The sequence below is a fragment of the Danio rerio genome, chromosome 1, assembly GCF_049306965.1.
Source record: "Danio rerio strain Tuebingen ecotype United States chromosome 1, GRCz12tu, whole genome shotgun sequence".
In the NCBI taxonomy this organism is placed as follows: domain Eukaryota; kingdom Metazoa; phylum Chordata; class Actinopteri; order Cypriniformes; family Danionidae; genus Danio; species Danio rerio.
This window is the reverse complement of record NC_133176.1, coordinates 35,969,306-36,038,399: the sequence shown is the minus strand read 5'-3', so window position 1 is coordinate 36,038,399 and position 69,094 is coordinate 35,969,306. Positions and strand designations below refer to the sequence as shown.

At 38.4% G+C, this 69,094-nt stretch overlaps 2 long non-coding RNA genes across 2 annotated transcripts; both read left to right on the top strand.

Annotated features, from left to right (window-relative positions):
• The first annotated feature begins 48,399 nt into the window (after positions 1-48,399).
• On the top strand, positions 48,400-51,978 carry LOC141385975 (uncharacterized). The gene is made up of 4 exons (XR_012407091.1): positions 48,400-48,528; positions 49,195-49,252; positions 49,362-49,426; positions 49,546-51,978. It is a non-coding gene; the product is annotated as an uncharacterized lncRNA (long non-coding RNA).
• A 13,870-nt stretch (positions 51,979-65,848) lies between these two features.
• On the top strand, positions 65,849-68,649 carry LOC137495266 (uncharacterized). The gene is made up of 6 exons (XR_011015190.2): positions 65,849-65,905; positions 66,232-66,343; positions 67,271-67,397; positions 67,552-67,637; positions 67,986-68,028; positions 68,126-68,649. It is a non-coding gene; the product is annotated as an uncharacterized lncRNA (long non-coding RNA).
• The last annotated feature ends 445 nt before the right edge of the window (positions 68,650-69,094 follow it).

The following is a 69,094-nucleotide window of genomic DNA, read 5'->3' as shown; positions in this document are numbered from 1 at the left end:
TTAGCCTATAGAGAATTAGAAATATATAATATAGTATAATATAATTTGAAAAAGTATCATTTGCCTTTCAGCAGAGACACACCTGGCAGTAAGTGTATAGCACAGAGATGATAAATTGGTAAAAAGCAGCTCAAGATCTACTGAACACACTTTTGAGGTCAAGGTACTCACTGGGCATGTTTGACAGGCCGTGTTCTCCTCCTGGAACATAGAACAAGACAAGGCAGAATAAGAAGAAAGACAAGACACTTAACAATTATCGCTCCAAGAAAACACAGAATCCTTGCTTTACCTAATATGAGGTTTGTGCAGGACCAACCAAGAATGCCCAAGGACCAGTGGTGTATTGGTATTTTGAAAAATGAAATTAGTAATTGCCTGAAGTGTTCAACCTTATGGGACCAGTTGTGTGAGTGATAGATGGCAGAGAGCACCCACAGAGGACGTGAACAAGAGTGTGACAGTTCTGAGTCTCAGAACCTCAACACAAAATATTTGGAAGCAGGGTAGCAGCAACAGGATTTTTAAGGAAGTTGATTTTACCCAACAGTAACCGCTTACCTACAGATGGGTGCTGACTTTTACTGGGCAGGATGCCACAAAGTGCCCCACCCCTCTGCAGTATAGGCAAAGACCCTCAGACCACTGGCATTGCTTCTCCTTTAATAAGAGGGACGAGACCTACCTATCTCTATTATTTCTGGGAGGAGACTATCCTCGAATGACAGCACCGAATGACCAAATGACAGCACCCACCAGTTGCATGTCTCCCTTTGGAAGATTCTGGAGTCCATAAAGCTTGCTAAATCTAAACAGCAAGCAACTCGAAGGAATAATCTGCCTTAGTGTGATTGGCCTTTCTTTGAGGCTGCATGGTTTAAAGCCTTTAGCTTCTCCGAAAAGGAGTTGAACGGGGCACAACCGGAAAGTTTCTGTTTCCACATGGGGGTTGTCCACTGACAGGTTTACCTGAAAGAAGGGTGATAACAAAAGCTACCTTAGTTTGCTCTGTAGGAAAATACATTGGTTGTAAGATCATGTAAATGGAACATTTTGCCAAAAAGGAAGAACACAACTGGGCTTCTCCTGAGTAGAATTTCAGTGGAGGAAGACTGGTTTAGACTGGTGACTCACCACCTCCGGTGCTGGGAGTGTTGGTGGATAGGACATGTCCTCCCCTGTGAATAACCTGATTAGTGGCTGCCTTTAATTCCTCCTGTTGATCTGTGCGCTGCTGTGAGAAAAAAAAGCCTGTGAGTTGTGTAATAATAAGTCAGTTCATTCTGTCATGTTCTCTGAAATAATAGAGCAACAAGGAAGGATCCAATATGTGTGGTCTTTTATTGAGAGATGGTAAAAAAATAAAATAAAATAAACAGAGAAAAAAAATTGTTGCAGTAGTCCAGAAACGTTCGAGTTTACAGAAGTAACCCTTCGTCCCCCGGAGAGGGGAACGGAAGTGCTATAAGTGGATTTGATGTTAAAATCCACATGTGGGAGGATTCGGTTGAGAACCCGCTTGTCTGAAAGAGTATTGAACGGGCCAATGAAAGCAATGAATTGGCAGCGTAAGCTTGCGCAGGTGCGCTGCATTGCCAATTAACTGAGCATATAAGCACACCTGGCGCCAGCAAACGCCATCCTTTTTAAGCTGAAGAGACTTTTAAACAGCTAAGGGACAGTCATTATGGCGACGGAGTATAGCACTTCCGTTCCCCTCCTCAAGGAACGAAGGGTTACTTCTGTAATCTCGAACGTTCCCCTTCGGTTGGGGAACTCCAGTGCTATAAGTGGATTTGATGTTAAAATCCACATATGGGAGCCATTGAAAACGCCATAATGACTGCACCTTACCAATGCCTCCGATGAAAGGGCAGTCAGGCAAGCGTGACGTACCCAAATCATGTAAGGCGCGGTCCTCCAACGTGCCCTTGGCCCTAACTTATCCCCACTTCAAGCGTAACGGAAAAGGTATATTTTTTGGGAGTTGCTAGCGTCTAGATAATTCTAGGAATACAACAGTACGTTGGAAAGCGTGCAATCCCAGTAGAGAGGACGCTGCGGAGACAATCCGCACCCAATGGGGAGACAAAATGGAATTACATATGGACTAACCCTAAGGAGGGTGAATGCGCATAAGAAGGTGGTTAGCGGATAGGAAAGACACAGGTCCACCCAGGGGGGGACTTAATCGTGGCGGAATAAGCATATGGGATCGCCAGAGGGGATCACACATAGCCGGCACCTATACCCAAAAACGCGGGCTGACCAGCGGGCAGACCTAACGTAGTAGGCCAGCAAGTGACTCCTCCGCTGAGTCAGTGCTGGGGGCCTCGGAGGAATCTGCAGGGCTCACCTAACAGGGAACTTTACTGACAGACAGGAAGGTGCATATCTCTCCGTGTTAGGGAAAAAGGCACCGCAAGCGTGTTACAACACCCCACCGAATTGTTTCCTCAATCACCAAGGGTTACCTAATACCCTTGAGAAAACCGGCTCCACTCGCAGATTGTAAAACCTTGCAAATGTGTTGGGTGTAGCCCAGCCCGCAGCTCTACAAATGTCTGTTAAAGAGGCGCCGCCTGCATGCGCCCAAGAAGATGCAACGCTCCGAGTAGAGTGCGCACTCACTCCCGGGGGACGCGGCTGACCTCTGCTCAAATAAGCACATGAAATGGCCTCCACAATCCAGTGGGATAATCTTTGTTTGGACACGGCACTTCCCTGCTGCCGTCCACCATAACAGACAAAGAGCTGCTCAGAGGATCTAATGTACTGAGTACTGTCCACATAAATGCACAGGGCGCGAACTGGACAGAGTAAGGAAAGGGCTGGGTCTGCCTCCTCCGGGGGCATCGCTTGCAGGGTTACTACCTGATCTCTAAAGGGAGTGGTAGGAACCTTGGGCACATAACACAGGCGGGGTCTCAGGATAACGTGAGAAAAATCCATCCCGAATTCCAGGCACGAGTCACTGAGCGAAAATGCCTCCAGGTCCCCGACCCTCTAAATGGAGGCCAACGCGACCAGCAGAGCTGTCTTCAAGGACAGAAATCTTAAGGATACTGAATCAAGTGGATCAAAGGGATCTGAACGCAGGCTCGTGAGGACGAGGGCGAGATCCCAAGAGGGCATGAGAGGGGGATGAGTTGGATTAATTCGCCTAGCACCTCTGAGGAACCAGATGATGAGGTTATGCTTTCCCACGGTGCCGCCAGCCATCGCGTCGTGGTGAGCGGAGATGGCGGCAACATAAACCTTGAGAGTGGAGGGCGACAGCCTGCTATCCAGCTTCTCTTGAAGGAAAGAGAGCACAACACTGATCTGGCAAGTTCGGGGGTCTTCTCTGCGAGAGAATAGACTCTACTTCAGGGCGTAGGCGCGCCTCGTGGAGGGGGCTCTAGCCTGAGTGATGGTATCAACCACCGCAGACGGCAGGTTACCTAAGTCTTCCTCGCGAGGGTACCAGATGGTGCCCTGTCCCTGAGAAAGTGGGTCCTCTCTCAAAGGGATCTGCCAGGGGAAGGCCGTCGCGAGGAGGAAGAGCTCTGATATCCAGGTCCGGTTGGGCCAGAGGGGCGCAACTAGCAGAACCTGCCCCTCGTCCTCCCTGACCTTGCACAGTAGCTGCGCGATTAGGCTCACTGGGGGAAACGCATACTTGCGTGTGCCCCAAGGCCAGCTGTGGGCCAGTGCATCCTAGGCCGAGAGTGCCCTCGGTCAGGGAATAGAACAACTGGCAATGAGCGTTCTAGGAGGAGACAAACATCGATCTCGGCCTCCTTGAATCGCGCCCACATCAGCTGAACAGACTAGGGGTGGAGTCTCCATTCTCCAGAGTGAATCTGCTGCCGTGAGAGTGCATCGGCTGCATGGTTGAGCATACCTGGGATCTGAGTGGCGCGCAGCGATTTCAGCCGCAGGTGACTCCAGAGGAGCAGACGGCGGGCGAGCTGAGACATGCGGCGAGAGCGCATACCCCCCATGCGGTTGATATATGCTGCCGCCGCTGTACTGTCCGTCCTGACCAGCACGTGTTGCTGCTCCAACACCGGAGAAAAACGGTGGAGAGCAAGGAACACTGCCAACAGCTCTAGGCGATTAATATGCCAATGCAGCTGGGCACCTTTCCACAAGCCCGCAGCTGCATGCCCGCAACACACGGCTCCCCAGCCCGTGTTAGAAGCATCTGTTGAGACAACAACATGACTGGACACCTGTCCCAGAGGCACAATGGCCTGCAGGAACGAGGGGTTGTTCCAGGGGCTGAGGGTGCGGCGACACACTGCAGTAACAGAGACTCGGTGTGCGCCCGCATGCCATGCGCATCTTGGAACTCGATCTAGAAGCCAGTGCTGAAGTGGTCTCATATGGAGCAGTCCAAGTGGTGTGACAGCCACAGCGGATGCCATATGCCCCTGGAGCCTCTGAAAGTATTTCAGTGGGACCACTACTTTGCTGTCGAGCTCCCTCAGACAGTTCAGCAACAGGCAAGCACGCTCTCCGGAGAGGCGCGCTACCATGGTGACCGAGTCCAGCTCCCGAGAAAAGTGATCCTCTGCACAGGGGCGAGTTTGCTCTTTTCCCAGTTGACCTGCAACCCCAATAGGCAAAGATGCCGGAGCACCTCGTCTCTGTGCATAGTCAATTGCTCCCGTGAGTGTGCTAAAATCAGCCAGCATCGAGATAACTGAGTATGCGGATGCCCGCGACCCGAAGAGGCGCTAAGGCACCCTCCGTGAGTTTTGAAGACCCGCGGAGACAGAGAGAGCCCGAAGGGGAGGACCTTGTATTGCCATGCTCGACCTTCGAACGCAAACCGCAGAAACTGACGGTGGCGCGGTGGAATGGAGACATGAAAATACGCATCCTTCAGGTCTACAGCTGCAAACCAATCCTGAGGACGAACGCATCGGAGGATGCGCTTCTGCGTGAGCATTCTGAACGACAGCTTGCGAAGGCAGCGGTTCAAAACGCGCAGATCTAGGATTGGCCGTGACCCATCGCTCTTTTTGGGTACGATGAAGTACGGGCTGTAAAACCCGCTCTCCATCTCGGCAGGAGGAACTGGCTCGATTGCACCCTTCGCCAGGAGGGCAGCAATCTCCTCTCGCAAGACAGGGGCGGACAGGGGATTGACCCTGGTGAAATACACGCCCATGAACTTGGGAGGCCGTTTCGAGAACTGAAGCTCGTAGCCGAGTCTGATCGTGCATATGAGCCACCACGAGGGGCTGGCCCGTGGTAACCAGGCAGGCAGAGCCCTCACTAATGGCATTATTGCAGCAATCGCTGACGTACCAGCGGAGGGGCAGCGAGGAGCGGGTGTGCTGATCCGGGGAGCGCAAGGGTCCCACAGAAGAGCTGGAGGAGAGCGATTCGCTCTGGCTCCGCACCCTGACTCCGGAAAGCGGGCTTGGGGGCTGGGAGAAGGGAGAGCGTCCCCCCCAGCGCCCGTGAGCCGCTGGCGGAGCATGTAGACCCTGCGAGCTGAGAGGCGGCACGTTCCAGACTGGCAGGGCTTCCAGCGCTCATGAGCCACTGGCGGAGCGCACCGAACCTGCGAGCTAGAGAGCAGTGTCTCAGACTGGCAGATTTCGGGCTGTCACATCCGGGGAAGTGGAGAAGTGCCCTTTCATTTCATGGCAGTAAAAGGTGCCGTTGGAAATGGGGCCCCGCCCTCCAGCGGGGAAAGAGCAAGTTCCCTCTTCTCCAGATGACCTGTTCCAGGGACGCTTCGCGGTCCATTGCCGGACTTAGCGGCGTTCTGGGCAGGGGGGGCTGCCTGCTTCCGAGGTGCTCGACGTGCTCGCCTCGCCAGAGGCGTGTGCAGGGGTGGTGCAACTCTCGTAGGCGGGCGCCTTCGGCGAGGAGCAGGTATGGATGGCACGGTGGGCGGAGCGGGCTTACGGACCCACCGATAAGACATCACCCATCAGACTGCTCTCTTACTGCCTAAAATTCCTGGGTGAATTCGCAGACAGTGTCGCCGACCAGCTTGGGATATGGGCGAGTCAAGAAAGCGGACTTTGTCGACTGTTGGGATAAATTGCAGACCGTCTGTGTGTTTCCTCAGTAAGCTGGAGCTCCAGGAAGGCAACAACAACTGAGAGATGTGAATCCAACAGTTTATTGCTCTCTTCTAAAGAAGTCTGGGGTATTCCCAGCTTTTATACATCATACTCAGGGTTACATGGGCTATGAATACGTGCAAATATTCAGCTCAGTTAGGCAGAACAATTTTATTCAGTGCTCAAGAATGTCAAGGCGCAACGTCAAGGCGTCTAGTACAGGGACAACTTACAATAAGATAAGACACAGTTACAAAACAGAATATTTGGAGAGTGACTACATGGATATTTCTTTCAATCCCCTCTTCCAGGCTCTGTTTTTTACAAGAGCCTGGATCATACCATATTCTCATAAACCCTAATTGTTAAATGGTTACCCTCAGTTCCATTCATAGCTAAATGTTCATACCCTTTACCTAAGGCATTAACCATCCTATACATTCGTGCCATAAAACATCTCAGAAGACATGGACCAAAAATACATACACATAAGAAAATAATAAGTACCGGTACTACCATTGAGACATATGGAGCCAATGATCCAAACAGGCTTTCTAAAAATCCCCATCCCCAATTATAATTTCTTTCCTTCATCTCATCCTCGTACACCTGTGATGATATCCTTTTCATCTCCCTTACAGCTTGTCCTACTCTTCCAAGATCCTCATCATCCGCGGGAACGTAAGTGCAGCATTGGCTCTCTCCGACCAGGGAGCAGACCCCGCCCCTTTCCGCTAAGAGCATGTCCAGAGCCAGTCTGTTTTGCATAGTCATTAGTCTCAGAGCTCTCATCTCCTCTCTTAGTCCAGAAATGGCATCCGTGGTACTGTTAATAAAAGAGGTCAGTCTATAATGCATAATCTCTTGCTGTTTTAAGGCATCTGCCACGCCAAAACTGGGAATCATAGCCTCCCAGAATCTAGTCCAGTGTGATCTCATACAGTGTTCGTCGGGTACGTCGTCCTGGGGAACTGACCTCCGTTCCCTTTTGGATTGTCTGGCAAGATGCATGACAGTGATCATGTGTTGTAATTGGATCACAGTACAAAGACCAGTCCAATTGGTGGGGTAAGTGTTGAAGATGGTTTCTCCCCCACAATACCAGTACCAGTCATCGGCCAGGACCGCATCCTGTCTCGGCCAAGTGGGGACACAAGTTAACAGTCTTTAGCTCTTAAGGTGGATACATTACCTCCATTTGTCCCATTAAAGCAAAAAGAAAAAGTGAAACCCTGGGGTTTCGTCAACAAAATATTCAAACCCATAGTTCTAGGTGTAGGTATTACAACAGAATGATTCTTTCTGCTAGTTGATCTGCAAAGGGGCTCCCATGTTTTCTTGTTGGAAACACATGTGGGGCGCCACTCATAAATATCTCCCAAAGCATTTGTACAAAAAGCAAGTTTAGTACATGTAAAAGGCAAAGGTTTCAAGGATATAGTCACAGCAGAGGAGAACACTTCTTGGCAGACAACACATGACTTATTAGTTGTCTGTCGTGCAGTCCAGTTAGCATACTGCCAGAATAAGTTGTGTACTTCAGTGTGGGCCTGTGTCAGTCCCAGTAGGGTTATCAGTAGAAGTAGTCTGCAAAACAAAAACTATTAATATCATATCATAGACATTTACTTCAATGGTTTCACTCTGGTGCCATGGATCCACTGTGGAAAAAGATCAGTTAATACAGCAGTGCGTGTAACAGCCAGAACCTCAGCTGGCCCTTCGTATTTGGGGTCAGTTAAATCTTTCTGGGGTTTTATATCTTTTATTAGCACCTTGTCCCCTATCTGGAAAGGGTGTGCTGCCTCAAGTGGAATTTCAGGGTGTTTCTTTGTTACCCTTTCCCAATACTGATTAAGTTTTTGAATTAGGGCCGCTGAGAATTCTGACATGTGGTTAGAAAGCTCAATACCCACTCCCATAATTCCCCCTTGCCATGGGATAGGGAAAGGTCTTCCCATGACCACCTCATATGGTGATAAAGAATCCAAATTTGCTTGTGGTGTCATTCTCAAATCTGCTAGTACTATTTGTAAAATTTTTACCCAATCTTTATGACCGTGTTGTCTTAAGGCCTTCTTTATCTTTCCTTTCAAGGTTCTGTTAGTTCGCTCCACAAATCCAGATGATTGTGGATGATAGGGTATGTGGAAACGCCAATTTATATTTAATTCAGTTGCCAAATGTTGCGTTACCTTTGATGTAAAAGGTGTTCCTTTATCTGAATCGATCTTTGATGCTGAGCCTTTAAGAGACTTCAGAATTAATTTCTTTACCTCTTTTGGTATGTTAATATTTTGTTTTTCATTCCACACACTCATCATCTTTATCCAGATTTCATAACCCTTTCTCATATAATCATGGTCCCATTCGGGATCTCCTTCACTTTCATAAATTAATTTGTGAGCCCGTTTTAGCACATGGGGGTCAAATGACCCATCTCTAGGGTAGGGACGCATCGCTTGTGCCTCAGTCCACCCTGCTAGATTATCTAACCATGGATTAGTGTAATATCCCCACCCACATCGATACATCCAATCTTTAGGGCCTTCCCCTATCTCAGGCTTGGGGTATGAACCACCCATGTTAGTAAATACTTACTAGAAAACACACAGAATGATCGTTTTACTTTTGTATAGCGCGCTCTTCTTGGCTTTTCAGGGAAAATCCCAGCCAAGGATTACTCAGTTCAGTAATGAAGCTTATCAGGCAGTCAAAACCAAATTCATGTCTTGCCAGCTTCCTGAACACTCAGTTCAGTGATGAAACTAATCAGGTAGTCAAAGCCAAATTCATGTCTTACCTGATCAGCTTCATCATGTCTGGGGTCACCAAGTTGTTGGGATAAATTGCAGACCGTCTGTGTGTTTCCTCAGTAAGCTGGAGCTCCAGGAAGGCAACAACAACTGAGAGATGTGAATCCAACAGTTTATTGCTCTCTTCTAAAGAAGTCTGGGGTATTCCCAGCTTTTATACATCATACTCAGGGTTACATGGGCTATGAATACGTGCAAATATTCAGCTCAGTTAGGCAGAACAATTTTATCCAGTGCTCTAGAATGTCAAGACGCAACGTCAAGGCGTCTAGTACAGGGACAACTTACAATAAGATAAGACACAGTTACAAAACAGAATATTTGGAGAGTGACTACATGGATATTTCTTTCATCGACTTTGCGCTTATCAGCCAAGTTTTAGTCAGGGGTGGCGCTCCTGGACCACTAGTGTGGACATCGTCCTCCCCAAAGCACACGCAGCAGACTAAGTAGTCCGAAGAGCTTAGTCGGCTGCGGTGCAAAGCTCATAAGCCTGGATTGGACCCACCCTCATGCAGCTCGGCCAGCGCCTGCGCTTGGTAGCGCTGGTAGGTGGCTATCGCATGCAAGGCGGAAGCAGCCTCTGCAGCTTTGTAAGCTCTAGCTCCGAGGGAGCAGAAAACTTTGGATGGGAGACGGGGCGGAACCCGCCAAGAAGAGGCGCCGCGCGGACTAACCGCCATCGCACACTCAACCTGAGGAATCGACACATACCCCTGGCCGCTCCACCATTAAGAGTGGTGAGGGTGGAGGGACACGCAGCACAAGCAGAAAAAAGTGCCCTTCAAGTCCGCGTGAGCCTACTGTGCACCTCCGGAAAGAAGGGAACGCCCCTCTAGTCGGTCCTCGACTAGGTCCTCGTCGGTCCTCGGTCTCGAAGCAGCCCGGAAAAGCAAGGCTAACATGTCCGTTTCAGGATCCATTTTGACATCGCTCACATGCCCGAAGGGGGCGAACGGGTCTGGATCATCATCGGACAATGAAAGCCCACCCTCCGATGCCGTGGTGGATGTCTGGTCTCAGGTGTCATCGAGCGTAAGGGCTACCATCTGTTAGACGGATCGCTTCCCCAGCCCGAAGCTTAGATGGAGCACTTGGAGGAGCGAGAGGTCCGCGGGCCCGTGGGCTACGAATTATCTCTCGTTGAACCCTCAGATCTGCCCGAGTGTCCGCTGCAAAGCAGGGGACAACTGGGGTGGTTTGCCCTTTTGCAAAGGCTAGCCGCGATCTTTACTGCGCAACAGTCATAGCATCGCAATGATGACACGAACTGCCTGCGAGCAGCGCATTAACATGCTGGAGCATGTAATGCAGTGCCCGTGCCCATCATCCGAGGACAGAAACCCACAGCATCCAGAAACGCACAGTCGGAGTGCCATCCTGAAAAGAACGTGCTGCACAACTGTGTTGCTCTTTTAGGAAAACTTGCAACAATACGCACCGCTCTGGAGGACCGGACCCAAAGGGACGCCAGGCAAGGGAGAAACCCAGCTAGACCGTCTGTCGCTGCGTGGACTCGCTCTGGACCGGGAGACACTCGTTCACTCGATGTCGCTGAAGCTCAGCAAGAGGAACCCTCATGAACTTGATCAGAAAAGTCTCTGAAGCAGCGAAAAGGATGGCGTTTGCTGGCGCCAGGTGTGCTTATATGCTCAGTTAATTGGCAATGCAGCGCACCTGCGCAAGCTTACGCTGCCAATTCATTGCTTTCATTGGCCCGTTCAATACTCTTTCAGACAAGCGGCTTCTGAACCGAATTATCCCATACGTGGATTTTAACATCAAATCCACTTATAGCACTGGAGTTCCACAACCGAAGGGGAACAGTGAGATTGTATTTATTAGATATAATGGAAATTAAGATTTTAGTCAGTGAAAGTCAATGAATTCTTGAAACCTGCGCATCTCTTTCTCCATTCAAAAACTGCACAAATTGTCTGCAGAGTGGGTCATATCTGATTGGCTGAAAGGTACAAGTTGCCTGCTCCTGCCAGGACAGTCTAAAAAAACATATACACATGTATCCAGGGGGAGTCATACATGAAAGAGGATTTGCACATTCCCATTCAGGATGAACTCACAAGTTTTTTAAATTTAAAACTTTTTGTACACTCTTATACATTTGCAAATGGTGTTTTGCATTTGTTAAACATATTTTATGAATATGTATTTTTATTTTGTGCAGGTAAATTGTTTTATGAATATTAATACATATTTTACGCATGTGAGTTTGGTTTATGCACGTAATTATTCGAATTATTAGAAGAATTATTCCACAACACATTAGTCTGAATGGACAAAGACATCTGACTCTGTAGCAATTTTGCCAATTAGGCCGCAACCAAATTCTCAAAGAGTTCCAGTCTGGGAATGGAATGTACTCCTCTAGTAGTAACATGGGAACAAGCTATAAGGAAAGAAAGGTAGGTCTGATCTGCTGTACTAAAGTACATAAGTAAGCTATCGCTCTGTATGCTTGTTTGAATGCATCTGAAAAGATGTTAATCTAGCCATAGAAGGAGCAGGACCCTAAAGTGAACATCCTAGCCAAGTGGGAACAGCAACTTGTGCTTCTGCGCCACCCCATCGAATTGACATGACAGGATTGATAATGTAAGACTAGTCTGAGCCAACAAGAAGCAAGGGCTGGCATCATTGAGGGTATATAGTGGAAGGCCCACAGGATGAAACTGGCATGACAAGTTAATCAAGGCATTAATGATTGGGCAACTAATTTGAGGTCAACAGAAGGGAGTAAGCTAAAGGGATAGTTTAGGACCATGAATGACCTGGATGTCATCTCAGACTGTCTTTAACAGAAATTTTCAGTAATACCCTGAATGCCCAGGGCTTCAACTGTTTCAGTAAGCAGAATTGTCCGTTCTGACCAGTCATCTAGAAAGACAATGGTATTCCAGGAATAATCCTCAAAGTGCAGATTTACTGGTACAAATTTGAGCATCACATAACAGAAGGTTAACGAGGACAAAATGGTCTGATAAGGAACTTGCAAAGCAACTTTCAAAGTTAAATATCTCAGGCTCATTACACTGGACTTTTTTTTCACCCAATGTGTTGCCGAATCAGTGTTTTACACACTATTTATCTCACCCTCAAGTGATTCAATTATTTATTTATTTATTATTATTATTATTATTATTTTTATTTTTTAATTTTTTTGCTAAAAACCTTTTAGTATTGACGTCCACAGTAGGAGAAAAAGTCAATTTAGCCTACCCAATTCACCTGTACCGCATGTCTTTGGACTATGGGGAAACCGAAGCACCCGGAGGAAATCCACGTGAACGCAGGGAGAACATGCAAACTCCACACCGAAACGTCAACTGAGCTGAGGTTCGAACCAGCGGCCCAGCGACCTCCTTGCTGTGAGGCGACAGCACTACCTACTGCGCCACTGCTTCGCCCTTTTATTATTTATTTAAAACAAATAAATAAATAAATACCTAAATAAAAAATAAAAAACACATTCCAGTTTTGGTTCTTGCAACACATTTAAAAAAAATAGAACAGTAAAGTATTTACTACTTTATAATGTTGCCATTACTTTTCATAACACTTACAAAACATTTAGTGGCTGGAGACACTGACACACAAGTGACAAAGTGTTTCAGGTGTAACTTTGTCCCATTTTTCCGGCAAACAAGTCTTAAGGTGACAACAGTACATGGTCTTTGTCACATTTTGCATTTCAAAATGTGCCACTCTTTCACTATTGGAGAATGGCTGGGACTGCAGACAGGCCAGTTAAATACATTTATTATCTTCCTCTGCAGCCAGGACTTTGTAATGTGACCAGAATATGGTTTTGCAACGTCTTGTCGAAATATACATGGGCATCTCTGCAAATGAAGGCAGCATATAGTGCTTTTCAGCAATAATGGTACTGCACCACATAAGTTAAAGTTACCTTTGCCAAGGGTACTGACACAACCCCATGTATTGTGGTACTTGACAAAGATTTGAATGAAGATTCTTGATACAATTCCACCTGAGAGATTGGAGATCACGGTTGTTCAGCTTAGGCTATTGCCCTTTTCCTTAAAATACTGAAATTTCTCCAGATTCCTTAAATCTTTTTAATTATGTTCTGCACTGTTGAAAGCGAAAAATCCAAATGTCTTTCTCTCTTTCTTTGAGGAACATTGTTTTTAAACATTTCAATAAATGTCTCACATTTGTTGCCAAACTGGATGTCCTTGGCCCATCTTTGCTCCGATAGGACTAGACCTGTTTTGGATGGTGCTTTTGTACCAAATCCTAATTACAATCACCTGTTGACATCACCTGTTTCATATCACATCTTTGTTCAACCCATTTACCTGATTACTAGCCCATAACTGCTCATGTCCCAACTATTTTTCGAATTTGTTGAAGGTCTGAATGACAAGAAAGGTTGTATATTTACAAATGAAATTAAGTTGACCAGACAAAACATGAAATCTTTCCTGTTCATATTATCTGCATGCAATACAGTTTTCCATACTGTCCCAACTTTTTCAAATTTGGGGTTGTATTATTGTCATAATTAACTCATTCAGTGATTGTTTGAAATTATTTCTAATGACAAAAGTCCAAAATATTTGACCCAATTTTAATTTTGGTTATTGATCTGTTTTTTAAAATCAGTATGACGTTGATATTGGGGAAAAACGCATTCTTTCTCATTTGGTATTGATCAATTTTCCCCTATATATTGTGACCATTTTTATTGTTTTCAGCTGCATTTCTGTTTCAAGCCCTATTCATTTATGATCCTGATGCAAAGGTGGGCTCTTTTTTATGTGTAAGCAGAGACCCCTTCTGTTCTGAAGAATAGTGAAGGCCACTCCTGTGAATATATCATGGATACATCATCAGCACCAGATCAATAGAGACAGCACTTCATAGTATCAAAAATACTGAAAGTGCAGACTGAGCAAGGCCTCCAGCCTCTAATGCAACATTAACAGCATGCACTGATTAGAAACAAAGAGGTCAACGAGATGGATCACCTAAAGTACATAGAGAACACCCTGAAGACTCACAAGTGCAAATAGTAAGCTTCACAGAAAGTGATAAAAACAAGGCAGATGAGAAAAAAAAAAAAAACATAAAAAAGGCAGGCCAAGCTCAAGGTTGTTCTAAGGGTGAAAGGTGCTCTCAGGGCTGTGACACACCAGCTTTAAAAATGAGCCAGCAGACCCAAGACAAAGCATCTCAGTCAATCTCTCACTACATCTATCTCTCTTACTCTCTTCTTTGTTTATATTGACTCTAACATTAACGTTATGTTTATAAAATTATACGTTTACATCTAACAAATGACTTTTTAAAAAATTTCCTCACAATATTGAGCCTGTGGGCGGCTCAGTGGTGCAGTGTGTTCAAGCCTCGGCTGGGTCAATTGGCGTTTCTGTGTGGATATTCCATGTTCTCCCCATGTTGGTGTGGGTTTCTTCCATATGCTTCGGTGTCCCCCACAGTCCAAACAAATGCGCTATAAGTGAATTGGGTAAGCTAAATTGTTCATAGTGTGTGTGTGTGTGTGTGTGTGTGTGTGTGTGTGTGTGTGTGTGTGTGTGTGTGTGTGTGTTTGTGTGTGTGTGTGAATGAGAATGTATGGGTGTTTCCCAGTGATGGGTTGCAGCTGGAAGGGTATCCACTACGTAAAACATTGGTGGTTCATTCCGCTGTGGCAACCCCAAATAAACAAAGGGACTAAGGAGAAAACAAAATGAATGAATGAACAAGACTTAATCTTTTGACTTTCAGAATTTTAGCTTGTGTCTACATGTTTACTTGTATCACAAAACTAAACTGAGAGGTTTGTTTTTACACTGAGAAACATTGTTAACAAAGCATTATTTACAGTTTTTTCTCAGTTGCATTGGTACATTTCTCGAATTATCCTTGACATTTGCAAAGCAGTAAGTGCATTTCTTAAACAACTTGTACAAATAGGAAAAGCAAAGGAAATCACAGCACTGCAAAGCACAAAGAAAAAAAAAAATCTGATGGGAATGTTTAAAAATATGCTTGACATGAAGTTGGCGCCAGCAGCCTAGTGGTACTGTGTGCTGACATAACAGCCACAGCTTACTCACGGTGACCCAAGTTTGATTCCCAGCTTGAGGTCCTTTGCCGATTTTCGGCATTAGGTGAGGTTTTCCTTAAAACAAGCTAAATAATCTGCCAATGGGGTAAGCGAAATAATCTTGTTTTTCCTTTTAATTTAAGATTATTTTGCTTACTCCATTGGCAGATTATTTTGCTTGTTTAAAGGAAAACCTCACTTGATTTTGGCATATTATTTCCTAAAACAAGACAATATGTTTTGCTTGTCTAGAAAAAACCTTGATTTAAGAATTTTTTGATATTTGGACTAGAAACAAGACAAAAACCTATGTAAGGAAATATTTTTTTTGTCGTGTGGGTTTCCTCCGCGTGCTCGGTTTCCCCACAAGTCCAAAGACATGTGGTATAGGTGAATTTGTGTAGGTTAAATTGCCCACAGTGTATGTGTGTGAAGGATTATGTATGTATGTTTCCCAGTGATGGGTTGTGACATATGAAAACATGTGCTGGATAAGTTGGCGGTTCATTCCGCTGTGGTGACCTTAAATTAATAAAGGGACTAAGTAAAATGTTAGCCGAAAAGCTTGAATGTTATTAAAGAGCTTGGACAATTTAATGGACTTAATATCAGCACAGGCATAAATATGTGACAATATCTGTTCACTCAAGCTCAGAGTGTGTGTGTTTGACCTGTACAAGTGCCAGGGTTTGGATTTACACAGGGGTTCAGGAATAATTACAAATGTGCACAGTATGGATCTTCTAATCTGCTCTTTGAAGGACAAACAGTTGTGGGATAGGTCTGTGGTGAAACTTACAGCACTCTGATTCACACTCTGCTTCCCATCCAACTCCCAGTGTGAAGGGGATACAACAAACAAGCAGACTTGCCGGGGCAGTGTGTGTGTTTAATATATAAAAAACTAATTTTTTTTTTTTTTTTTGCTTACTAAACTCAACCTTTCAAGCATCATTGTGTTCTTCATCACTAAAATTAATAAGTCATTCATTTATTTTCCTTTGGGTTAGTGCCTTTTTTATCAGCAGAAAGAACAGTCAACTATTCCAGCATATGTTTTACTCAGCAGATGCCCTTCCAACCACAACCCAGTACTGCACTCTCGCACTCACACGTGCACTAATACACTGTGGCCAATTTTGTTTACCCGATTCACCTATAGTGCATGTCTATGGACTGTGGGCAACCTGGAGGACACCCACATGAACACAGTGAGAACATGCAAACTCTGCATAGAAAAGCCAACTGGCCCAGCAGGAATTTAAACCAGTCACGTTCTTGATTTGAGGTGATAGTGCTAACCTGCATTTAATAAATTATGCTTTCATTATTTTAATACACAGAAAATTCTGATCTTTGGAATAAACTCCCTGGGAGTCAAAATCAACTTAATCTGAGTGCACATGTGTGACCAACAAACGTACTCCCCTGCAGAGTTATTATCACTCTGCTTTTGAAGTTGAATTTTAACACTTTATTTTAGTAAAATTTTAACACTTTCTGGAGTTAAAATTGTAATCATATAGAGTACTTTTACATTTAGGTATACAATGAACTCCTTACCAATGTTAAAATGTAACACTTAGAAAAGTTAAAATGTACTTCAAACAATATATCTTTTTTTTTTTTATGAAAATGGCTGAACTGATGCAATACTCTTCACTTACTGCTTTTATTTGTGCACATCTACACATTAGATTTAGAAATCCCATCAATGGACACACTTTAAAATTAATTGTCTTCATACCATTAAATCTAACAGCAAAACATTTAATATTAGTAAATGTTGGCAATTTAGATATGACATGGCTTATTTTTGTATAGTCTGAAGATAACCTTTTTTGGGGTTTTAATATTTTCATCATTCTAATCACACACTTTTTGGAGAAGACGTGAATCTTTACACTTGACAAAGACACTATTAATACCACAATTAGTATCAGTATCAGTACCCCATTATAGTTGCACTGCTGCATAGAAAACTGTAAAAAAAAAAAAAAAAAAAAAAGGGCAAAAGTAAACATAATCAAACTGAAAAGAAGGAAGCCAAAAGGTGATCAAAACTAATCACATTCATTTAAGAGAACATTCACCTTTAGTCACTTAGTCAGCATTGACATTACAATAACCTGAATCAAGAAGAAAATGAAGTGCTGTTAAATTATTAACAGTAATTGACGTTCAAGAAAATACAGTGACCTAAAGACCTTCTATGTGTTTATTTGGAAATTTAAATGTAGATATTTGGCTGTTTAATTCACAGCGTGCACTTCTAAAGATTTTTTATTTTTTTTTTTTTGTGTAAAAAACATATGTGGTACCACTTATGCTTTATAAAACTGTCCAGTTACAGTGGAAAATTCTGTCAAAGGCAATTTTTTAACAACATTATTATAACATTTTATTTATCTAACCATATAGTATGTACATGCAATTAATTAATTGGAAGTATTCTAAGTAATCGCAAGTAAATACATTTTACACAGTATTTAACATGATACACACACACACACACACACACAGAAATTCCTCATAGATGGACATTAGAAAGGAGCTAAGCCTGAAAAAAAAAAAAGAAAAAAGGTCAATACCAGCAGTTGTTTGATGAAAATTGCTAAATCACATTTTTGAGGACAGTTTAGCAAAGGTCAGCTGAGGGTCAGTCTGTCAGGACTAACAAATAAGCATCTGATTAGGATACATCAGGCAGTGTAATACTGCATTTTCGGCCTCCAGGAGGATGGGACGGACTTATCACTTAGAGGAGGGAGGGACGTGCTTTAGAATGATGGCCGGGCCGCAAATTCCATGGCTTATTTTCTTGGAATGACTTGATGAGTTTTTGGTCCGATCAATACGCCACCTGCAGCCCATCTGTAACACTGTGCTCAATGCATTCCCTACGTCACAAACTGATGTGTTTCTCTAGACAGCAGCAATGCTTCTGGCCTGCTGAGAACAATGTTCTCTTACAGGAGAGTTGGCGAAAGATTGGGACAGTAGATTGAATGAGGGTTTGAGAAAGGAAGGAGACAGAGAGGAGGAAAGAAGAAGAAAATGTAAGGAAAAAGAAAAGGCACAGGAGAAAGGGAAAAATAGATAGAGAGACACTGAGACAGAGTGAGAGAGAAAGATATCGAGGTTCTTAATCAAAAAGCTATCCGCACCCTGCAATCGATTTGCGAATCAACACTTACAGATTGCAGCACGCTGCACAGCAGGACTGAAAACAACCACTCTTTTTCTAGACAGCAAAACATCCTTGTATCTCATTATGGCAATTTTATGTAATTTGTTTGTTTCCCACCAATAATGGATTTGTTCAACTGTATGAGAGAGTTATTTTCTCTCTCCACTGTAACACCTTGTTGCACTTAAGACAAGAAATGCAATGACTTACTAGCCATTGCATGAGCTAGATCAAGGTCAGTACTGGTTGTATAACCTGTAAATATGAGGTATCTATTTAATGACATGAATATAAAACATTCAATTGGTAGCACCACTGCTTGGTGAGTCTTCTGATATTCAATCAGATTTTTGTCTATATGATGTGTACACTAAACATGGTAAACATGCAGAATGAAAACAGAAAATAAATAAATTGTTTATGGTTTCAGATATTTTCGGGCAAAATAAGTAAATAAATAAAATAATAATAATAATAATATGTATTTATTTTACTCACTTTCCTTAGGCTTACTACCTGCTTTTTCAACCACCAATAACTCTGACAATTACATTGCAATACTTCCAGTTTACTTTATTCAATTCACCTACTGTATGCAGCTTGCCTTTGGAGTGTGGGGAGAACATGCAAACTGTGAAACCTGCTCCTTTGTGTCCGATTCCTGCAATTAGCCAATTGTTTTAACATATTTCGGTTAATTGTGTAGAGCCTTTGCCTAGATCAAAAGCAGGGAACTAGCTTACAGTCCAGTTATGTGTGAGATGACCAGGTATCCAGTCAAATATCCATTGCTCTCACTGCTAAGTCAGTTATAAAAGCCTTGATTCAGTTAATTTCTGTGTTTGGAAAACAGTGTATCATTTAATCTGATCAGGGGAGTAATTTAAGCACACCAATTTATTTGGTGAAGTTTTGAAATCAATCCACATTAAACAATCTTTCCAGTGCTTTTCATCTTCAGAACCAAGGAGCCCTGGAATGATTTTGTCAAACATTGAAGTCTCTGTTGAGATCACACTGTGTAAAAATAGGTAAGGAATGGGATGCTGGGATGCTGGGATGCCTCGGTTGATTATGTCTGCTGTTGATGCTTCTCAGGAAAGTACTGGAATTAGTCCTAATGATCTCGTTTTTGGACACAATGTATGTGGTTCATTCTCAGTTTTGTCTGCAGACTGGAAACCAACTGATCCATCTAAAAATGTTCTTTCATACTGGAGTTGTTTTTGACACTTTGACACAACATTTTTGGTAAAGCACAAGTTCAAATAAAGCAACTACAGAAACGTGTTCATTTCAGTCTGGCTACTAAGTTCTTGCACTGCTGTCTGTAGTTGGTTCACCTTTTTAGACTAAATTTTTAGATTTGTTGTGGAGGTCAGTGCCATCATGTCTTACCCTTTATGTTTTTTTTTTTTTTCTTTTTCCTTTTTTTTTTTTTACACAATCTGTCCTGATCATAATCATACATCAAATAAACATAGCTAAGATATTTGCAATAGAGAGCTGCTGGCAGTTAAGCTTGCTTTGTAAGGTCAAGTGGATGCACAAACTTTGTGTAGTTGATTTCAGTTTGTTCTGATTGTTTTGTATTGTAAATTCTTACCTGTGTTCAGTGTGTGTTTGCGTCTGTGTGGTCGGTCTTCTGTGTTGCCATTGTTATCAATATCAGCCTACCAACCTGAGCACCAACCTGTAGCCTGGCTGTGTAGTATCTAGGCCATGGGGAAGTGGCGCAAAGCAACCAGGAAGAGAAATGTTCTCAAAGGGAAAAGTTGAATTATTGTTTATTTGATTAGGTCTTTATTTTGTGTGTGTGTGTGTGTGTGTGTATATATATATATATATATATATATATATATATATATATATATATATATATATATATATATATATATATATATATATATATATATATATATATATATATACATTATACCATAGTGTTGCTATCATTTTGTTTTTGACTTTGTGCCAGCTCAAGAACCTGTTGTGTTACAGAGGGCTAGGGGTTAAAAATGATAGTCTCAATTAAATATAATTAATAATATGTACCATGGATAATTTTGGATGGGATTCAATCACATACAGTATATTTCTGTGATCAATAAACAAATTGAGTAAAGTGTGAAATGTATTATCTTTACTTTTAAAAGCTATTGAAATCTTACACTTCAGACAGATTTAAACCTTAGCCTTTCTTGTAATTTATTAAAAGAACCAGCGAAGGAGAGTCTTTTGTTCATAAATGAGGCTACATTGGTTGCACTAATGGTTTTAATTAACTAAAAATAACCAAATGATTAATTGGGAAAGGAAATTGACTACACTGGGAGTGCTAAATGTCTGTGTGCAGTCTGTAAGGACAACTTAAAATATTCTGAAATTATTATTATTATTATTACAATCATAAATTATACTTAAAATTATTATTATTATTATTATTATTATTATTATTATTATTATTAATTACAAATCAGTTCAACAAGGTCAGTAGCAATGTTTTTTTTTTTTTTTTTTTTTTTTTTTTTTAATAATATTTATAATATTGAGGTGTTGTTCCAGAAAAAGCACAAAGCAAGACCTTAATTTGAGTTTGTGGTTACTTGATGACTGTGCTGACCTAAAGCAAGCGATAACAAGGCAGAGTACAAAGAGCTTGTACTAGGGTTCCCATAGAAAGTGTTCAGGTAAGTGAGGTGTTATAGATCTGTTCTTTTTGTCTCACAATTACTGTATCACAAGATCACAAGATGTGATATTCACACTCCCCCTCCACCCAAGCACCAAAATTGGCTGCTTTTCTCTTTCAATTTGTTTTACTTACAGCACAACACATAATAAACACAACTCTGCCACCAATATTTCTCTCTGTAGATTTTCATTGCATCGAGAAGGCAAATCACATTACATAACTTTTGGGAATCAAACAGTAGACTGACTTAGCATGAGTCAATGCATGAAGTGAATTTCTTCAAAAAAAAAAAAAAGTAAAGAAAAGAAAAAAGTCACATCCCCCAAGTAGTATCTTACATAATAATGACTAAATTCAATATCTTGTGGCATCCAGTATGACATGAATTTGAAAATTATTTTTTTTAGCTTTTTTTTAGGCATTCTTATAGACTGATTTTATGGCATTAGAAGTGGTTACATGCAATTTTTAAGATTCTTAGGCTAGTAGCAACTTGCCAGCTAGCTAAATTAGTTAATCCGTCCTTGGCCTGGAGACCAGCCATAGCAGCACTGTTTGAAACAAAGTCTTAAGGGTCAGTGTCCTGTAGGTTTAGGATTCTGCCTGCCCAAAAATCGCAGCTGCCTTGAAGCTTCTAGTAATCCTAAACACCTTGATTACCTATGTGATTTCATTGCAGATTGTAGATAAACTTTATAGTACAACAGGATTAGACACCCTAGAGCTACATCAAGTAAAACTTGAAAGACCTTTTTTTTTTTTTTTTTTCAGCAGGGAATTCAAATAATTGGCTAAAATTACTTTTGATGACTTTTGATGTTTGATTGAGTCTGCTAATGTTGTCAGTTCTTTTTAATGGAGCAGGTTGACAGTGCCAGGTGGAATCATAAGCATCAGAGGATCTAACACTTCCTTGATTGATCTGTCAGACTCAGCATTAGTGCCCAGGGTTAAATTAGTTATCGAACGCCCCTAGGCTAATACCATCTATTTCCTGACAGTCCAAACTGTGGGATTTGCAGCAGTTGCATAAATCACAAATTAAAATCTATTTACAAGCTCCTATGCTTCTCCTTTAGTCCTCTGAAGGATAGGAGAGGACAGTGATGCTATTTGTTTTCTCTGTGACATGGTCTAAATGCAATTTTAAGTGCTCTGGGATGTCCAAAAAAAAAAAAAAAAATTCTTGCTGAAAGTTCCAATTGTTCCAATTTTCAACATCAAACTGTATTTTACCTCATAGTTAAAATTGTTTTTATTTATTTATTTTTTTTTTCAGAAGGACCCAAAGTAGACTTGACTTTCTCCAAGAATTGTTTAAATAATTACCTTTACCCTTTTCTTTTTAACATCTTTAGAGTTAGATGTTCCTTCTGTGTGATGGCAGTTTTTACTCACCATTCTAGACTTCTGACTGGTTAATGACTGGTTAATGTCCTCATCTGAGCTAAAAGTGTCTGAAATTTGTTATTAATAACATTATATGTTATTAAGTTGCTTCAGGGTAATCTTAAATTCCCAAAATGACACCAAAATAGTGACTTCTACACTCATGTTAGTCTGTCTGTGTCTCTCTGGTCATATGGTTCACATGTTGGATCCAGTCTAAATCCAGCTCAGATGCTCAAAGAATGACCTCAGCACAGCCCCACATGTTCAGAGCGTACATCAATAAGTAAGTCTACGAGACTAAGGGCATACTCACACTAGGTGCAGTTGCTTTGAACTATGCCAAAGCGAGATTGTCGCACTCACACTGCTTTTTTTGTCTTCAAAACCAGAGCATGCTTATGTCATCAATGATGCGACTACTCAGTTTAACAGGAAGAGAAGCAACCTCGCTCAGCACATAGACATTGCTTTAGTTATATCTTTTTGTATTATTTTTAGTCATTTGGGATGCAGTGACACACAGTCAAATATTTTGCCAACTGATTCAATTCTTGGGCCCAACTCAGAGCACTCACACTTGTCAAACAAACCAGGAAATGTGCCTGGGCATAGTTAGAATTGCATAGTGTGAGTGCACTGTAATTCTCAGCAAAGGTCTCAGTGACAGGACAAATCTCTACTTAGATGTATTCAACTTGCTTGAACACTTGCCTGAGACCTACTAGGATTCTTACCTTTACCCTGTCGCATGGTCATTGTTTTCAAGGCCATCAATGTTGTCCACTGCTTTTTATACTGCAGATTAGTGCTTTTTTTTTCCAATAGACCAGAGTTGAACTTCTTCCCTGACTGAGTTTGTTCTTCATTTTTGTCAATTGGGGAGTTTTGGTTCTTTGCAATTGTCAACTTTTGCTTGCTTGGTTGTGGTTGGTGAAGTTGGCTGGAGTGGACTGGATCAATTTTGATTAAACTAGAACTACACCAGAATTCTACCATTATTCTGCTGCATGCTTGTTATATTGAACATGTCTGACAAAATAAAGTATTCAGACTTTTCTGTTGAAAAGTCTTTTCAGACTGTTCTTGCTTGTAAAACAGCTTTGACAGTCTACATTGTATAAAGTGCTATAGAAATAAAGGTGACTTGAATAGATTTTTGCTGAATACTCTGCTTCAGAATATATGTAACATTGCATTTGTTAAAAAAAATCATACTTCTGTTAGATTAGCATCCTATATGACTAAGCATTGAATATCAACAATAGTAAAGTGTTTTTACTGCTATATGCTGTTGCGACATGTCAGCTCAGACCTGTGCCATAGCATTTCAGTTGTTAGGTCTAAATAACTTTGAGTTCTCAGAAAAGAGAAAAGAAAACACAGAATGTATGCATCTAATGCTTTTAACAAAATGTCAGTGGTCAACAAAATGTGTTCTATTCTTAGAACATGTATCATGCTGGTTGCTGAGGGAGAGCAATCCACAGAAGTCAAATATTTTTCATTTGCGAAAAAAGAAAAGTAATATTTGGGAAATGATGAGTTTTGTCCAGACAAAGCCATTTTGTTCTCTTCTAGGTTAAACCCATCAAATAATGTTAGCCCAATGTTCTACAAACTAAATTCTCTGTAATACATTATTTCAATGATCTTCTTTAGACATTCTGTTTATTATGTAGTAATACATTTGTAACTGCAAGACATGCAAGAAAAAAAAATCAAAAGAAAGTGCAGACTTAATAACGATTAAAAATCCTAACACATAATTTTCAAAAGTTCCCATCACAAATACTGTGTAAGGTACGGGCTGCACATGAAGCCCTTAAATACCATATTTCTTATTGTTCAGACATTTATAACTATAGGTGCCAGAACGTGTGGCGTCAGAGATCGTTGTGCGTTACACCTTGTTTACCCAGGTTGCTTGGTCAGCCCAAAATATCATCCCAATATTGAATGTATATTAATCTATATTGCAGATGGTGGGTGAGAAAGTGAGAAACTTTCCCTCCTGCATCTCTGCAACCCAAACACATTCCAAAAGGAATATTTTAAGCACATGAGTCTCCCGCTCAAACTTTTTTCATAAAACCATTAGTCAGTCAGTAGAGAATGGGTGTGACCTGACCAATAGTTAAAACGCATCTATTCCTCAACATCATGACAGAAAGGTCTTGGCAGAAGGTCTCCACTGAAGTGTCCCTGACACGAGTCCTTGTTGTTTTTGTTTTATTTGTTAAACTTTTCCAGCAAACTAAACTCAGTTTAAAGCAAAACACGAGAGAGAAAGACCCACTAAATTCAGGTATTTAGTTGTGCGTTAGGCCGAGCCCCTTTATCAAAAAAATTTTTTTTTCTTAGTAGTTGTGTGGAACTGAGTTAGATTAGACATTCTTTTACCTAAATTCTTTTTTTTCTTTCTTTCTTTTCTATGTTTTTGTTGTTATGTTTTGTACATTTGTTTGTTATATGTTAGACCAGTCATAAAATCCCGCTATATAACAACGTTGTCTTTGTTTTGCCTCACAGAAAGAGTCACTTTAACGTCCTTTGCTACAAGCTTGTTTAGTTTACTAAAACTTCTAAACTATTTATCTACTTCACAAGAAGTAGTTATAATTCATTTTTCTGGATAAATAAATAATTACAAAGTCTGCTCAGACGAGCGAGCAAAGTCACTGTTATATTTATTTTGTTAAATTAACTATTTAAAAAATTAATTCTGAATATTCATAATTAATAATAACTTATTTTTTATCATTAATATTCCTAAATTAAGCTTTTTTTGCTACACTGATTATTGTAATTTAGCAGTTTACTCTACCAACCTAAACATAATAGTCTACTAATAAAAATGAGTTGACCCACACTATTTCTAGATAATCAAAAGAATATGATAAAGTAACAATCAAAACTAAATGAAATAAAAGCTGTAAAAATGCTTACGTTGTACATCAATTCTGTACCTCATGAAAACCTGTACATTTTCAGTGCTGGCATGGGTAACTAAGCTGTATTATATGTGCTACAGTGAAGTGTAATTGGAATTTGATTGCCGTTGATCTTGAGCCACACTGTAGTTTGAAAATTAATTCTTGCAGCTTGCATGCAGCCTTCAGCCAGCACTCCTCAATTTACATAAACTAACAACCATATTTGTTTGGTGCAGCATTAACACTTCAATTCAATTACAAAAACAATCTGCTTCATGAAGTGAAACTGTTTTGTGTGCCCCTTGACATTATTCTGGGTTTGGTCGACCATCTTTGTCTTCTCTACTCATAAATCTGACTTATCAGCTTATGTAAACAGCATCTTCAAACAAAGACTTAGTCTGTGTAACTAAGTGATTTAGAAACAAGAAGCATCATATTGGCAGCTGCAACCTTGACAATAATACAGTATGTGTCACAACAGTGGCATCATCTGTTTTAGAGTTTAACTAAACGTTTTAGATCCCATTTCCAGTGTTGCGCAAAATTCTAAATATATAAATAGGAATAAGTTGGGACCGTATGGAAAATGCAAATAATAATAAATACAAAATCCAAATTAACTTTGGCTTGTATTTCATTGCAAACAATATAAACACAAAATATTTTTAATTTTGTATGGTGAACTTCAATTCATTTTTAAATATACATCCTTTTCTGTCATTCAGCCCTGCAACTCATTCCAATAAAGATGGCTCATCCAGGAGCAGTTTAGGGCTAGCAATCAGGTAAATTGTATAAATAATGATGTGACTTAAAACTGGTGATGTCAACAGGTCATTATAATAATGATTTGGCACAAAAGTAGCATCCAAAAAAGGTCTAGTTTTTTAGGAGCAAAGATGGGCCAAAGATGGCCAGTTTGCCAACACATGTGAGATGAATCAGTATTTCAGGTATTTTTCTTTTTGAGCAAAATGAACAGCGTGGGCTCTGGAACAAAGAAGCAAAGGATGATCCAGACCATTACCAACAACAAGTCCAAAAGAATGGGTCTGTCATGATTAAGTGCTTTTGGCAAATCCAACTTGCACTTTTGTGATGGCACCATTAATGTTTGAAAAGAGATTCAACATTGAGATTTTGGAGCACAATATGCTGCCTTCAATAAGCCATCTTTTCTAGACACACTCATGCATATTTCAACAAGACAATGCAAAACCATATTCTGCACACATTACAGGTCCTGGCTGTGGAGGAAGAGGATACAGATACTTGATTGGCCTGCCTGCAGTCCCAACCTGTTTCCATTAGAAAATGTGTGGCACAGTTTGAAGTGCAAAATGTGACAACGAAGACCCTGTACTGTTGCCCACCTTAAGACTTGTTTGCAGAAAAAAAAATGGGACAAAATTGAAACACTTCATCACTTGGTGTCTTCAGTCCCTAATGTCTTTTCAGTGTGAAAAGGGCTGAAAACATTACAAAGTGGTAAATGCTTTACTGTTCCAACTTTTTTTTAAATGTGTTTCACCAAAATTAGAATACATGCTTATTTTGTAAAAAAAAAAAAAAACACAAATGATGTTCCCCTTCATATGGAAACTTCTACATGTGTCTGTATAAACAGACTTTAGGAGTGCTTTAGACGACCAATCATTTCTGAAGATATAAAAACGAGCCAATGAAATACCAATTGAATTGGTGGAGCTTAGCTTCACAGCTGAAACTGAACAGCCAATTAGGGCTATATCTGTCGACTGTGTGAGTTAGCTTCAGTGGTCCCAGTGAATTGTTGCTTCAGACCCGATCTGAGACTGAAGAACCCTTCTGCTGAGCTGACTTCCAACGTTAAAGATAGCATTTCCTTCACCAGTATGGGAGAATATGTTTTAGCAGCAGTTGAGCTGGGTTTTTTGTCCCCTTGGCGTTTCACTGGTGATCTGCATGAGCTCTGCACAGCAACCGATTATGCTGTCATGACTACCAAATCGGCTGCTTGTGCCCTGGGGAAGACGATGGCCACATTAGTGGTCCAGAAACGCCACCTTTGGCTGGGCTTGGCTGATGTGAGTGACTTTGACAAAGCTCGCTTTCTTAACGCTCCCATATCCCAGGCTGGCCTGTTCAGCAACACCGTTGTGGAGTACACCTAGGAATTCTCCGCAGTGAAAGAGCAGTCCAAGGCGATGGGTGAAGTCATTTATCAGCTGGCTCGGAAAACTGCTCCTCCCGCTGCCCCTTCCGCTGCGGCAGCTCCTCGCCGAGGGCATCCACCTGCGGCTTCAACTTCCACTCCGCTTCTGCTGCCCGCTCTACCGGCAACGCCGAGCCTCCCGCGGGACTACGACGCCACCGCCCCAGGGCACCATTAAGTCCGGTAAACGGACCGCGAAGCGTTTCCGGGACAGGCCATTCGGAGAAGAGGGGACCTGCTCTTTCCTCGGTTGGGGTTCGAGGATTATTACATCAGTCCACTATGACTCTAAACTCATCGCTGCCAGCCTCCGGGCCAACCGCAACCAAAATTCCAAAAGAGCAGTTTCCTCTCTCTCCGGATGCGCAAACCCGAGCACTGCCAGTCTGGGACGCTCCGCCTTCCAGCACGCAGCGCGGGACCCCTCGCCTCAGGCCCTCAGAGTGCAGCAGAACGGACTCCTTTCTCTCACTCCGGCCTCACCGCGGGATCCAGGGAGGAAGGTAAGAGAAATTCTCTTATTTTTTGGCTCTTCTTCGGGACACACTGCTTCCCTGGATGAGCACTACCATCCCGAGCTGCCCCTCCGCTGGCACGTCAGCGATCGCTCCGATGGTGCCATTAGCGCGCTCTGCTGGCTTGGTTAGCGCCGCTCAGTGCGTTGCGGTGGCTCATAAGGACAGTCAGACTCGGCTATGCGATTCAGTTCGCTATTCGCCCTCCAAAGTTCACGGGTGTCCTTTTCACAAGGGTGATGCCCGAGAGCGCCCCTGTCTTGTGAGAGGAGATTGCTGTCCTCCTGACGAAGGATGCAATCGAGCAGGTCCCTCCAGCCGAGATGAGGTCTGGGTTTTACAGCCAGTATTTCATCGTGCCCAAAAAGAGTGGGGGGTTAAGGTCAATCCTAAATCTGTGCAGACTGAACTGTCATTTATACAAAATGCCTTTCAGAATGCTCATGCAGAAACGCTTGATTCAGAGCGTCCGTCCACAGGATGGGTTTGCAGACATAGACCTGAAGAACACATGTTTTCACATCTCCATTCTTCCACGCCACCCCCCTTTTCTGCCCTAGCGCCCCTGCACCTTGCGGGTATCCGCATACTCAATTATCGTGACGATTGGCTCATTCTACCCTCGTTCCGCGATCAGCTGATTATGCACAGAGACAAAGTGCTTTGGCAACTCGACCAGTTAGGGTTTCAGGTCAACCGAGAGAAGAGCAAACTTTGCCCTGTGCAGAGGATCTCAGGCTGGAGCTGGATTTGGTTGCTATGGTTGCGCGCCTCTCCGAGGAGCGCGCCAGGCTGATGCTTTCCTGTGTAAACGAGCTCTACACGAAGATAGTGGTCCCACTGAAATGTTTTCAGAGGCTCCTGGGGCATATGGCATCCGCAGCCACGGTCACGCCGGGCGGTTTGCTTCATATGAGACCACTTCAGCGTTGGCTTTGCGATCAAGTCCCCAGACGGGCATGGTGCGTGGGCACGCACTGGGTGCGTGTCACTCCGCTGTGTCTCCACACCCTCAGCCCCTGGATGGATCTGGCTTTTCTACGGGCCGGAGTGCCCCTAGAGCTAGTATCCAGGCATGTTGTCATAACGACAGATGCCTCCAGCACGGGCTGGGGGGCCGTGTGCAATGAGCATGCAGCTGCAGGTTCGTGGTCCGGACCCCGCCTGTATTGGCATATCAACTGCCTGGAGCTGTTGGCAGTGTATCTAGCTCTCCGCCGCGTTTTACCGGTGCTGGAGCAAAAACACATGCTGGTCATGTGGACGAGGAGCAGGTGTTGTTTGTTGCGCCCCTCTGGCCCAACTGGACCTGGGTTTTGGAGCTCACACTCCTTGCGGCGGCCCCTCCTTGGCGCATTTCCCTAAGGGAGGACCTCCTCTCTCAGGGACGGGGCACCATCTGGCACCCACGCCCAGATATCTGCAACCTCCACGTGTGGTCTATAGACGGAGTGCGGAAGACTTAGGTGACTTACCGCCCGCGGTACTTAACACCATCACTCAGGCTAGAGTACCCTCTACGAGGTTATCCTTCATTCAGGAAAAGCTGAAGCATAGGCTGTTACCCTCTACACTAAAGGTTTAGGTGGCTGTGATCTCCGCTCACCCTGAGGCTGTAGATGGCAACACGCTCTGGAAGCATGATCTAATCATCCGAATCCTCAGAGGCGCGCGGTGGTTAAATCCGTCCCGCCCCCTCTCATGCCCTCTTGGGATCTTTCTCTAGTCCTAGCGCGTCTGCAGAGAGATCCGTTTGAGCCACTCGAGTCAGTATCTCTTAAAATTATGTCATTAAAGACAGCTCTGCTGATCGCATTGGCGTCATTCAAGAGATTTGGGGATCTGGAGGCATTTTCGGTCAGCGAATCGTGCCTTGAATTCGGGCCCGGTTACTCTCACGTTGTCCTGAGACCCAGGCCTGGCTATGTGCCCAATGTTCCTACCACCCCATTTAGAGATCAGGTAGTAAACCTGCAAGCGCTGCCTTCGGAGGAGGCAGGCTCAACCCACCCACTGCTTTGTCCCGTTCGCGCTTTTGCGCCTTTACGTGGAACAAACGTAAGATCATGTGAACAGCTCTTTATCTGTTACGGTGGTCGGCAGAAGGGAAGTGCCGTATCAAAACAGAGATTGGCCCACTGGTTAGTTGATTCCATTGCCCTCGCTTATCAATGCCAGGGTGAACCGCGCCCTCCTAACATGAGAGTGCACTCTACAAGAGGTGTCGCTTCCTCATGGGCGTTATCATGCGGCGCCTCGCTCACAGATATCTGCAGAGCTGCGGGTTGGGTGACACCTAACACATTTTCGAGGTTTCATAATCTTTAAGTGGAGCCAGTTTCCTCCCGGTTATTGGGTAACCCCAATCAATCGGGGGGAAATTAAGCTCCATGTCACAAACACTTGCTGCGCCATGCTCCCTAACCCGGAGATGCGTGCGCCTTTTTGAAGGGGAACGTCCAGGTTACGTACGTAACCCACGTTCCCCGAATAGGGAACGGAGACGTGTGTCTCCACTGCCAAAGCACCTGAGTCTCCAGCTGGGAGCTGAGCGATCGGCTCTTCAGCAGGCAAAATTCTGACGAGCTAACTCACACAGCCAACTGATATAGCCCTAATTGCCTCATCAGTTTCATCTGTGGAGCTATGCCAATTCAATTGGCATTTCATTGGCATTTCATTGGCCCGTTTTTATATCTTCAGGAATTATTGGTCGTCTAAAGCACTCCCAAAGTCTGTTTTTACAGACACACGTAGAAGTTCCCTATTCGAGGAACGTGGGTTACGTACGTAACCTGGACGTTTGTTGTATTGTCTACTGTGAAAGACACGTCAAGTAAATTTAGTAATCAATACTTTTTTTTTTTTGTTGTGTTTTCCATACTGTCACAAATTTTTATGATTAGGGGTTGTAAAAGATGGTTGATTCAGTGAATCTATCTGACACATTCTCCCTATATTTTTCTAAATTAATTCAGTTTTTTCACTTGAGTTTAAACTTTAAGTTTTGAGTTTTGACTTTGAAAAAGCTTGCCTTATTCTATGGTTACCATGTTAATCATATTTAATTTTGGCAAACTGTGTACCTAAATGTATGACTCTAATATCTGGCTTCTGCTTTAGAACAAACTATAACAAAAGCTTAATGGAGTACATTTATCAAAAAACTGTATGAAAATCTTCACTGAATGAACTGTTGAATCTGTGCATTTACTTTTTTCTAATTTATATTCATAGTCATCCATCCATCCATGTAACACAAAATCTGTTCTAGTTATTGATTGTCCAATAGAATGAGTAATTAAACTTTTATTTTTCTCAATTGAATTGCCACATTTTTCAAAACAGACTTAACAATTTCTAAACTTTAAGTGCAAATTGAAAAACTGGAACTTCAGAACTTTATGGCATGTCTGCAAAATGTAATTACTCCCCCAAAACATTTAATTCATGCTTCAAAAGTCAGTAAGGCCACCAAAGTGTCATCGTGTGAGCTTCACTGCTCAAAATGATAGTTGTTTTTTTAAATTGACAATCATGGAAATTATTGTTTAAAAAAATTAGAAGAGTCATTAATGCACAGAAAAATACATAAATGAACATTCATTCATTCATTTTATTTTTGGCTTAGTCCCTTTATTAATCCTAGGCCCGTCAATGAGCCACCAACTTATACAGCACACATTTTATGCAGCGGATGCCCTTCCAGCTGCAACCCATCCCTGAGAAACCTCCATACACACTCATTCACACTGGAAAACATCCATACACACTCATTCACACTCATTCAATACAACAATTTAGCCCACCCAATTTACCTATACCGCATGTCTTTGGACTGTGGGGTAAACCGGAGCACCTGGAGGAAACCGACATGAACGCGGGGAAAACATGCAAAGTCCACACAGAAATGCCAACTGACCCAGGCGAAGCTCCAACCAGCGACCTTCTTGCGGTGAGGCTAGTGCACAACTTACTGCGCCACCACGTCGCCCAAATAAATGAACAAAAATTACTGTATTTTATGTTTCATATTTCTTATGTTAACACAAATTCAAATTAAAAAAAAAAATTGGTGGACATCCCGTCCCTCTTGTTGCCCTTACCAGAGATTACACTTCTTCCAATTGCTCTTCCACAAGCATTTTACTGCAGTTCATATATATGCTACCAATCTTTATTGATAAATAGACAACGCAAATTGTTAATTTTGCAAATATTACAATCAATACCAATATCAGATATATATGGGGTAAAAAAATGTGCATATACACATAATTGAATTTAAAAATAATTGAGTTTGATAATTGAATAAATTGTTTTGAGTGTGATGGCTTATACACGATGAAAAATGCTTACGAAGTTGTGAAGAGTTTGACATTTTAAATGAGAATCGGCTGATCAGTTTTGATCAGCAAGTCATTTGTTTTTGTCCAAACTACAGAAATCTGTGGTTACTGTTGGCACACTGTTTGAAATACAAAAGTCAGAAAGCACATCAGAAAAAAAAAAAAAAATTTAAATTGTAATTGCATATGGTGTACTGTACACTTGTCAACCACTATTCATCCAGTGAAAACTGCATGTAAAAATACAAGAGAAAAGTGGTGAAGTAATATGCTGCACTACACTGTCGCGGTAACTCCTTTCTTCCCTGTCATCCTTGTTAGCAGCATCTGCGTTCCCAGCAATGTGCATTATTCATCAATACTCAGTCCAAAGTGACACATACAACAATTACCCCAAGGCACGTGTCTGGTCATGAACTTAATTACATCTGCAAAGCAAAGAGATCCCTGTCAGTCTCTCGTTTGTAGGAGGGAGCTAGAGCTTTTGTACCAGTGACATGCACTCTTGCGGAGCCTTGAAAATGTCATTCACATTCACAGATATGACTCTGATACATCACCATGGCAAAGCCTTTGTTCCAGAACATAAAATTTCATCAGCACTTTGCAAAGCCAAGGACTTGCTGCTCTGGCATAACAAAAATGGAGAAGGGTATTGAAAATGACATGGTGCTTTATGATTGTAATGCATGTTCTTTTCTCACACTTGCACACATACAGTATGCTTTCTCTCTACAATACACAGTAGACTTGAAACAGTTTGCAAACATTATAGTTTGAAGTACTTTAAACTATATTTCTACATTATGGTAGAAATACTTTTTGGCTACTTTTTTTGTTCTTTTAAATAATAGTTTGGGTAACAAGTTACATCCAAGTCAATTTGGTTTTAGGTTAAATCAATCAACAGAAACTGCTACTTGTTATTTTGTTGAAAAGGTACAGTCTTTAATGGATAAAGTTGGAGTGGTAGGGGCTGTGTTTCTTGACTTACAGAAAGCATTCGACATTTTAAATCACATGATTCTGTTCCGCTGATCACATTTTAAATTTTCTACAATGTTTTTATATCTATTTGAATCTTATCTTTTTCACAAAATGTAAAAAAAAAATATATATAATAATAAAGGTAATAATGTGGCTGAATCAGTGTAACCTAAAACTAAATGTGTCAAAGACAGCTTGCATGGACTTCTGTAAACGACATGGCGTTGATATAAAACAGGAGGTTTTTATCTCAGGAGAGAAAGTTCAAGTTGTCACAGAGTTTAAATACTTATGGGTTTATCTAGACTCCTGTCTTAAACACAAACAAAAATGTATGTACTGTACAGTAATGAGGAAAAAAATGAATATAGTTTATTTTATTTTTATTAGAAATTCTTTATCAAATAAGGCTTCAAAATATATTTAAATTCCGCGATCCTGTCTGATAAGTTGGTCTTTCACAAAATATACAGTTTTAAAACCTCTAGAATTATATATAAACAAGTGCTTAAAATTTATTTAAAAAAAACAAAAACAAAGCCTGCTTAGTTGGGAAAATATCAAGTTTAAAAATGGTTATGTAGCTTAGAAGATTATGCATGATTTGTCTCCTCCCTTTCTATCTGCCTTTTCCAGTTTAAATATGTAGAATACAGAATGACTCTAGGTGCAGCTAGATCTAGTTCTCAGTTTAGCCAATAATATTTCAGCACCCCGGGTTGCCATGTTTGAAAATTACATATTTCATTCATTCATTCATTCATTCATTCATTCATTCATTCATTCATTAATTCATTCATTCAGTGAGGAAGGCTCTCAAAGCATGCGCCCATGACTAAAATGCAACCTCTGGTGGACAGTAGCAGACTCCAAAATAAGATGCTGATTCAGAGTTCCACATCAGGTTATTAATTAGCAAACAATTTTAAATATTACAAGTGTAAACATTAGGTGAGCAGGTTGCATTGTAACCTCATGTCCTAACAACATGCTACATGATGAGATTTGCAGTGATAAGCAATTAGGCTGTTTGCACCAGACAAAACAAGTCATAGTACAGCCTTTCAGAAGTACAGAATATGCACTCACTCACAAAATAGTAAGGTTTATAATCTAATTAATAGATATTAAAACGTCTTTAACATTACTGGTACTGGGTCACAGTTCTAAAGTTCAATTTCAAATGGTTTATTTTATTTTCAAGATCTATCTGCTGCTGAGTTCAAAATGGCAATAATAGTCATGTAAAATGACATTCAAACTCACATTATTAGTATTTGACATTAAAGCACATGAGGTGTACCTGAGGTGACTATTGTCCCTATTCTGTTGTTCAACTGAAAGAAATAGGAGCCATTTTCGATATATCAGTTTAAGGAGTTGGTTAGAAAAACTTTTAATATAGAATTTTTTTTTTGTAAATTATGTGCCTTTGCTTTTATATAGAACATGGTTTAAAGGGTCACGAAACACCAAAACACATTTTTTGAGCTGTTGACAGTGGTATATGTGTCCCACACTGCTAAAAACACTATTAGGACACCTATATTTCACAAAAAAGTGTAAATTGGTTGTTTTTGCGTTATTTCAAGCAAATTCGTACTTCCTGTTTGAAACGAATTTTTGAAGCTGCGTCACGGTCATGACATAATAGCGTTGTATTCCAGCGTGCAGACTGGGCGTCTGTGCCAGAGTGTGCCTTATTACGTCTTACAGTGTGATGCATTAATGCATGAGTTAGGCTTGGTTCAAACCAATCAGCGCGCTCTATTGTGCAACTTCATTAATATTCATTAGTGTCACCGTCTTTACACCACAGAGACGCCACGTTGTGTTGGCAAAACAAGCGTGAAGTGTTGCTTTTACAGTTTGCTGCCATTAAGTTTCGTTTTCATTTTCTCTCTGTGAGAGCGTATCTGGATCACGTGTGGATTACAGTGTACGCGACGCTCGACAACAATAATTTACGTGTCTAAGGGGGATTATTGTTTACCTGAGAGCTGTTCTCATCTGCAAACGCTGAAATCCGGATTCCGGATGTAGTCTTCTCTTCATAAAGACGCGGCTCTAGTTGCTGGTGATTGTCCTGTCTCTACAGATTTGGTAAGTGAGCGACCAGTGCTCTTTGTATATTCAGTTTGTTCGTATCAAATAAGTTAACTATTGCATTGAGTGCAAACATGTTAGCACCGCATTTTGTGACCGGAATAACACACGCGGCTTTCGGACGCTACCTGCTGTGTGCATCTAAGTTTCCGGGAAATGCAGAGTTTTTTTTCCGTCATTCGCCGTGCGGTATCAAACATTGCATGAAAAATACACGCTTAGAGCAGATCCTCGAATCAAATATCTCATTTGTCGCGAGGGGCATGAATGAATTCCCTGAATGAAAGAGCCGAACTGCAGTTAAAGTCCGACATTTAATAATTTGGCAAATAATTCGACTACAGATGTCCATGTAGGTTAAACACCATCCCTTTCTCCTGTGTATTTTGACTGAAACTCGCGCGTGCCCAAATAGACACTCCCACACCCTCCCACTTTAGTTTCTCCGACACTCCCCCCTAAACAGAGCTGGACACCCCCACTTTTCTGACTTTTTCCAAAGAAGAGGTGTGAAAACACCCTGCTGAAACGAGGGGGTTTCATGGCCCTTTAAATCAGCCTTTATGCTCGATCGTCAAACTTGCTCCTATTGGTCGTCAATTTGGCTAACTGCACTTGTGTTTGTTTCGATCCAGGAATGTAATACCTAGTTCAACCACTGGGGTCAAACTTACATACTGCACTTTTAAGCATAATTTTACAAAATGGCTTTTTATTAATAATCAACATTGTGAACACTGGGCTTTTTGGTATTTGTGGTTGTTTTCTGTTGTTTGTTTTAGTATTGTTTTTAGTTTGAATTTGTATTTTTATTTGGTTTGGCCTTTAACATCTGGCAAAGGGATGAAACTAGTCTATAGGATAATGTGGGTACACTAACGTTCTTGGTGATTAATGTACAACGTCCCTTGTTGTGAAATAAATACTTAAACTTTTTTTAAATAACTATGCTCATAAATTCTATTTCTGATAAAATTTAGATTGTAGTCATTTAATTTATTTATGGTGATTATTGACATATACAGTTAATGTCAGAATTATTAGCCCCCCTTTATTTTTTTTTTATTTTTTTATTTTTTAATATTTCCCAAATAATGTTTAACAGAGCAAGGACATTTTTACAGTATGTCTAATAATATTTTTTTTTTTCTGGAGAAAATCTTATTTGTTTTATTTCGGCTATAATAAAAGCTTTTTTTTTTTTTTAAGAACCATTTTAAGGTCACAGTTATTAGCCCCTTCAAGATTTTTTATTTTTATTTTTATTTCGATAGTCTACAGAACAAACCATGGCTATACAATAACTTGTCTAATTATCTTAACCTGCTTAGTTAACCCAATTAACATAGTCAAGCCTTTAAATGTGACTTTAAGCTGTATATAAGTGTCTTAATAAATCAGTTATTAAAAATGAGTTATTAAAACTGTTCAGAAATGTGTTGAAAAAAAAAATATCTCTGTTAAACAGAAATTAGGGAAAAAATAATCAGGGGGGCTAATAATTCAGGGGGGGTATTAATTCTGACTTCAACTGTATATGTATATGACTATGTTAGATAGATAGATAGATAGAGAGAGAGAGAGAGAGAGAGAGAGAGAGAGAGAGTGAGAGAGTTAAAGCTGTAGACTTCCTTGTGAATTCAAATCCCTCTGTGCTGGATAATGCACATTACAACAACTTAGTGCTAACATGTTGGCCTAATTGATGCTGTTAAAGCAGATCTGATGTAATGGGGCAGCACACTGAACCAAAAAGTACTTATTATGCCATGTTCAAGCACAGGGATCTGAGACTGATCCTTCACAAATGGTGCAGAAACGTTTATTAATTATATATATATATAAAGAAAAAAAAAAGAATCGTTTCCCACAAAGACCTAAATTCAACTACAGCCACCCTGTTCTTCCTTATTCCAGTGTTGCTCATGCAATTTAATAATCCAGTGGGGAGTGTCAAGCAGAGCTATTCTCTGTCAGGCTTAATGAACACCAATGGGCTTTCGGAGAATTCCCTGTGGAAATGTATCTTAACAAATCTCAGCACATGGGGATGAGTTTGTGGTCCACAAATGTCTGCATTTTAATGTGCACATTGCTACAGCTCTAACTCCATTTTTACATAAAAATTTGCATAGAAATGAGAAAAGAATAAACAGTTTGCCGAAATCTTACAAAAATAGCATGTTTATCTAATACAATAGTGTAAAAGTGAAAAACGACTAAAATTTGTATGATAAAAACATGTTTTTTGGCTAATGTAAGGATTTATTTTTGTGCTTTCTCTTGGTTTGGTTTGAGGTCCCTTGTTGGTTGTTATGGTTTTTGATTTTTGATGCATTTTGTGTCTTGTCACGTTCTTGTTGTCAATGTCTTTTTCACGTTCACACAGACTTGCAAAAGTGGCTAAAAGGCCAGTAGCTGAAACCGTCTAAAGGCTGCATCTTTAAATCTTGCATTGTCACAGTTCCACAATGAAGTTCGACTTAAAATATTCCATTATATTTCAGTTTTACAAGCAAGCAACCAATATTCAACCCATGTCCTCACTGCTCACTTGTTGAAAATTTTCAATGCAAGAAGATATGCTTTTTTGAGAACTGTATGTTTGATTACAATTGTAAATGTAAGCGCTGCATTTGTCATATAATAAAGCCAATGTTAAAAGATCATTGAATTTCCAAATTGTTAACTGTTTTGTTTCCAAACAGTAAAAATATGACTTGCAGGTTTTGAATTAGGATACAGATAGGATTATGAATGCAGACAGAAGTTGCTCATGTCACTATGTAGAGAAATAACTATTTAACTGCACCATTGCTTTGTTTGTCAAATATGCTTGTGGAGTTTCCTAGTCTGAACATATAAAATGTATTAAGAGCTTGGTAGCAAGAGATCATAAGTTATTTGGATAATGTAATCAGATTTTTAAAAATCAAGTATTTATATTTATAGTAATTCAACTCAATTTATGTTTATTTCTTTAGCATTTTTACAATGTAGATTGTGCAAAAGCAGCTTAACATAAAAGTTCTAGTAAACTGAAACTGTCAGTCCAGTTTTCATAGTTGAAGTTCAGTTTAGTTTAGTTGGGTCTGGTTTAATTTTTACTGCTGAAAGTCCAACACTGAAGAGCAAATACATCAATGCGCAGCTCCACTTCACCAATTGACGAAATTGAAGAAAAAAAAAAAACCTAGAGAGAAACCAGGATCAGTTGGGCATGACCATTTCTCCTTTGGCTACTCTCCCTGTGCAGAGCTGAAGTCTGCAGGTGCTGGAGGCTAGACGTCCATCGTAGAGAACTGCAGGTATGAATAGGTTTCCGGCGGGTGACAGGCCGGCCAACGGGATCAATGCGAAGACTTGTCTGTCACTGTGGTCTTTGAGGAACCAGTCTCATGCTCTCCGCTTCTCCATGGCTGCTGTAGGATCAGCTCAGCTCATCTACTGGTCCAGAATTATGGATACCTTGGCATCATTTCTTCACAGGTCTTGGATTGCATTAATAGCGCAAAGTTTCCATAATCAGACTACTTTTTTTTTTTATGAATGACATGATTACATGCTATTTACACAATGGCAGTGAGTTATTTACAAATCAATTCAATTGAGTAAAATGTCCACTTAGTTCAACATTTGTATTTTTATAATAAACCTAATAGTGTCTGAATACAGCCTTATGATGCAAGCTAATATTGTATTGCCCAGAGATGAAGTGACATCACTGTGAGGGGTAGGGTTAGGTGAGCACATTAAAAAGCATTGCATGCAGCTTAGATTGCATTTGCACCGAGTCTGCAGCCAGACCCCTCTCAGTAACCCTTCCTATATGCTATCAATATGCTTGACAATTCTTCACTTTTTTTGTGAAATGTCTAAATGTTAAAGGTTTTCGGTCAAAAAATGTTGCTGCAATGAAACAAGGTTCCACCAACTACAGTCTTTTCTTTCTGTAAATTCCACATACAGTATATATATACAATCTGTTCAGTGGCTTGAATCCACTTGTTTCCAGCTGTCTTCCCATTGCACTGGCTATTTATTTTCACAGTCACACAAAATTAAGTCTGTGCTTCGACTCCACATGAAACAAGTGAGTTGAAGTTTCCTATTCACGCTGATCCAAAATCGGTTGTACTTGTTCTCCTCTTACCATGAAGGTAAGATTTACTCAGGGGAAGCCGTTCCTAAATCAGCTTGAAAGGACAAGCTCGACCCAGAGGAGGAGACAGCATGATACCACTCTCAGAGAGACGACGCTCCCATTCTTTCACAATCCTGCTGACCTTTACAGAGGTATACAGTATTCAGACTGCACTGCATTCATCTGCAAATCATTCCAGTATTAAAGTTGTTACAAAACAACCAGATCTATATGGCAAATAGGAGCTTGGGAAGTGGAACGGGTACATATGGTTTTGAGAATAAATATCAGGCAGCTGTATTGATGCTGCTTCAATGGGCATATTAATATCAGTAATCTAATATTCGCCTGAATAATATTATTATACTTTGTGATTAAGGTGAGATTCACATTAGAGTAATTTTATTATTTTAGAATAATATAAGCATGCTCCCATTATCTTTCACTTACTCAGAGGTCTTCTATTCATAAAAAAAAAATAAATAAATAAACTAGTAGGCCTAATGGTAGTTAACAAGTTACACTTTGAATGTTAATATTAAAAGGCAAGTAGTAAAGAACCCTAAACTTACTTTTATTTCAGAGTAAAAGTGTTCCAGTAAAACTGTTTTATTAATTATTTTTATTAACTATGAATCATGTTTTAATAAGTATTAATGCTCTATATGTCTTTATTCTTAACTTTGTTTACTTGAGTTTTACTTTAGTCAAACTGAAGTAATCAGAAGTCAGTTGTTTCAATTAGAATATGGTTTTGATTGTGTTAATATATGAAATATGAAAACTAATGTCAATTTAAACATGCTGACCATTTCTTTGCTCCCTAGTGTTGCATTGTCAAGTGGCATGGCTGTTTAGGAGTTCACTGTTTGATTAGTGACAGTTGACTTCATGGTTTTATACGGTTGTTGAGTGGAGTAACAATCACAAGGACACAGAATCACATGCAATCTTTTTGCTGAGGCTGTTAAAATGTGTCAGCAACTCCGAGAACATGTCCTCCAGTTATTTTGGGCTTTCAATCTTTTCGGCAACCAGAAATGTGAGTTGCACAGTAGTCAAAATGGTTTTAGGATGAGATATCGCAAATGGGGTGCAAGCAGACATTTAGACTTAAATATCTTAAGTTGGTTATTTTGATCTAAATATTTCACATTTCAGGAATTCCCAGAAGTGGAAGTTTTCAAGATTGGATAAACCTCTGTTGTGGTGAAAAGAAACTATATTAAATAAAATTCAAAGCAACTTTATTTCATCTAACAGCCAAAAAAAGAAAACAGAATAAAGAAAGAAAAAAGCTTTGTTGTTGTTCTAGGACTAGTAGTGTTTGTAACGATGGGGGTAAACAACAGAGGTTGGATCCTAATGCAGCTTTTATTAAAAGTAGTTAGGCAGGCAAGGTTCTATAAACGAGCAGAGGGTAGCATAAATATAATCCAAAATGTAATCGATGAAACAGACGAATAGGTCAAGGCAGGTAGCAAAACAACAAGTATAAACAAACAAAAGTCCAAAACACAGCTACACAATACAGCAAAAACGCTAGGTTATGCTCACTACAGGGAAACAAGACTACAAGACGAATATATATATATATATATATATATATATATATATATATATATATATATATATATATATATATATATATATATATATAATACCTGTAATCAGTCGTGATTAGCTTCGGCTGTGTGTGTATCTGTAATCAGGAGGACTTGATACAGAAGAACTAATACAACTACTGGATCCATGTTGTGGTCTTCTGTAATGGAGTAAACAACGGGTTGGATCCAAATACAGATTTATTAAAAGTAACCAGGCAGGCAAGGTTCAATATAGGTGCAGAAGGTAGCATAAAGAGAATACAAAAGGTAATCGGTAAAACAGGCGAAGGGGTCGAGGCAGGCAGTAAAACAAAACATAAACAGCATAAACAAATAAGGTCAAAAACATGGATAGACATAGTGTGAGATAGATAGATAGATAGATAGATAGATAGATAGATAGATAGATAGATAGATAGATAGATAGATAGATAGATAGATAGATAGATAGATAGATAGATAGATAGATAGATATGTTTTTATCTACAATAATATTGGTAAATACTATATAATATAGTATATAATAGTATATAACTATAACTTTGAAATAGCAATTATATAATTTAGACTACACAAATGTCTAAAAAAGAAACAACAGTATATAATATATAAATAATAATACACAATATATATATATATAAAATATATTTCTTTAAATGAAATGTATAAGGAAATATGTACTTCCACAAATTTAGCTGATTATTTAACATTAGTTAATTAAAATTGCATGCCTGTGATTGAATGAATTGCATCTTTTAGTAAATGACCTTATAGCTGACTCGATACTACTGTAGTTTTGTAAATGTGCTTCTGCACTTCATTGACAGATTTCATGCCCTACAAGATATAGTTGCCTCTGTTAGCTGTGGTCTTGCAGCTCTTGCTCAATGTCCTCCAAGACAAATACATTTTAAAGAAACACTGAAGTATTGCACAAAGATATTACATTGACTATTTTCTTTTATTGTCTTATCAGTTCTGGGCCTAGGAAAGGAATGAGATCTTGGCCTTGAGAGCTTGCACTCAGTGCAAGGTATCACAGTCTGACTCTGAACTGTCAGTCTTGGACACACAAGTGTACTTTCTCAGATCAACGAGTTAATGATTTATCTGCAGCATGTCCTTGGTTAGAATGTTCTGTGAAGATGTACATTTTCCTCATTGACTGCACTGTTAACCATTGCTGTAGATTATGCGGCAAATAACCTAAAAATAGCCAGTGTTTTGCTGTAATAAAATGATACAGTAATTCACTCAATGTACCCATTATAGGTAGTAACTGTGACAATAAATAATATAGGTCATGGTTTGATCTTCTATTGGTCTCACACAAACACGTGATGTGATTTCACAGGTCAGAGTTCACCACGTTTAAACACCTAGGGCCCTATCATACACCCGGCGTAATGTGGCGCAAGGCGCGGTGCAATAGTCTTTTGCTACTTTCAGCTCGGCACAAGGGTCATAAGCCACATTTCCACTATCAGGCCAGTGTGAGCCAGGGCTTATATCGGGCCAGGCCGGGCCAATCGCCTGGGAGGTTGAGCAGTGAGGCGGAAATCATGTCGCGTTTCCACTGTGGGGCTAGTAGCTTGCAGCGCGTCAGCAAACCCCGCCCCCAGAACATCCCCCGAATCGAACGTCACTCAAACCGCCCACTTCAGCGAGAATCATGCAGATAAAGCACACCATCAGATCATCACGAAACTATTAAAATAGGACAACCAAAACAAACAAATGACACGTTATTGTACAGTAGTACAACGCATGTCTATACGCACATGCCTGTGTGTTTTCATTCATCATATTCATTTACTCGCCGACCGACTGGCATCGAAATCCAGTGGTCTTGCCACCAACGGAGGGACCCAGTGCAGGGAGCGCACACATCCATAATATAACTCCACATCTATAAAATTCTCCGTTAATAACTTGATATAAAATGTATTTTATAACATCCTCTAGACAGACGCTGTCCAACATTCATCCCAAATGCTCCAGACAGAACTGAAACATGATTATTTTCCCCTATAGGCTTTACGACACTTAATAGGTGATTCCCTTTATTTAAAGATGTTGCTTATTATATCTTAAGTAAAAGAAAGTGTTTAGTGTTTCAGCACATAAGAGCAGCACGTAATAAAATATTGCCTATATTTCGTTGTGCTCAGCAGCAATGCACTAATAAAGCTCTTTATGTATTTTAAATTTCCTTTTTTTAATTTTACCACGTACATACACACTTGTTTGAGGACACAGAAAACATTTTGAACTTGCAGTTTTCCCCGTCAAAAAAGTGCTGCACAGATGGAAGACAGAAAAAAAAGGTCGCCTAGTTTCTGCGTTCACTCACCCCGAAAATGCTCTGTTTGCATGATTTGATTAATATCATCGTATCCAAATACTTTATAAATAATATTTAAAACATTTTCCGATGTTTATTTATTTATTTATTTTTTAGAAAATCTTTTTTTCAAAGAGGCTTTTGAAAAATAAAAGTTTAATGTAAATTTGAAACAGTTTGATATAGTACCTAATTGTTATAGCTATAGCTGTTGTTAGTTTAATATTGGTTTATTTATTTATTGTGATTTTATTATAGGCCTATCTGATATTTTTAATTCTTTAAATTATTTAAATATAGCTTAGGCTATTTTATCTAGATATGACACTATTGTTTTGAGCCTTCAAAAGCGGACATGAAAATTGTAAAGTTTAATGTCTTTCTGTTGTATTCATATAGTGTATTATCTCCAAAATAAATTAAAACAATAAAAAGAAAAGAAAAAAGCTGCTTGCGGCATCAACAGAGCTATGAATGGAGCGCTCTTTTCCTCGGTCTCACACACGCATAGGCATCTAAACACGCAAAAACACTTATTAAACTTGACAAAACCTCTTGAAATCCTTTACTGTCTGCTGTGTCTTTTATATGGTGTAAAAATTAGTATGCGTTATTGAAACATCAAAGAGATGCAGCAAAGAAAAGTGACTTATTAAAACTATCACTTTATGCAACAACCTTACATTTAAAAGAGAAACATAAGGGCGATCATATGCAAAAAAAACCCCAGCCTATAATTTGTTCCAGATGTTTTCTTTCTCTTATTTATTTATTTGTTATGTGTTTGGCGCATGTACTCATGTGCGATCGGAAAACTGTGCCCGCCTCTCCTTCCACTCCGCCCCGAAGCCCCGGCTGGCCCTCTTTGGCCCAAGGTATTCGGCGGGCCGAAAAAGGCCGGCCGCTGGCCCCAAGAAAGCCCCGCTTTGGCCCGATTAGGCCCCGGAAGTGACAGTGGAAACGCCACTGGCCTTGGCTCGCCCTGGCTCGCTCGCTTTAGGCGCGATAGTGGAAACGTGGCTACTTTGAGGTGTTGCGCCACACTGTTTTATTAGCAAATGCATTTGCGCTCAAATGTGCGCCCATAGGCGTTCTAGTCAAAAAAAGCAGCCGTGTTTTGGCGCGTTGCTATTTTGAGAAACTATAAATAGTCTGTTCTTTAGACCAGAACAAAGTCGGTCTATTGTCTGGTGCAAAGTGCGCCTGGCTTACACACTACACACAAGATGTAGAGCAATATGCAAATATCTTAACATATGAAAAAGATATAATATAATAAGGATATATATAGGATATAAATATAAATGATTAAAATATTACAAAACATATTAATTACTAGCCTACATTAATTTAAAAACCACTGCCTTACTTTCTTCATCTCGGGAGGCTTTTTCAGTTCATTCAATTTGCTTTTGTATAATGTTATTATTATTAGCAGTATTATTTATTATATCCATATTTATATTTGTTTTATTAAAAACAAGCTTAGATTTGTCCACCTGTCAGGTTTTAGACCATATGGGGCATGGCAGGTGTATTTGGAAATAACTCAGTATTTTGACCACTCTTTGATATTATTGTTCATTCATTTGTTTGCTGGAAATTAACTGCATTTAGAAATAGTTTTGAAACAAATCTTTGTGCTTAACAAACGAAATTAATTATTTATAGGCTAATTGATGTCTGTGCAGTAAGGTTTCCCTATCCACGAGAGCAAATGTGAAAGTGAACTTACTTTGCGTCTAAATGCGTTTATGGCGCGACGCAGCTGGCTCTTAAAGGGAATGGGAGATGAGACTCTGGTTGGTTTATTCTCAAAACACACCTATAACTCATAAAAAAAATAAATAAACTCAACCCTTTTAGACCATGTGCCACAGTGCAAAGCAGACATACTAAACTTTTCCGATCTGCCACATTCAATTGCGTACAAATAGAAGTCTATGGGTCGAATAGAGCAGTGTAACCACAAATATACCTGTAGATTTCAAATAAGCCCGAATGACTCAATTAGTTTGATAAGATGTGTTTAATTAGGGTTAAAGCTAAACTGTGCAGAGCCTCCCAGTAATATATCTTAGCAAGAAGATATTTAAGTCTTTGAAACCAGTGTGATACACACTGCATGTTGTTTATTAATTAGTAACTTTTTTTTGTTACATTGTAAATAGAAATTGTACTCATATCTGCTGATAGCATAAAATACAATAGATTTCTCAAAATTTATATTCTATATTTTTATTTTTTGATTACAGTAAGTATTACTGATTAAATTTAGCAACACAATAACTACACTGTGAAAAAAAATAAAAAATTGTATGATTTATTTCAGCAGCTATAGGGTGCCGGGAAAAAAAAAAAAAGTTAAATGACGCCTGTTATATTACAGAAATATTATTTTATTATATTATAATATTATATAACTATTATTTTACGATTAATTTCTGTCATTTAACAGCCGCTTTTTTTGTGTGCACACTAGCTGCTGGAAAAAAAACAAAAAAACTTATGGATTTTTTTTTTTTTTTTTTTTTTTTTACAGTGTACAGTGTATAATATAACGCTTATGTGTATACAGTATTATGGTGTCATTTGTAGCACTATAGTACAATAATTAACTGTAAGCAGTTTCCAGTAAGTTTTTGTGACAGTCATAATCTGGCAACACTGTTGCCAGCAAATCCTTGTGGTTTTGTTACAATATTTAACTGGCATTACTGTAAATAAAGTAGAAGCTGGGTGTAGGAATTAATTAGGAATTTATAAGTGCTAATAAACAGTAAATGTTAATAAGCCTGTAGTAAATTATGTAAATTATTATTTAAACTAAAGTGTTTTGGTCTGACATTATTTAGTCTGGTTCCAACTGATTATGTGCGATAACAACAGTTTTCACTGAGGTGAATCAGAAAAATAGTTTTTTTTTTTCCCCCTCTTGAGTAAGGCTGATGTGGCATTACGTGAATTTTAATATAGACTCAAACCTCAGGCTATTCCTGTGCATGACATGGTGGTCAGATCAGCATTGCTTCTGTTTAGCCATTGGCACAAAGCAGCACATTCTGACATTCCAAATTCTTATGTAACGTGATGTGGTTTGGCTCTGTATGGCCAGTGAGAAAAAGGGGTGCATCTCATATCTCTCTTCTTTTTTCTATTTTGCTTTTTTATCTTTATGTTTTTTTTTTGTTTTGTTTTTTGAGCACTGTATCAATTAAGACGTCTCTATCCTCAGGCATATATTGTTTTTCAGCTGATTAAAAAAAGGAACGAGGGTAACTGGGGCCCTCAAGCAGCAGGGGAGCATAGAATCAGTCACAAGCTTCGACCTAAACGCCAAGGGTGGTATCATTTCAAGAAAGTCTTACAGAGCCAGACATCTGACTACCACTGTTCCACTTTGTATATTATGTCCAAATGGACACATACTGTATTTTAAATAAATTGATTTATGCAAAATTCCATATTTTAAGTAATGTAGAAATTAAAATAAACACTATTATTATTAATAATAATACTATTATTAATAATAATGATTTCTGTTAACAGCTATTTTTATCCCTGCAATATCTCAATTTTTTTATTTCTTTTTTTATTCAAATCTGGCTGTTCAGACTTTCTTACAAGTGTTTTCTTACAAGTAACAGATTTAAAAAAAAAAATGATATTCATATTAGAATCAAATGACCTAAAAATTGCTAAATCAAAGGAAACCTAAATAAGATGGAAAGTTGTGCTTTAATAGCACCAACTGTATGCCTACACAAATGTCATTCCTCACCATAATCCGTAATCATAAAGTGAATCTCAGTGCCTCTCCATCAAACCATTTGCCCCCTTCCCCAGTTCATGCTCTTACGTCTTTGAGTTTTCATAAACCAGCATATTTTTAGTACTTTCACCATCCTCCATCCTCTATCCAAGACTCATGATTTGCTGTTGTTATGGAGTCTGTCTTATCTCTGGCTCAGGGGCTCAGAGGGAAACTCTAGGGTCGAGCAGCCAAGGCTTTGATGCTTTCCGAGCCTGCAGGATCTGATCCTCTCTGTGGAGCACGTCGCCTTGCCTGACCTAACAGGCCGCATGCGGAGAGATGCTGCAAGCAGACTTGCTGGATAACGCATGCACTCAGTAAGTCATGTACATGTCTGGATCTGTAGATGAGAGCAAGTCATGTATGACAGAAAGCGTTCATGTCATGTTTTATAATAGCAGAGAGATTGCTTTTTAAAGGAGAGATGGGAAGTCATTGATTTCCACATATGGCTGAAAAACTGTGTGAATGGGAACGTGGGTAGATGTTTGCTATCACGCAGTGGGTAGCGATTACTCCCCACTGGACTCTGTGACTGCAAATAACTGTGCAAATAGGCTGCCGGCGATAACATAACTTTTGATGTTTGTATTTATTCATGTCTTTAAAGGGATTTAAATGGGTTTGTTAAATATTAGATTCATTTGGTTATCTTTAAACAATGAACTGGATGTTTCATTTTAGGACTCTGATGCATGGTTTTCAATTTAGTGAAAAGATCTATAAAAGTATTTTGGGCTCTGATGTTTTAGGATTGGTTTCTTTTCTTCTTTCTTTCTTTCTTTCTTTCTTTCTTTCTTTCTTTCTTTCTTTCTTTCTTTCTTTCTTTCTTTCTTTCTTTCTTTCTATCTTTCTTTGTTCTCACTCACTATTAGCTTGCATTGATAATGTCATGTGCACTCAAAAAAATGAATTATGGCTTTAGTTGGTCCAAAGAATATAACTATGTTTAAATTAAGCAATTCGCTTATGTTTGTGTATTAAAAATAAAAGTGTTGTGTTGGAAAAAATTAGAAAAAGTAAGTTTTCACATTTAAACAGTTTGCTTAATTAACATGAATAAAAGGGAGTTGTGTTGCTTCTGTAGTACTGCATTTTGGTCAATAGGTGGAGTAATATCTGCACATGCGCAGGTTCAAAACAACACAGGAAGTAAGAAGATTCAAACCACAACGATCACTCTCAGCTCGGCGCCATATTATGGGAATCAAAAGAGGAAGATTACAGTACAAATTGAGAACGTGCACAAAGCTTTCCCCAATATGGACACACAGGTGAGATTTCTTTTTACTTTTATGTATTTATACTGAGGCTGTGACAATATTTGAATCATAAATGTACTCTCTTGTAATACTCTGTTGTGTTTGTGTATAGTATTGCTATAAAATTGCCATGTTCCCTGTGTCTTTTCCACATTATAGACATAAATGTATAGTTTGTTTTGCATTCCTGTGAAATTTTATACTTGGTATATATTAACTCCCCCAAAATAAAGTTGCAAACGTTGGTAGTAAGGAATAGTCATGTTAGAATAGTCTAAGCTTTTCACTCATCATAGCACACGTGCTGCTGATAATGTGACAATAAAAGTGATTTGATTTTTTTATTTGATTTGATGGTCTTTATTTTAAATGAGTGTCAAGCAGTTTGTCGAGTTTGAATGCTAGTTTTGATAACCTACATAATATTAATTAAAATGTGGTGTTGGCACATTGTTATTTATTATCTAATTGTATTATTCAAGCCTGTTAACTTAAAAAAAAAATCAGCAAAAATGCATTTGTGACACTTAAATAGGATGACATCTAGCATGATGACATATTTAATGTAAGCTTATTTGTTTGGTCATCTAACACGTTTAAATTTTTAAGTTTAGTCGTTTGCTATTTATATTATTATTTTAAATCTTTGCTCACTCACATCTATTTTCTCCCTCACAGGTTTACAGCTCAACCTCTAAAGTCCCATATCTGGCTGAGGAGACTGTGGATCATCCAGGTACTATGCCTTCAGATGCCTATACACACATTAAAATGATGTACAGTAAAAATTATTACTAATTACTAATTATTTAGTAAATTACTAATTGTCATTTCATGTCATTTAGAACATCACCAGTGGAAAAAAAAGGTGTGAATGCATCCTCAAAGCCCCTAAGTGAGGGAGTACATGGTAAGCTATTTTATTTTATTTTATTTTTTTAAACATTTTGTATTTTCCTCTTAAACCAATTCCTCCTTTCACCTTTGATCTGTTGGTAATTGTTTTATTTTTTTACCTGACTTTTTTAGGATGCTGGGCATGATGAAGCCAGACCTTGATGTGCAACACCACCTTATGAATCTACAGTAGTTACGTTAACATTTAGCAGACTCTTTTGTCTAAAGTGACTTACAATTGAGGACACATTCAGCAAATCAACAAGAAGAGGCAATACACCCAGGATGTGCTAATTATACAAAAAAAATTTAAGAATTAAGAATGCTCTTACATGTGGTTTGTCAAGCCCACACACCTGTGTAAAGCAGACTTCATGCACAATGTTTTGTTTTTTGTTTTTTAGATGGGAGTGGTTGTAAGAAAGTGTCTGGTGCAAATGTGCATAAATGGTGCAAGTGTCAGAGAGATGAATGTGTGTAGCTATTGCATGTTCTGTGATGGTTGGTCTCATGTATGGTGTAGTGCTGATCGTGTTCCTTTGCTTTAAAATGTTAATCTTTTGTAAAATGAAATTAGCTCATTTTATGAATATTAATAATCAACAATAACGGTTTATTCTTAATTATTAATATTCCGGCTTAAGCTTCAGTCAGTTTGGTCAAACAAACATATGATTGTAAATGATCATGCTCGCGCGACCGAGCGGATTGCCAGATTATGAATATTAATTATCAACAATAACGAATTATTATTAATAATTAATATTCCGGATCAATTTATTGTCAATTTGACCAAACGAACACAAGCAGAGCCGCCGCTCTTCCGAGCGGACACTGTAATCTATTCATTTAGAAAAAGGGAATTTAATTGCTACTTCTTGTGAAGTAGATTAATCATTCAAAAGTTTTAAACAACTTATAATAGCTAGGCAGGGGAATCTGTATTTCAGTGACATTTTCTCGTGAGGCAAACAATACAATTCATTTGATTATAATGGAATTTATTGACTAGTCAGACGTAACGAACAAACAAACGCACAAACATACATTAAACACAAAACAAAGGTAAACCACGTGGAGATATCGGGTCTATAGAACGTGTAACAGCAAAGAGAAATAGTAAAGCTAGAAAATATAGATTTCAGATTAAAGAGTGACAGAACGTTCAGTTCCACACGCACCATTACGGACCACCAAGGTTATAAAAAACACCTTTTTGATAAAAGGGGCACAGCTTAATCGCATAACTAAAATCACCTGGTCTTTCATGTCTGGCGGTCTCTCTTATGCGTCTCTCTTCCGTCGTGATGAAACTACTCTTGATGTCCTTTGATGCGTGGAGTTTGTAATGCAGTTCGGACGAACACGATCGCAAACTTTAAACTGAATTTACTTTGCCGGAAAATAAAGAAAGCGTGGCGGGAAAAAGTCCATGCGGCTTAGAAAGCCACGTGTGGCCCGAGGGCCACCATCAATGATGTTCCTTTTTGGGAAGTTCTCTTTCTGCACAGATGTTTGGGGGGAAGTGTGCTTATACCTGCGGGTCACGTGACAACCCGTACAGCATTCTGACCAATGATTTCAGGGGAAAGTTTGCGCGCGAACCTTCCTTTGTCTCTGGGCTGCGCGTATGCAAATTTGAGCGTCCGCCTAAAGCATGCGGACAGGCATTTAATACAGGGCTTTAAAGAATAAAGCAATGCGAGTTATGGTCTCGATCTATGCATCATGTGTTGTAAAATGTCAGCAGAAGCCCATCTGTACCAAACATGGGGGGGTTGAAAGTACCTCAGCATAATTTTTCATATCCTTACAATATTTATGCTTTACAAAGGCCTACATGGAACATGCATATAGGTTATAAGAGAGGTTACACAGGTAAGAAAGGTCAGAAATGAGATACAAAGTTTACAAAACATAACACATTGGTTTTGTGCTGGTTCTGGATTTGATGAGTTCATTTTCTTTCTGTCGGAACAGCCTCGTGGGGGTGTATGTGTGAGGGTATTTGGAAAGGAATGTCTTTGAAGTTTTTCTGCTTATCTATCCAGGCCCCCTGAACAACTTAAGCTGTCACGAAAATCCAGACTTCTTGGAGCCAGGAGTCGTAAAACCGTTCTGTCGGACCGTGATAAAATCAATAAGAAATTTTATCTGTGGACTGTACGCTACACTTTCTTTGAACAACTGAAGTGTTATCTGCTTTTTCAGTGTAAAGAAGGTACAGTATAGTTTACAAAAGACGACTTAATTTTTCTAAGTATATTTTTGATAAATCATTTGAAGGCAGAATATTATTTTTGAATGTTTTTTGTAATATATGAAAAGTATTAATTTGAAAAGTGTATTTTATGATGTTTTTCTAAGCATATTTTAAAAATCATTTATTGTTTTCAATTTGCTTCATACTTGTATTACTATTATTTTAATAGAATTAATATTTTAACTTATTGTAATAAGTGAAGATACAGATAAAGACAGTATTTGGATTTTGATAATCGTTTTATTGCTGGAAAATATGTAAAACTGTAAAAATGCTATTGAATAAACTCAATGAAACGGAAACTGTTTTTTTTATTTGGTTAAACATAACAATATCAATTTTAGAATAATTGAACTTAAATAACTACATTGATTAAAGCTAAATTATAATTGTTACGTTGATTGAACTAAACAACATTACATTACCTTTATGTAACTAACTTAAGGTCACTAAAATTAATATTCTTTCTTAAAGATAACTTAACTCGGTTACGTGGAACCAGTGGACAAAAAAAAGTTAATTAACGCCAACATATCATTTTTTTGAGTGTGGGGGATTTATATAGTATATATATTTATATATTTACAGTTTTTCTTGTTTGCTTTGATCTGGTTAACTAAACTAGGTTCCACTTAATTTTCATTATCACTATCTCAGCAGAGCAGAAGACCGGTCTTGCAAATGTGTAAACCCTTTCTCATTGGGTTGACACATTTACCTCACCATTTTTCCAAACAGTTAACACAGATGTCATTCAGGCAGTCCAAACTTCATTGTTTTAGCTATGGTAACCAAACAGAAACTGTCTATTCCTAACCATTAGAAACTACTAAGATCAGTATGAATTCACTGAAGCACCGGTTTGACACTCCTTCACAAAAATCTTCAATTAGCAATCAGTCTGCAAACATTAAAAATGGTGGAAGGTCTGTGTTGTTCTGTGCCAGCATGGATGGGGGAGGTCAATAGTGGCTATGTCCTATACTCCCAATAGATTTTATATTGGTTGACATGTGTTTTGTCTAATATTTGTAGTATTTTATTACTCTTTTCTTTTTTCTGCTTTAAAAAAAAATATATATACATATATATATATATATATATATATATATATATATATATATATATATATATATATATATATATATTTTTTTTTTTTTTTTTAGTTATTTCAGTTTTCAGCCACAGTTTGAAAAATGTCATAAATTCAATATAAGTTTAATCAAAGCATTTCTTATTCTGGATCCAATTCTTTGCAAAAAGGCAAATTTGACAGCCCAAATAGAATTCACACTGAGTTCTGTGTTTTGTTTTTTGTTGTCCATTGTCTAATGATTAATTGAAAGAGCTCATATACTTGTTTGCAAGTTGTGTTGTTTGAAGGTAAAACTAGCGTTTGTTGCATATTTTAAATGTTTTGACACGGTATGTGCATTTTGCAAGCATAATGTTTCATTTTGACCATGAGGCCGCTGTTTAGGCCTGTGTGTTAACTGTTATGAAAATGTGGAATTTCAGTTGACGGCTGCATCAAGGCAAACAAGAAAAACTGTAAATCCCCCACATGACATTATTGTTCATATAAAAAGCAGACATACATTAAATAATACATTATTATTTTAAAAATGATGTTGATTAAACCCTCCTTTATTTTATAAATTCTTTACAGATGAATGCTATAACATTTAAAACAGTACAATATTTGCTTACCAATTTCCATTATGTGACTGTCACTGTGTAGTCATTAAAGTTGTAATAATTAATATTCTACACTGATTTAATAAGAACCATATATACGTAAAATGAGAATGCATACTTGCATTACAAAAAATAAATAAATAATAAAAAAAAGTACATTTAGCTTCCGCACTCCATTAAGTATCAGTCTGTCCTTATGAAAACTGAAATACTGTCCTGAGACCAATGAAGTTCTTCTCATTGTACAGCTTGATGTATGCTATTCAGGTAAAGCTAAACCTGGAACAGTTTTAAGGAGGGCATGTATCAGAAAAACCTCTAGGCAGATTCAATCTTCAAAAACGCACAACTGGTTGCTTCACACAAAAAGACATCCTTGCATTATACCAAATGGAGCCTTTAAAATTTAATAAGGTTTTCAATTAAATATAACCAGGAGCAGACATTCGGAAATGTACCGTATGAGTGGGTGAAATGGAGACCAGTGCTCCAAGCAGAGACAGATAACATATTTTCAGTGTTGGGGAAAATGAGAAGTTGTCACAATAAGAGCGTTTAGGGATGTGGGAGGAATTTGATGCTCTCAGAAAGGGTCTGATTAGAGACAGAGTGACCAAAAATAGCTCTCCCATACATCTTTTTTTTTTTTTCTTTATTTTGGTCCTCAGTTGAGTGCTCTGGGAACCTTTCACAATTGCACAGAAATAAAAAACCAAAGACTACATCACTACTGTAGCACCGTCTGTGCACTATCAAATGTTAATTGCTTTATTATTTTGTATTTTAACAAAAAGTGTTCAGTTTGTCAATCATAGTTTATTTGTTTTGTTTTGTTTTTCCCTGAGAGGGAAGGGAGTATTTTTTTCAATTTGTGTATTAGAACCTTGATCCCTGCTACAACAGGGTTTTTTTTTTTTTTTTTTTTTTTTTTTTTTTGGTCAAACTTTATTTTGATGGTTTGTTTGTTGAATTTAAGTTCCATTGCATCTACACATCTACCTACCAACTAATTCTCACTAGATTATAAGTAGACTGTCAGGTTGGGGTTAGGGTTATTGTAAGTTAACATGTACTTGCAAAGTTTCTTACAGTCAGTTAAATGTCTGTTGAAGGAGCAGTATCAACAGATATTAAACAAACAGTCGACTAATACTCAACTGGACCATCAAAATAAAGTGTTGCCTTTTTTGCCAAAAAAGGGCACCTATGATTCACAATGATGCAAAAAAGTAGTTTGGACAGAACTGTGTGTAGGTATAGTGTGTCTACTGTCATACTGGAATAAAAGAAACAACAAGACTTTTTTTATTTTTTTATTTCTTGACTCTTAAAATAAAATCCAGTTTTCCATCAGACAGTTTTCCACCAGGCATGCATTAACATGTCTCTGTAGTAACATGTATACACTTGTCCACAGAACAGGAATTGCAAAGTACCTGAGATTAAAAGATCTGTTCCAACTCTCTGTGATCAGCTGCACTTCAAGAATGAGTTTCAGAAGTTTAGAACGTTTTTAAAACAGTGCATGTTTGTAATAAAGAAAATACATAGAAAAGACACTGAATAAACTACACCACAAATATATATATATATATATATATATATATATATATATATATATATATATATATATATATATATATATATATATATATATATATTTGACTCTTAAATCCATAATCCATTAAATGAATCCCTATTCTGCTTCATCCATGTCTGTCTCCGTCACTGACTTGATGCAGCAGGAGAAACAAACATGCAAGTAGGAATGGTGAGTGGGGAGAACCAGATGATTTGAATTAAAGGTAGAGGCTACAAAAACAGCTACACTCTCCTTTGAGTCTAAAATGGGCATATTCGGGAGGGTATAATAAATTACTGTATCTAATAAGTAATTTGTGTTGAAACTTTACAGACACATTCTAGAGACACCATAAACATGTTTTACATCTTGTAAAAGGGGTAAAATAGGAGCCCTTTAAGTACAGATCATGTTCCATAAACATATTTTGCAAATTCTTAAATAAAAACCTTGAAATGTGCGTTTCTGAGAACTTTATTTGGAGCAAGTTTCTCAATATTTCGTTTTTTTTTTTTTTTTTTAATTGTAACATTCCAAATTTTCAAATGTTGTATATGGACCAAATATCATCCTTTTTTAAAACCAAACCAAAAGCTTATTCACAATAATTAACCTTTATGACAAAATTTCACAATTAAATAAAATAAATAAAAAAAAGAATATATATATATATATATATATATATATATATATATATATATATATATATATATATATATATATATATATATGGGTAAAATGGGTATAGTACTTCATTAAACATTTAAATTTGTGACAAATTATGAACATTTCTTAATTCATAAATAATAAATATTTATTCATTCTATTTTTGTTATCACACTTCATAAAATCATTTGTGGATAAACAATGATTTAAATTGTCTTTGTACGGTTTATCAGTGGGGAAAAGTCCCACTCATTATTGACAATTCACTCATTAGCATATACAGCCCTGAGTATGAAGCAAACTTCCGACATTGCAGTTTTCATGCCCTACATGCCAAAGGTAATGTCAATGAATAAAATGAGTTATAAATTGTGTTTTAAAAAAAGTGTTTTTTATAACTAATATATTTCCTAAATTTTACACTTCGTTTTGTCCAAAAGATATATATATATATTTATTTTATATATATATATATATATATATATATATATATATATATATATATATATATATATATATATATATATATATATATATATATATATATATATATATATATATTTTAATTAAATACAAAACTGAATGTATTTGACTACAAATACGTTTGCAATATTTTGTTTGTTTTTTAGAGTAATGAGTATATTTGATTTAACAGATAAAGTTATTAATGCTGTTAATACATTTTTGCATCATCTTTTTTCACATGATAAATTCCTGATCCTTTGCATTATTTTTATTCATATCCCCCAGTATAAATACTTGTAATGTTCTAAAGTTTTATCTAACAATCAATTTATATGAAGACTACAGTGTATATAATAAACATGTTCAAACTATAAAACAGTAAAAATTATTTACTAAGAAATGTGAACTCCTTGGAAACAAAGAAAACCGCATTGCATAACGTGTCCATAGGTATTTAATAGCTTTAGTACTAACTGTACAAACATTGACAAAAAAAGCACTTGATTGATTTTTTTTCCCCCGCAGTATTAGATTAAAAGATCAGAGATGTACAGTTCACCATGGTCAGAAGTGGACAAAAGACTTTAACCCCATTTAAATGCCAGATTTCAACAGGAATGCGTTTTACCTGTGATCCGATCTACTTATACGTTTTACCTGTGATCTGATTAACCAAAATGCTTTATTACCCGGTATAAATATGACAATAAGTATGACATGAGTCATGTTTACATCGTGGACTCCCCCTGTCCTATTCATGTTAGCTGTTCCCATGGTAAGCTTAAATAAATAAGCCAACGGTGTGCGGTCAGTGGTTGAAAAAAGCCGCGCACTGCAGCATGGAGGCGCGCAATGACAGAATAGACTGATTGAAGCAAAAAGGCATTCAAAATGGCAATGACCAAAAATAATACAGATTGCGCTATAAAACACATTGAAACAAAAGTAACGAGCCCAATTTAAAAATGCAAGAAGTAGAAAGTACAGATATTTGTGTAAAAATGTAAGAAGTAAAAATAAAAAGTTTTCAAAAAATAAATAGTAAAGTACTGATACCAGAAAAAACTACTTAAGTATAGTAACGAAGTATTTGTACTTCGTCACTTACCATCTCTGAATATGTCACCCATTTTTGCAATATGTATGTTACAAATATTACAAAAACTATATTTTTGCAATATTGTTTGCTGCCCTACTATCTATCTATCTGTCTGTCCGTCCGTCCATCAATCCATCCATCTATCTATCTATCTATCTAGCTTTTGCTTCTTTTGTTAGACATTGGAGTCCATTAAAACTATTTGCACTGCTCTGCTCTCCACTGCTTAAATCTTTATAAACAAAATGTTATCTAAATAACCATACACAGTTGATATTTCAAGTGCATTTTCATGTGAAATCTAAATAGAGTTAGAACAAAGAAAGCAATTTTCTATGAATATCTCCATCTCTCCTTCTGTTCCCTTTTTCTGCAGAATGCCCAAAATGAGAATTTGTCTCAAAGATACCATCTCTCTGACACACACTGACATATTCCTCGACTCACAGCATTCATCACTTCTCTAACTGCATTACTACACTGTGTCCCTCAGAAACCCCTGTGTTTTAGGGAACTGGAGTTGGTTTTACTTCCTGACAGCATAAAAGACTTACCAATATCCACATTTCCCTTTTAATCATCCACATCCTGCATCTCTCTTTGTCTGTTTCTCGTTTTCTCTCTCAGTCATCACTGTCTGACAGTCTTGTGGCTATAAACCCATATACAACATGAAAGGGCTGCCAGGTCATTGCAACAATTAGTCATTTCAATTAGCCCATAGCCATCAAAAGCTCTCTCACTGTGTTCTATCAAAGCAACATAATTTCAAGATTGTGACATTTTTTCAGTGCCACTAGCAATTCAACTAAATTTCTCACCAGTGAAAAATTAAAGGAGTACTGAATAGTTCAGGCACACACCAAGTGCCATTTCAGTAGTTTCTTTGTAAAAATCGTAATTGATGGATGTCCAAAAGCATTTGCAATGTATTGGAAGGAATGAGAAACTGTTACTATGATGAGCACAAATGACTAATTGTTTTGAGAAATGCATTACCTGTTGTGCAAATGTAAATAGTGTTGTGATAAATGCACCAAAGCGTCTGAGAAAAACTGTAAAATAAATTACACCTTTAAACTTTTCTTTTTTTTTTCATTGATGTCAAAAATAATTTAAATATTAAGTGAAAAGTTTTAAGTTTTTTTTTTTTTTTCCACATATAAAAACTTATAAATAAAAGGCAATGGTAAATGCTTAATCTGGATGTACTGTATCTGCAATACTGTTCTAATATATGTTGTTGATACAAAATGCAAGCATTGAAATTTTATTAGAATTCAAGCTGCAACTTTATTATTCATTGTTGTGCTACTATTGTGCATTAGAAGAACATCACTTGTTGCAAATGAAAACAAAGTTTATTTGAGCTAATAATAAAAATATATATATAAACTGCTTGTATATTTTCCCTGATTGTGCTCATTCTTTTAAACTCATTCATCTAAACTCATTCTCTGCTGTCAAACATAATTACAAAAAGTGACTGTTTTTCTCACACTAAGCATAAATAGCATGAGCTGCTAAGCAATTGGAGTTTGTGGAAGTTATTACCTGATCCATATTGGTACTGTGATGCATTATAGAACACTAGACAATAAACAGTCAGTGTTTTGCTGTTTATTTTTCATCTTATTTTAATTTTTTTGTTAAATCATTAATTATGTTACCTGCTGCTCAGTTAAGGTCTCTTCAAAGGTCAAGAGCCATGCTTTTGAGTGTGGTAACAGTATGAGACAGATGTCACATTCAATGTGTCAACCTGTCTAACAAACAGTTTGCTTACAATTCACTTTGAATATTACTTCCTTTATTTTAATCGTTTATCGCTTACTTTGCGACAGTTATAACCAAATAAAACCGAACATTAACAACCAAACAGTATACAAGCCTTTAAAATCATCCTAAAAATGAATTGAAAATGAGTTAAAGCAGTATCCAACTCAATCGTGCTTCTGTTGTGGGACTAATGTTAGACTTAATCACAACTTGAGGACAGCACATAAGCATTATTATGTGTGATGGTATTATATCATCACTATATATTTATATATATATATATATATATATATATATATATATATATATATATATATATATATATATATATATATATATATATAAATGAATAAATATTTATTTATTTATAATTTTTTATTCTGGAGAAATTCTTATTTGATTTATTTTGGCAAGAGGGCTAATAATTCAGTATTCATTCCGACACACACACATACCTCAAGGGTACATATTGGTACCTAAAAAGAACAAAAGTGTTCCTCTTAAATTTTTTTAGGTACTAATATATATTTTTGAGGTACCATGGACCCTTTAAGTACAAATGTGTACCACCCCAGTGACAGATTATGTACCTTTATTTTTATTTCTGAGAGTATATATATATATATATATATATATATATATATATATATATATATATATATATATATATATATATATATATACACACACACACACACACACACACACACACACACACACACACACACACACACACACATAATAAACAGTTGAAGTCAGAATTCTTAGCCCCCTTCAATTATTTTCTTTTTAAAATATTTTCCAAATGATGTTTAACAGAGCAAGTAAATTTTCACAGTATGTCTGATAATATTTCTTCTTCTGGAGAAAGTCTTATTTATTTTATTTTGGCTAGAATAAAAGTAGTTTAATAATTTTTTAAACACCATTTTATTGACAAAATTATTAGCCCCTTTAAGCTATATTTTTTCTCGATAATCTATACAACAAACTATTATGTTTAGAAATGTGTTGAAAAAAAATTCTCTCTGTTAAACAGAAATTAAGGAAAAAATAAAAAAGTGCTCTAATAATTCAGGGGGGCTAATAATTCTGACTTCAACTGGTGCCAAGTTTATTTCCCCCCTATTTTCTGTTTAACAAAGAAAATATGTTTTTAACACATTTATAATCATTGTTTTAACATTCAACTATTCACAACTGAGCTTTAAAAAAACAAGGTGCTTGAGGTCTGAAAAGGAAAGTTGTGGATTCATTTGCTCATCAGAATATGGTGGTCTGAATCATTGTGACCATCTGCCACATAATCCATCTAATGGAGTATGGAGTGTTTGGGAGTAAATGCTGAACAATACCTGTACTCATTCCTTTCTTTTAAAGGGATTCAATATGTCTGGGATTTTTTTTTTTTTTTTTTTTGTCAATAAGCCCTCTTTGTCCTAGAATTGCAGATACCTCAGCAAGAGCACCTAAAAGCCAGCTTTAGCATATGTTACAATCAAGCCCCCAGATGGTTTGTAATATATTGTAATGTATGCCATTTATGTCCGATTGATTGTGATTAAAATAGACAGAGGAAAGCTGAACCTAGATTAGACCCCCGATGCTAAATATACAGACCCAGATGTTTTTTTTTTTTTTTTTTTTTTCAGTGGCCTAAATATAGCAGTACAACAATATTTACTCCAAAATGTGAAAGCCACACTCCTACCTAGCCTGCAGAGGTGAAGCGACATTGAAAAATACCCCCTGTACGGGAATGAGAGCGCTCTTACTCCTGCTGAGGAATTTCTATTCGTGGTGTGCTTTGGACATGAATTAATTCATGCTGATTTAGAATTCATGAGGAAAGGTTGGCAACATATTTCAGCAAGTCAACAAGGCCTGTCTCTTACGCTTCTTCTTGCTCTCCCCTGCTTGTGTTTTACTTACCTGACAAATGGATGCTCTAATTCATGCAGATGCAATAGATGCCTGCTGGTGTGTGTCGGTTCAGTTCAATTTCCACCGAAGTTCAGGAGGAGAGATATTTCCGTACACAGCTGGAGTGGGGTGTGAAGGGGGAAATGTTCTGTGCTGAGACGAAATGGCTTTTTTTGTGAAGATATTGAAGAGGATGGACTCTCAGTTGTCTTCTAATAGTAAAGATATCTGACCTAAGGCAATGTTGCACTGTAGCAGATCTTTTATCCCAGTCTAAATGATTGTTTTCTATAAGATAAAGATTGATCTACCCTTACCTGAACATTTCAGTTTTAGCTGACTTTGTTTGCTGTCAGTGTTTTATCAATTCTATATAAACCCACTTATCAACTCTACATACACCTACAAATTCATTCATCTGAAATGAATCCCAGTAATCATATGTTGTAAATCTCCACTTCTATCAAAGGTGTTTGGATTTCCACTAATAAAATGTTGCAAAGAAACCATTCTATAGTTGTTTTAAGATCATTTTGAGGAAATTCAGATTTCAGGGGAAAAAAAAATAATAATAATGTGCACACAAAAACCTGTATGTATGCTTTTCATTCAGATGTGACATTTATAACTAGCAAATGGTCTTGAACTTGTTGCTGTCAGATGTCTGCTTTGTAAAATACCTCTAATCAATATCATTACCACATAAAAGAGCACATGGCACATTCCAAATGTCTATGCTTAAAAATGGCGAGCACAAAGAAGAAAAAGACAAAATATCTGAGTCTGAAATTAAGATCCTTCTGATGAAACAAAAAATTGTATGTTTTATATCATAAAGGAAAAAGTATTGCATGATTATGGTTATCTAATATTGAGGTCCTGCTCGTGGAAAATTTGGATGATTCATATAAAAAAATAAATAAATCAATAATAATTATCCCAGTGATTCCTATATGAGTTGTTCAGCGATTCATTTGTTCCCAATCCCCTCCCTTGCATGATGCTAACCTGTGCTGATTGGTCCGATGACCCAATTTGTTGTGATTGGTGGACTGGATTCAGTGTGAGACAGAAAGAAACGCACACCATGCTACTTATGAAGTAGCCAAAGTTCAGAGTATATGTGAGCCCAATGCAGGAGTGCATTAAAACAATGCAGTAAACACCAGCCAATACTCTTTTTTTAACCATATTCTTAACCATAATCGTACATTGACTATGTCACAGATGTGTAGGAACAGCTGATGGTGGTCATAGCAATGACAAACAGCAAAAGATCGCAAGCTCACAAATGCAATTGGTAAAGAAAGAAGCGTAGGTAACATTTTGGTTCTGAGGATGTGAGATGTAAATAGCCCAATAAAAATTTAACCTGACAGATACAGTACAAGCACAAATCTATAATAGATGGGTGAAAAAATAAATAAAAATTCAAGACACGCAGAGCAATAACAAGTTATGAGACACAATTAAATACATATTTTGCAAATTACAGAAAACAAGGCAACCCTTTTAATTACACTTACAGGCTGTGTAAGAAGGAGAAACTGTTATGGACAGATGACTGAGGTGAGTTAATTGTTTACTGTATCAAACAAAGTCAAAAATGAGCAGTCTACCGTTCAAAAACCAGTACTGAAAAGACAAACACAGAACTGGATCTTCAAAAAACACTAGTGATGTAACGGTATTGTAAATACCGTCATACCGCAATATTAATTTTTTTCGATATTACCGAAGTCGCATGACTCGGTAAAACTATAGGTCTTCTGAGAAAATTTGCTCAGGCGATTGAAGCGAACGGGAGGTAACGAAAACTACAATTGCCATCAGCCCATGCTTGACCATCATCCCTTGCGGTCTGTTGTTGCTACAGATCCAGTAATGCGGAAATGGAGTGTGCTGCTAGAAGCTGGGATGAAAAGAGCTGGAAAACTCTAAAGCAGGTCGCACACCAGAAGCGCCGCGACACGGCGCGTACATGACAGATTAAAGTATCGCACACCAGACGCGCACATTCGAATGATATTTAACATGAAACTAATCAGATGGCGCTCTGTGGCGCGGCTGAAAAATGAACTGCGTCCTGAGCCGTCGCCGGGCGCCGCCGACAGCCGCCGACTTGTGGCGCCGGTGTGTGTATCCTGATAGAAACCTATGTTTAGAATTCTAAAATACATGGCGCTGCGCGAGCCGCCGAGCGTCGCTTCTGGTGTGCGACCTGCTTTACACGCACAGTTCAGTCCTGCATTATCTCCGTGTAAGTTCAGACTTTGCAAGTTTGATCAAGGCTGCAGTCTCTTCTTCTCAGTTTGATATGGAAAAGCAGATTATACGACACGGGTAAATCTTCAAAGGGAACAGTGTACTTTATAACTTCATTCACATCACCCTGGCTTCGTTGTTTCACTTTCTCAACAATAAAATGTAAACATGATTTAAGGAACTGCCTATTTTCATTTTAATATTATCAACTTAGACAGCAGAAATGTTGAGGCGCCGTGCTGCATAAGATGAGCGTCATCTTCACTGTGTGGATATTTATAACAAAACGGAGCCGATAACAACTGCCTCCTTTCAATTTCAGTGAAAATACGAAACACAGCCTCTCTTTTGCTGAGTATCAGTTTTAAGAATCGATAATGGCCATTTTAAAAGTATAACATACAATAAGTTTATACATTATAGGAAATAAAGTGAGAGTTTTCAACAATACTAAATTGAAACTTTATTTTTTTACATGGTTTAATAATTTTTTGTTATTAAAATTGAAGTTCCTGTTTCAAAGCTTACAGATAGATGGCTAATTTGTATTTCATTGACACTTTTGGCACTTTTTTGGAGTATTTTCATAAGTTTTGTTTTTTCCTGTAAATGATTCAATAAATACCGTACCGTGACATTCATACCGAGGTATTACCGTACCGTGAAATTCTGATACCGTTACATCCCTAAAAAACACAAAAAGCAACTTGCTTGGGCAGGAGGGAGATTGAGGATGGAGGATTCTGTAAGCCCACCACAGCGACACTGAGGACTCTTGACTTCAAGATGTTAGCAGTTAGGGCAGAGTAACAAGTGAAAGCAAAATTCTCACATATGCAGGCAAAATGTTCAAGAAGACATGAAACAAGACATGACACAACACAGGACAGGACTATGAAGGTAAGCTGAGCAATGCAAACTTGAAAAAACACACATAGAAACAATAAACTGACAAAAGAGGGTTGGAAAGGCAAGGAAGATATAGGGACGCCAATGAGAGTTAAGCAAACACTGGTCTCTTGCAATCAGTGGAAGTGCTGATCATAAGGACTAACAGCTGAGAGCAGAGCACAGAAGTGAAAAAATATATAACAAGGAACAAACCTGGTCCTCAACAGTACCCAAGGGAGCAGACTGGTGTGACATTGAGAAGTTGTCGATAAACGAGCTGGAACTCAGCCGGAACTCAGCTTCTCTCCTCAGGACCAAATCTCTCCCAGTCGATGAAATACTGAAACCCGAAGTATACGGTGGTAGGATGCTGAAATTCTTTTAGACTTAAAAGCAGGAGTGTCGTCAGGTGGTCAGGTGCATGCTTAATGCAAGGCTAAATGCAAGAAAGTGAAACACCGGATGGACAAACGGTAGATAGTGAGGTAAACTAAGTTGCACTGCAGCATGATTAAGGACCTTGATAATAGTAAAAGGACCAATAAATTTGGCAGCTAGTTTACAAGATTGAGACTGGAGAGGTAGGTGATGAGTGGATAACCAGACTTTCTGGCCGCAAATGTACCTTGGGGCTCTGGTGCGGCAAGCTCTACAGCTCTCAAAGTGCATTGACATTGCTTGATAAAGGCCTGAACCGACAGAACAGATACTTTAGCTTCCTGAGAAGAAAACAGAGGGGGTTGGTAACCTACACAACAAAAAAGAGGGAAAACCTGTGGATGATAGGAGTAGAGTTATAATCATTTTCACCCACCCCAACTGTTTGCTCCAGGAAGAAAGATTCCGTGCTAAAGAGCAAAGAAGATGGCAGAGAGTTTGATTGATGCGTTCAAATAGCCCATTTGTTTGTGGGTGGAAACCTGACAACAGACTGGCAGTAGCCCCTATCTGTCAACAGAATTCCTTCCAGAAACAAGAGGTGGATTCAGGTCCCCAGTCAGAAACAATGTCTAAGGGTATGCCATGGACCTTAAAACATGATTAATGACTAATTGCATGGTTTCTTCGCAAAAGGGAGCTTGGGAATGCAGTTTTTTGTGAAAAATCCGTTACATGATTAAGAGGTTTTGTATAACATTCGATTCCCTAAACCAGAGCTTCCAGCATGCATCTTTTAGACAGGGTAGGTTCGGCGATCAAGGGGTCCTCGGAAGAACTAAACTGACATGATAATGCATCTGGCTTGACGGTCTTAGAACCTGGACGATATAAAATAGTTCAGTTAAATCCAAAAAATAATGCAGACACGCTTGTTTGGTATTAAGTCTTTTAGCTGTTCAAATATTGGTTAAATTGGGGTGGTCAGTCCAAATCTCAAATGGGACAGTAGCCAATGACGCCACTCGCCCAGTGGTAATCAGATGGCTAGGAGTTCTCAATTACCCATGTCATAGTTAAACTCAGTGGGCGAGAGCTTGTGAGAAAAAAAGGCGCAGGGATGATTCTTATTAAATATGGTAACGTTGGGAATGGACAGCCCCAACACCAGAGCTAGAGATGTCTACTTCCACAATAAATTGACAGATAAAACGGGGGGGGGGGGGGGGGGGGGGGTGACAAAGATAGACCCAGTAGAAAATGATCACTTGAGGTTTTCACAAAGTGCCTGGTAAAATAGCAAGCTTGCTGGCGTAGTGGCGAACACTATTTTGATATGCCCCACTGCAAAATAGCATACCACACTTCCTTGTCTGTGAGGCTTTTATGTCTGTGGCTCATTCCACCTGCTGGTAGCAGCCAGCGTAGTCACTAAAGAATTTTCCAGACGCCATTTTCCATCTGAGGTTTAGAACAGCAACTGGTGAGTCAAACTACCTAAATGTTGATATTTTACTGACTTTCTTTAAGGAAATACAGTTGTAAACATATTGTTAAGTTAATAACTTTAGAATGGAATGACATTTTTAAACTTCTGCGGTTCATTCATGGTCGTTTGTGTATCTAGCTTAACTGCATTACTATTGACTTCTTTTCAAGAATGTTTTTATATATGCTCACGCATAGGCTACATAGTGCAGAAAAACATCAAATGTACATGTTCAACACATTTATGTCACGCTTAATGCCATTTTGGTGCCTTGTTACCCATCTGTAAAATAAAATCAACACTTCTCCTTTAATTCGAAGCAAACTAGCGAGGGAATCCCCGGAGCAGCCTAACTTAGCCTACTCTGCCCGGATGCTAACGGCAACACAGGACGGTTTCCATGAGCTTTGGAGAGTTTCTAAAACATATCTGGTGAGTAAATGAACATATGCTTACTTGTAAAAGGCTTCCTGACTAAAACATATGATTGTTTGTTATCCGTGTATGTTAATTTGGTTATTTTAAACACTGCGGCCCTTTTAAACTGGTTCATTCGTGGCCGTCCATATAAGTTACGTTACCGTTAGTCCATAGACTCGCGTGATAATGTACGCTTGAATTATATTAAGTGTTGACAACCGGAATGTTAACATTAATGTCTTTAAATGACCGCGTTTGCACTTTCTCAGTCATTTAACGTTACAGAAGTCTCCCGGAAGTTGCAGGACTAACGTTAACGTTATCCCGCAAATGCACAGAGACTCCCAGATGCCCAAGTAGATGCCCGCAATTGAATGATAATCTCCCGGAAATTGTGCGTCTCCCGCCCGGTCATTAAACACTTTGCACACCCTTCTCCACCGCATCCCTCCCAGCTCTTCAGGTACGTCGAGCGCAACTCATCCTACCGCTCTTCAGGTACTCATCTCTCCCGCTACCTCCCGCAAATCAACTCTGTATCCCCCGAAAATGATTTTCCCAACTCGGGATGTTTGACGTTAGTAAGTTAGGCTATTTCTGTAGTCAGGAACATCTTATTCAAGCTTTTTCTCCCGCATGATATTGTGCTTAAAACTATAGGCTAAACTTAGCATGTACTGTACACAACATTTCTGTTTTATTAAAGACAATTTAGCGCGTTGTAAACAGCCACCTGTCTGTAAAATTAATCAACTGATTCATATTTGAGCAGCCTAATGATGGTACAGGTTTGATTTGTAGATTTATTATCAATAATCAACATCTGAATCAAAAGATATCTGAAAAAGTGTGAGGCATACTTTGTGATGTTCATCTCTCTTTTTTATCTGAAGGTTATGCATATGTGTTAGATACTAATGTGTTGTTGTTTTTTAACAGCCACAGTTCTCTATACATTAACACAAGACCCTGTGACGGTGGCTGATTAGAGACTGATGGTGTATTTCCAGAGTTGGTGAAATGACCAAGCACACCTTCTTGGTCATATGTGGTGATAATAATGAAGGTATGTTTGATAAAGTTCTGTATTTGTTTCACAAGCTGAGAGGGTATTAGAGCATTAGAGAATAACAAATGACATGAAGGTGATAAGTTTTGTATTGTGGGTGAACTGTTATGTGCTTTGCACTTTTCCTCTTCTGCTTATCCTAATATTTTAGATTATATTTGGACCTGAAACATCTGCTAGACTCCAGGATAGGTGGCGTCAATACTGGACCTGAAAGGGCCTAACAAGTTGAATCTGGTAAAGAAACACGCACGCACGCACACACACACACACACACACACACACACACACACACACACACAAACACACACACGCACGCAAGCACACACTTACAGAAAACTGTAAATTTATGAATATTTTTTACACTGTGGCCAATATTTTGGGGAAGTCAGCATCACTAAATGATATAAAAGATTTTAAGCTCCTCTAAATTTTGCTCCAAGTGTTGTGTTAAATTGAGGATTCTGGACAGACAGCTGCCTGTTTTTCCAGTTCTAGTCATAGTGGTTAACCTAATTGTTTTTGGAGATCCAACAGTGATATATGTGTTTTTTCTACTTTTCCATATCCTGTCACCTCAACCAGCTGGGAGAGTCAAGTTGTGGATCATCATGAAGATTTTCAAAAGGTGAGTTTAGATTTCTTGAATGTTTTATTTACTTTAAATGTTCTTTTAAATATATCATAGAATTTGATTGCAATTTGTTTTCAAACATTTTTATTAGTCATGCTGGAGTCTTGAAGAGTTCTTAGATGAGCATCACCCTATATCCGTGCATCAGGAACCACCAGACGAGCGATCAGCAGCTACTACATCGTCATGGATAAAAAGGTCATCCTGTGGCCGGGAAGCACTTCATTCACAGGACATGCTTGATGAGATTTCCTAGCTCCAGTTTGTTTTCACACAAGTTTACAGCATTTATACCTTCATTTAAACTGCTCTGTTTGATATGGAGGACCAAGGAAACACCAGAAGTGAAAGATTTGCACGCCAAGTTGTTTAAAATGTAATTTCAGAAGAAAACTATGAGTGACGCTATATTGAACTTTCAAATTGCTCTGATGAAACATCAAGTTTGGACCAAAGGACTGAAACAGCCTTTTTGAGCGCTGGTCATACATATTTTGTTGATACTGTCTGTACTAATAAAACATTTAAAGCATATTTGACATTGTTGCATTTTAAAAACTGAATGAATTGTTGAAGTGGTGAATGTTTTCAAATAAAATGTATTTTCTTTTGTAATTTACAGTCTATTTGACCTTTTTACCATATTTACACTCAAGAGAGTTGAATAAAATAACAATATATTACACCAGGCGGTGTTAAATATAGTTACATTTTTTAACTCTGCCCAGAGTTAAAATTAACCCTTACTTCGGTGTCAATGTGCCAACCCTTTTGAAAGTGTTGATTTAACTCTGTTTTGAGTGGACCCCATGAGACAATTTCAAAGTGTTGAAGTTAACACCCATAGAGTTGTTTTGGGTCCCCATATTTTGCTGTGTAGGTGAGAAGCAATATTCTAAATTCAATACGAGACTTGACAGGCAGCCAGTGTAAGGAGGATAAAATTGGGGTGAACTCTGGCTACTGCATTTTGTACTAATTGAAGTTTGTTAATAGAGGATGCTGGGCAGCCAGCAAATAGAGCATTACAGTAATCCAGCCTCGAAGTCATAACAGCATG